At 36.1% G+C, this 72,089-nt stretch overlaps 4 protein-coding genes across 6 annotated transcripts in view; 3 read left to right on the top strand and 1 right to left on the bottom strand.

Annotated features, from left to right (window-relative positions):
- The window catches only part of LOC132191336 (transcription elongation factor SPT6 homolog), a 12,150-nt gene extending 1,123 nt beyond the window's left edge, over positions 1 to 11,027 (bottom strand). The window contains exons 1-16 of one of the 3 annotated variants that reach the window (XM_059606289.1): positions 10,795 to 11,027; positions 10,604 to 10,690; positions 8,986 to 9,115; positions 8,516 to 8,588; positions 8,240 to 8,393; positions 8,038 to 8,167; positions 7,697 to 7,949; positions 7,402 to 7,608; positions 7,188 to 7,313; positions 6,717 to 7,103; positions 6,519 to 6,629; positions 5,627 to 6,406; positions 3,092 to 3,233; positions 1,833 to 3,007; positions 824 to 1,033; positions 1 to 143 (exon numbers count right to left, since the gene is read on the bottom strand). The exon at positions 1 to 143 is cut by the window's left edge and continues 347 nt beyond it. In XM_059606289.1, the coding sequence (XP_059462272.1) occupies positions 1 to 143; positions 824 to 1,033; positions 1,833 to 3,007; positions 3,092 to 3,233; positions 5,627 to 6,406; positions 6,519 to 6,629; positions 6,717 to 7,103; positions 7,188 to 7,313; positions 7,402 to 7,608; positions 7,697 to 7,949; positions 8,038 to 8,167; positions 8,240 to 8,393; positions 8,516 to 8,588; positions 8,986 to 9,115; positions 10,604 to 10,690; positions 10,795 to 10,825 (4,139 nt within the window). In that variant the 5' untranslated portion in view covers positions 10,826 to 11,027. The remainder of the gene's footprint in view (positions 144 to 823; positions 1,034 to 1,832; positions 3,008 to 3,091; positions 3,234 to 5,626; positions 6,407 to 6,518; positions 6,630 to 6,716; positions 7,104 to 7,187; positions 7,314 to 7,401; positions 7,609 to 7,696; positions 7,950 to 8,037; positions 8,168 to 8,239; positions 8,394 to 8,515; positions 8,589 to 8,985; positions 9,116 to 10,603; positions 10,691 to 10,794) is intronic. The other 2 variants (XM_059606290.1, XM_059606291.1) reach the window with 2 other exon arrangements.
- A 31,162-nt stretch (positions 11,028 to 42,189) lies between these two features.
- On the top strand, positions 42,190 to 48,918 carry LOC132161820 (uncharacterized). The gene is made up of 5 exons (XM_059572016.1): positions 42,190 to 42,703; positions 45,723 to 45,835; positions 45,915 to 46,286; positions 47,555 to 48,332; positions 48,789 to 48,918. Exons 1-5 carry the CDS (start codon positions 42,433 to 42,435, stop codon positions 48,857 to 48,859), a joined length of 1,605 nt encoding a protein of 534 aa, XP_059427999.1. The 5' UTR covers positions 42,190 to 42,432; the 3' UTR covers positions 48,860 to 48,918.
- Positions 48,919 to 55,225: 6,307 nt separating this feature from the next.
- Positions 55,226 to 68,118, top strand: LOC132161819 (4-alpha-glucanotransferase DPE2). The gene is made up of 23 exons (XM_059572015.1): positions 55,226 to 55,660; positions 55,920 to 56,314; positions 58,047 to 58,161; positions 58,263 to 58,321; positions 58,446 to 58,576; positions 58,696 to 58,819; positions 58,911 to 59,107; positions 59,672 to 59,750; positions 59,866 to 59,904; positions 61,515 to 61,634; positions 61,802 to 61,903; positions 62,049 to 62,132; positions 62,230 to 62,472; positions 62,592 to 62,717; positions 62,865 to 62,939; positions 63,094 to 63,165; positions 63,321 to 63,440; positions 63,675 to 63,772; positions 64,010 to 64,169; positions 64,299 to 64,397; positions 66,401 to 66,598; positions 66,721 to 66,814; positions 67,492 to 68,118. Exons 2-23 carry the CDS (start codon positions 55,961 to 55,963, stop codon positions 67,716 to 67,718), a joined length of 2,916 nt encoding a protein of 971 aa, XP_059427998.1. The 5' UTR covers positions 55,226 to 55,660; positions 55,920 to 55,960; the 3' UTR covers positions 67,719 to 68,118.
- Positions 68,119 to 69,420: 1,302 nt separating this feature from the next.
- Positions 69,421 to 72,089, top strand: part of LOC132192106 (phosphatidylinositol 4-kinase gamma 8-like) — a 7,466-nt gene continuing 4,797 nt past the window's right edge. Inside the window, exons 1-2 of the mRNA XM_059607323.1 lie at positions 69,421 to 69,662; positions 69,839 to 69,958. The gene's annotated coding sequence lies outside the window, so the exon portion shown is untranslated. The remainder of the gene's footprint in view (positions 69,663 to 69,838; positions 69,959 to 72,089) is intronic.

Raw genomic sequence — 72,089 nt, 5'->3', positions numbered from 1 at the left:
CAATAAACTATCCTCATAGGATACTCTGATTTCTCAATCTTTAGGAGTTCATCAACTTCTGCTTTTGTGCCCTTTCTGAACTTGCGATAATTTAACATTGCCTTTAAATGAGACACTAAGGGATCAACATATCGATCCATTACCTAGGGTTTCATTCAATAAACACATGGAAAACGGTTATCAGTTTACCTATGCCAAACTCATATCCATAAGAGCAACATCAATAGGCACAAAGCTCATGCCTCCACCCACCGAACAACAAGAAGGATACAATATTGCTTCGCATCAAAATCATATTTTTATTCAAATGTCTATTTGTCTACAATTTGTGAACTAAAGTATTTTGAGCTGCTGCAATTTAAAGCTAATCAACAATCCACAAAGGACTTTTTTCTTACCAGAATAATACAACATCTACATATTTCTACCATTTAGGAACGACAACTAAAAACCTTTGGACAGTTACAAATGCATTCCATCTTTTCCTTGATAAAAGAAATTCTCGACGTTATTCTGTGATTAGTTCTACTCATTTAAGACAGAAGGCATTCCAATTCAAGATAGAAGGTATTCCAAAAAAACAAACCATACATAAGCTGATTTGCTTAGGTTATTTCAAGCAGATTCAGCTTGCTTTGGGTGCGAAAACTCCTGACATCAATTATCAGAATGCCCCATTAATCAATATACATGTTGCACAGATTACTTGTCAAAAAGAAAATGTCAAGCAGATTCAGAACCTACAGCACTTTTCCGTCATCATCAATATTATAAATAAAGCACAACCAATCAGCAAAAAAAACCCCTGAAAAACAATACTGACCTCATCCAAATCCTCAAAAGTGTCTTCCCCAATTTTCAATGTCTTCCCAATACGAAGTAAGCTTGTGATGTCCTTATGCTCCTTTCCACCTTCGACTATGTCCTTGTGAGCATAAACTCCATCATAAACTTTGAGAGTTAGAGTTAAATGAGAAGGCCCATGACGACTGGGACTGATAATACTTTCCCCTGGATCCTTGTCCGACAAGAACTGTAGGACATAGTGGAGGAGAATTCAAAGTCTTGCCAATATAAAGGGAAAGTTATGACACACAATAAAAGGACAAGTATATACTCGTAAATAAAATTATATCTTGGTCTCTTCAAGAAATGGTACAGTATGATTTAAATCCTACAATTCAAGTAACAAAGCACAATATCAACAGATAAGACTCAAAACAATTTAGACAAACCTTGAGCCATTTAAATCTGAAAAGCAGAGTGGAATTTGTCTTGAAAATCATTATACAAAAAAAAAAAAAAAAAACCCTCAACTTGTCAAGTGAATAAATAACACTTTCTTTGAACCAAAGTGTTCCTTATAATGGCATGCAGATAGAGCACCAACACAGAAAATTACAAAATCCTGTGAAACCAAAAAAGTACTCCTTCTACACCAATCTAGGGTCCACAGGCTCAGATTAAATTTTTTTCAGAGATAAAACTCTGAAACCCAAAAGTTGATGGGCATGGGTTGTCTTTCTAGAAAACATCTTTTTCCAGCTTTTGAAGAGATCACGGGTAAAACCACCATTTTCCTTTCTTTTTTTTTTTCTTTTTTTTTTTGAAGTAATTGGAGATTTTATTGATAAAGGGAAGAAACATCATGTTCAAAAATAGATTTTCCGAAAATCACAAACAGATGACGTCACTTCCCTCGCATACTCAAGATTACTGCCTGACGAGTGCAAGAAAGCTCTGCTCAAACCTCCTATGGGGTCCATGAGTTTACGAAAATATACGTAGTCTCATGCCATTGGATATTAACAAAGTTATTGTTGATACCATACCTCCTTTGCTTCATCTAAGGTTATATTCTGGAAGCGGGGGTGAACAATCATCCTTGGCTTAAAATGCTTCTTTGCAAGCTCCTTTTCTTTGCGAGCTTTGTCTTGCTCACTCTGTAGCCTGCTCCGATCTTCATGGTAGTAGGGATCAAGGTTTCTAGCATACTGATGTCGATTACTTCGCATCTCACTCTCTCTAGAAACTAGGAAAACCTGATACCTGTTCTTTTGAATTGATTTAATCTTGCAGGTGACAATGTCACCCTCATGTAGCCTGTCAGATAACTCAGGACTCTCCCTCCAGTCATCTGAATAGTCTTCCTTCATGAGCATCCCAGTCAATCCAGACTCAAGCACACATATTGCTTTTTGAGCTTGCACCCTGCGGACTGTGGCTTGCACAATTCTCCCCTCAGCAAGGGTGTCCTCGGTCTCACCTGAAATCATATAGAATTCCTCATCTTGACTTGGCTCTTCATATTGCTTACGCCAATCCTGAAACCCCTGCATTAGTTCCCTTTTTATATCGTAAAAAGTCTCCCTCTTATTCTCACGGTTCTTGCCTTTAGCATATGCATCCACATCAAGGATTCTCAAAATATTAGGCCGGTCTCTAACATGCTCTATTGCCATCTCCAGTGCATCGTCATCATCATTTGCATCACCACGTATGTCCTCGTCATAAACATCTTTGGCCAATTCTTGTGCAAGGCCATAAGATTCTGGATGTATTCTTGTATCATCCAACAAATCAATGAACTGACTGCTGCTAGCAGCCAATCCACTCCGCCGGACACGCAGAAAACCAACCGCATTGACGAATACCTTTTTACCAAGTCCATGCACTGTGACAAAGTCCTTTCGGGTAAAAATTGCCCCAGCTCTTACCAAAGACCTCTGTAGAAATGATGCCTTTCTGGGTCCAAGCCCAGAAATGAACTGCAAAGGAGCAAATAACCATTCATGGCTAATAGCCAAATTAATGTCAAGGCCCACCTGATTTGTGACATCTACCATAACCTGTTCAACCATCCCATACTTCTCATCTGGGGTGAGAAAGTTCTCTAGTGAACTAAGTTTCCATGACAAGATCTCCCTTCCTGGCCCACAAAGTGTAGCAACCATTGCCAACGGATTTTGCAAATATCGCCCAAGAGCGGCAGCCCGCTTAACAATGCCTGACAAGAGTGAACAAAATCAATTAAAGAAATCTAAAAGAACACATTAAGGGAGAGGCAGGAAAAAGGTAACAAAGTAAGTACCTGGCTGTCCAGGTAGCTGGTCAGATGAGATCCGAGAGTTTTCATAAAGACGAGGTAAAGATTCGTCACCATAAACAATGCTTAGCCCATCCATCTCATGGCCAACATCTCTGGGATTTTCCTCCACCATCTTGAAAATAATCTGATAAACGCAAAGTGAACTAAAATAAGACCTCATGCATCAAATGAGAAACAAAGTACGTGAAGTGAATTACTGATTCCAAACAGAGAGATTCATAAAGTATCACATAGTAATGGAACTCAAGTCTCTGGGAAGCAAAAACACGTTTATATAACAGCCCAAATGCAGAAGGAATAGAATTGAAAATAAGAAAAGATATACCCTAAGTCCTATGTTTACATCAACCACTAATTAAAAACAAATAAAGATTAACAAAAAAACAAGATTCTCACTTCTCAAAACCACTGCAGTTGTGGATTACTCTTTTATTGTTCGGCATTGAGCGATTTTGAGAGGAAACAATCTAGTAAAATGTTATCCTACTGCTATGCCAGACTATATTATTCAAGGATGAAGATAAAAATTTTCTTAAATTTGTTTACACTGTTACCAGAAGGTTTGGCACCTCTTACTCCCTATGTATCCCAACAAGTCATTCTAGGAAGCTGGAGTGAAACTATCAACCGAAAATGTTAGATGTCAATTATAGAACACTACAAAAATCTAATCAACAGGAACAACACATGACATAAGTGTCAATCTCATTCCTCTGCCCCAGTGCTTATTAATTAACACAATGCAATCTGTTCACATCTGACCATGTCAGAACCATTAGAGACTCAAGAATACATCCAAACATGGAAACACAACACTTCTGCCACAAAATGAAATGCCTTCTTTTTTTTTCTCTATAAGTACTCAAATTAATTTTTTGAGATAAATGCAAAATCAATCCTTATGATTGGCCTAAATTAAAAATCGCTTATTGCAGTATAAAATATAATTCAAAGGTTCTCAGGGCAGGACAATATAACAATTTAGTCCATGCAGTCAAATTTCGTCAAAACATTTAACGGAATCCATTAGTGTGCCATGTCAGCACTAATAAAATGATGACACGTGTCACTCTTAATAAAAAAATATATAAATATATAAAACTAAAAAATTAATGCCACAAACTAATATCAAACTGTCCAAAAAATTCAAAGAAGAAAGCTAATAGAAGCTAACCCAGGTGGTGGGAGAAAGCTCTAAGAGCGAGTCTTCGACGCATGAGGAGTTGTAGTTGTAAGAGAAGGAGGAGAGGTCGGAGTAGTGCGTTGCAGTGGAAGAGGAAGAAGAGGCCGAAGCCAAAAGTACAGAGGACGAAGAGGAGGAATAGGACGAGGAAAGGAAGATCCTTGAATGGCCTCGGCCCGTAGTTGTAGGAGATCTGGAGGTATTGTGTGGGGTCGGGTTCAGTTTCCGGTGGTGGGTCGTCAGGTGGCTTGGAGAGGAGGGGATGGTTGGGGGGAAGGAGGAGGCATATAAAGTTATGGGTTTGTTGAGTTTCTCTGTGCTACCCATCACACACACTCACGCGGAGAGGGGTATGGAGGAATTGTTCTGCGTTTGATTGTTTAGCAGGACAGCAAGAGATGAGAAATCCTTCTGTTTAGGTGGGCATAATGGATCAGAGATGCCTTGCCACCACCTCTTCTCCTTTCTTTTTTCTTTTTTAAATTAATTTTTTAGTTTTATATATTTACATTTATTTTATTAAGAGTGACACATGTAATCATTTTATTGGTGCTAACCGTGGCACACTAACGGATTCCGTTAAGTTTTTTTTACAAAATTTGACTATAGAGACTAAATTGTTATTTTGGCTTACCCCGAAGACCTCTAAATTATTTTTTATACCGTAGGAAGCGATTTGTAATTTAGGCCAACCATTGCACTTTAACACACACATACTCTTCCAAGGAAACATAACTACAGTGAACCCTCTCAAAGCAGCACTATAATAAGAACATACACTGACAACAAAATGAAACAACAGTGGAGCATTACTTATTTCACGTCATAAGTTGCAAAACAAAATAGCTTGTTGTTTAAAATAATATTAATAAAACAACCACAATCATTGCTTAAATATTTAGGTTTTAACTCTTTAGAAGGTAAAAAAAAAAAAATATCAAAAGTAGTTCTAAATGGATCCATCTTACAAAAGCATATAAACCAAAGCCTAAAACTTAAATAAGATATATTTCTTAGACAGCAGTTTTCATTTCAGTTGACAAAAATTGGTGGAGCGGTACTAGAATTATCTTACAAAAGAGAAAAATCTGACAGATCCAATTTAGGAAGAAGGGAAGACACAAGAACAAGTGCACACTGCATCTCACAAGCACAGCATAAAATGCTACTGACAACATAAGAAAGAGTACCAGAAAACTACAAGATCCATGAACCATTGAAGCTACGCAAAGTGCCAAAAGTCCCAGGGATATGATAAATGCTCATCATCTCAAGAAGATTAACCCCACAGTAAGAATTCAATGACTACCATAGAAAGCTAAAATTATGCTCACCTCATATATATCCTCCTTCAGGCGAGTACAAGACAAATTCACAGCACCTAAAACAACAACATGTGGTTGGTGATCCGTCATGAACTTTAATACCCGTTCCTGGTCATTTTTCTTACGTTGTTGGTCAATAACATTTTGAGACCGCAAAGTGAGGGACCCAGTGTAAAGCACATCCAGAACCTCCCCTGATGAATCTAACATCACAAAAGTGGTTGCTGGCTTTCCAGGGCCCCAACAGCAAGCCATGACCCTTGGTGCAGCTTCATCGTCTGAGCTGATATCAGTTTCCTTCCGTTGATATGGTCCTACTGAAACTTTATTCCACAAAACATTCCCATACTCCATCAGTAACCAGTTTTTGGCTCTACTAGTTAACAAAGATCTTGCTTCTTTCTCCATTGAAGGTAGAAGAAAACCAAAAAGAGCATCCTGCAATATCAATTTCCTCTGCTCGTTCCAAAGTTGAGCAGATTTACTGACTCCATCACTAAGATAATACTCATTAAAGTCACTCATCAACTTATTTAAATCCTCTTCAGGCATCTTAATAGTAACTTGAAGAAGCTTCTCCTCCTCAGCCTTCTGCATAAGGAGCCACTGTGCATCATCAAATGCATTTAATGGCTTCTCACGCAACCACTTCACCCCTGCAAACTGATGAAAAGAATCTATTGCCGCATTCCCATCGGGTGTAGGACATGTTGATACCACAGCATGATCCATAAAATTGCTACGAACATGCTTCCTAACACATGGCTCACAACTTATCTCCACAGCTGCCTGGACAAGCCACAGAAAATTGGCAATCAAAAATTACAAGATGACCCTATGATCAAGCATTACATACAGAAGCTTTAGCATTGAGAACTATTGATGACAACAAGAAGCATACCATGTGCCTAGCTCCTTTAAGCACAGCTTGAGGTGTCTCAAACATAGCACATGTAAAATTTGAAGCCATCTCTTCTGGTGTTTCCTTGGGATCCTCCAACTCATCGTTTCTCTACAATCCAATGAAATGAGAAACTTAAGTCTCCATTCAACAGAACAAAAAAAAAAAAAAAAAATCCAAGAAATCAGATTAATTTACCATCTTTTCTAATGATAGCTGCAATCCAAATTGCTCAGAGCTGTAACCAAACTTGCTTGCAACCTCCCATAGGCCAGCTTTACCGCAAACACTATATAGTGACCTCCTCTTAGGCCTCTTGTATTGTCCTTCATCCACACCAACTTCACCAGATGGGAAATGCAAGTTAAACTTGGAGTCCACATCATCAACCTCCCTTTCTGATTCTGCTGCCTTGAGTGACTTCATAATTGATTCAAAAAGTTGCTGATTTAAATTGAGTCTTGTTTCATCATATACCCGTCGAGATTCTTCCTCGAATCGCTTATTGTAGTATGATTGAAGAGCACTCTTACGCTTCAGCAGCATTAGCCACTTTCTGTCCAAGTCTTGAATTGCCCAAAGTACCTTCATGTAGCAAATAGAAGTTATTTGCTGATTTAGTCCTGCCGTTAACAAGAAACAGTTTATGTCTACAAGTGCAATACATACCTTGTGCCACTTAAGAGTGGGAGCCCCCTCATTCTTATCCTGATTGTCATCATCTACTTCAGGTTGCTCAGGATCTTTGAACAGGCTTAGGCACTCCTCCTTTCGATACATAGCAATAAAGGGGATCTGAAGGCATGAAGAAAATGCCAGAATAATAAGATAAAAATCAGATCAAAGAAAGTGAGGCTACCAACTTAGAAAAGAGAATACTGACATCTAACTTCTGCACATGCAATAGGTCCAAAAATCTCATGATATCATCCTTGTTAATAGAGAGATCCCACCCATCCTTAGGAGTCCCCCTGCCTCTCTTGCCAAACAATGGTATTGTACCAGTTGCAAGTTGACTATGTATCCAGGCGCTCTCTTCATCTATGCTAACTTCATCCAATGGAGGGGAACCAGCGCTTTCTTCAGTTATCTGCCAAATTTTATATATATTATTTATCACATGAAAACACCTAGGTGACATATGGAATAAATGTAATGGATTTAAAGGCATGTCAAACCTGCATTCTCTCCGGAACATCAAGGTCCCGAATCTGGTCATCCTTCTGTGTCATATACTTCTCAGACAAAACTATTGGTTCAAATTCATCTTCAAGTCTCCTTTCTCTATATTCGCTAGAATCGAAACCTTGCTTACGTTGCAGCAAGAGGTCATCAACATCACCAAATATTTCATGAGCTTCCTGCAAAGCAGACGAGGAAACTCCAGGTGCCCTCCTATTCCCAACTTTTTTTGGCCGCTTCCCTCCTCTACTAGAGTCAATTAAGTAAATAAGTTATTTAGTTAAACAATATGACATGTCAATATTAACAGAAACACACACAACACACTACAACATACTTGGGAGGAGCTCCATGCTCATCATCTTCATCAACAATAAAGTCTGCCATCTCATCCTCTTCACCAATGTCTGCATCCTCTTCATCTTCTGGTTGTTCCTCCTCCTCAGCAATGTCCTCAAGTGGAGGACCTACATTATCGCAGCATATAGTCAGTCCACAGTCAACAGGCACATATACCAATCTTTTTTAGAAGACAATACCTTCATCATCACCAAATAAACTACGCTTAAGCTTCTCCTCTGCAGTTCGCCCACTTTTACCAGTTCCAAAAATTTCCTCCTCATCAGAAAACCCAGAGGGTTCCTCCTCACCAACACCCTGGGCTTTTTTCAGCCGCTTAAACTTTTTGCTCTGCTCAAAAAGTTTCAACAAAAAACCTTGAGACATGAGCTATAATTCTTACATATGCATAGCTCTAGAAGGATTGAAAACAATGTTAGAGGATGAAATGAAAAGATATCAGGAAAGTTTACAACCTTCCAACGGGGAATAGTAATATTGTTGTCCTCCAGGAGCTCATAGTCATCTTCATCAAGTGTATAATTCTCTCTAAAAAAGTGGAAATGGAAATAGTTACAAACAACAACCTACCCCAGCTAGGGTATTTTGAAAAAAACTAAGGAAATGATGAACAAGATTTGCAATTTATAAAACTTTCACATTCATTAGAGGGGAAAAGAAAACACATATCAACTAGCCACAAAGTTTTTTTTTATAAGTAATTTTTGCCCCCAAGGGAAGGGGTAAATATCAACTAGCCACAAAGTTAACATGTTAGATCCAAAAAATTGAATAACATTTGTTTCTATCAGTATCAATTAATAAAGACAACTATTTATCTATTCTTTTTTTCTTACAATTTCCCAAGCACCAACAACAAAATCAAATTCATAAAAAGGAAATGTGCATTTTATAAAATTTAACAGCTCAAAGGAAGAAAATTCACTTTTTCTTCCTTTTTTTCTTCTTCTGCCTCTCCTCATCACTGTCTGCCCTCTCCTCTTCATCTTGATCCTCTTCTTCATCAACGTCATCCACTATAAATCCATCCTTCTCATATTCATCCTGCCCTTCTTCTGCATAATGAAAAAAATTAAAGGGTTATAGTCTCCACCAGAATATTCACCTTGATAAGATCCCAGAGTGGAAAACCCAGCTAAAAGTCCCCAAAAAAAAAAATGAGGAATTACTTTTCAATAGCACACCATTATCAACAAAATAAAAAATATAAATAGATAAAAAGTAACATCTGTATTACTTTTTGATATAAGTGACCAAAAAAAAAGTAACACGGGTGTTACTGACGGCCACGTAGGAAAGATATGAACTTGGCCTTGACCATACAACCAGAACATAAATTTTAAGGGTAAACATGAAATCTTCATGTAACAGTTGATTCATATCTAAAAGAACAATCAATTATAAAGAAGTATAGATAAAACTTCACGTCAAAAAGTTTCAAAAACCACAACTGAAACATTAGTCGACCACCAACTGGAAATGATTCCAACATGGAATATATTTGTTCAGGAAAATAAATTTCTGAAAACCATTCTTTCCCAGAAACTTCAAAGGAAACTATATAACAATGCCATCAAGCCTAACCCTTTTCAAAACCCAGTGTTATCACTTCAGGGAAAAATAAGATTTAGAATCTCATGCCTTGATTAAACCAAAAGAAGAAAAAAAATCCACAGCTCACTCACAATTTCTGAACTCTGTTGTCCAAAGTAATGAAAACCTTAAAAGCTTCTCCGCAAGCTTCACAACAACCAAAACACAATTAAGGTTTTCCCATCGTTTTTGTGCCCAAAATACATATTGAAATCCAAACCCTGAGCCAATAATTCCTTTATTTTCTCATCAACCAAACAGACCCCAAACACAGAAAAATCCTCTACCCAAAATCGTCATCAAAAACTGGTTTTAGAGTGCATTTGGCACAGCAATTTCTCAGACCAAAAGAGAAAATGTACTGTTTGGAGTGCATTTTTTAAAAATTACAATTTGAGCGTTTTCAAATCGCACTTAAAGGGTGCATTTTGAAAAAAGCAAAGACCAAACTGCAGTTTTACCAAACACTTAACTGCATTTTAAAAATCGCATGTTTTTAAATAGCAAACTCAAACATATCCTTACAGTTGGTTTGGCTCTGCAATTTGGAAGGCCGAAAGTGCGTTTTTAAAACAAAATAGCAGAAAGTGTGTCGTTTGGAGTTCGTTTTAACAAATAAAGGTTTGAAATTGTGGAAAAAAAAAAATCTATGTTTTCAAATTGCAGGTAACCGGATGCATTTTACAATTTTAAAGATATGATTTTAAAGGCCAAACAGAAATATTTTCAATGACTTAACTGCATTTTAAAAAGTCGTGTTTCGAATAGAATGTTTTCAAACCAAACGGAGCCTTACCCTCCATGCAACCAAACGAACCCTAATTCGAACACTAAAACCCTAACCCACCAATCAGTCCACAAAACCCGAACGAAAACAAAACGTAAATGAAACCCAGAGCCCCAAACCTCAAAAAAATTGGGCCTAAAAAGTGGAACCTAAAAGCCCTTACCGTCATCTTCATCCTCTTCATCGTCATCGCGTCTTGCGCCTCCATGGACAGGTTCCCTCTCGTCCTCTTCTTCGACCTCGACCTCATCTGCGTGGGAATCCAACAACAAGGGCGACAAATGTGAGAGACCCTGAAAGCTCTAGGGCTTTCTAAGTCGAAGCAAAGAGAGAGTCTTGGAGGGGGGGGCTTACCTTCTTCGTCCGAAACTACGGTTTTCCCCATTGTCCGAGAAGGAAACTAGGGCAACGAAGAAGAAACTGAGGAAGAGAGGCAGATAAAGAAAGCAAAGAAAGAGAGAGAGAGTTTGTGAATGCGCAAGAGAATCTGAGCGAAGCCCAAGAAAGCTGTGTGCAAGAATTGTGAGTGAGGGGGAAGAAGCGAAGATCTGTGAATTTCGTACGCGTGCGCGTGAGAGAGAGAGAGAGGCTGTTCGAATCTATAAATATGAGTGAAATAAGAGAATGTGTTAATGGTCATAACATAAAGCTTAATTACATAAGGCTTATGGCAAACTTCTCTCCTAAGTCTCATTTAAAAAAAATAAAAAAAAATTGATAAAGAGAATTTTGAGATTCTAAAAATTTGAGAAAAAATATTATTTGTTTGGTTTAAAATTCAATTTTTTTTTACACGTAGGAGAGAAATTGGCCCTGAGTTGAATTTGTGTTATGTCCGTATCAAACCTCATAACTTATATACGGAGGTTTTGTTCAACCAATCAAAAGTTGATTCTTAAGCCAAACTTCATAAACTTAAGTTTAAGGGTTAATAACTATTTTGGTGGCTTTGAGGTTTTTTAATTTTTCCCTCTAGATTTTAAAATATGAAACTAGAACATCAGATTTTAGAAATGACCAAATTACCGCCTTCAGTTTGAAAAATTCTATGGAGGTGACCGAACCGCCCTAGGGAGTGGCCGGCCACCCCCAGTTTGACCTTAAGGATGACTGAGCCACCCCCATGGCCCTTGGGGATGGCTGAGAATTTTTCAAACTGGATGTGGTTTGGGGTGTCAATGCGAGCGGTTAAAAACTGTCCGCTAACCGTTAACTGTATTAACCGCTATAACTGCCTAGCGGTTAGCGGTTTTTGGGTTTACTAACCGTAACCACTAACCGCTAACCAACTTTTTATATAATATATTTTTTATAATTATAATTATAAAAATATTTATATATATAACATAATCACTTGATCATTAAATCACAATTTTTTTAAAAATAATTAAATTACAATTTGAGTATTAATATATTATCACTATAATTTATATGATTATATCATGTAATCACTTGATCATTAAATCACCATTTTTAAAAAAAATAATTAAATTACAATTTGAGTATTAATATATTATCACTATAATTTATATGATTATATCACATGATCAATTGATCATTACATCATTTAATTATATAATAACAAATTATATATATATATATATATAATATGACATAACTCATAAGTATACCAATTCATACTAATACAACAATTAAATATCTAGAGACTTATTTCGAATGTATGTTATAAACTTATAAATTTATATATGTTATAAGTCTATATAAGTCTACATATGCATATGAATAATATAAATGTATAATATAAATACTTAATTATATGATTCAATGACAATTCAAATACTTTATTTAAGACTTAAAGTGAATCATATTATTAATGTATAATGATGATATGATTCGTATAATATCAAATTAAGTAATTGACATTGGATAAAACAATGACTAATTTGTGACTTATAAACACAATTTAAGTATTAATGTATTATCATTATATGTTGTGACAGTTGAATTTTTTTTTAAAAAAAAAAACAAGAAAAAGAAAAAGTTAACCGGTTATGATTTAATATTTAAGGAATTTTTTTTAAAGTACAAGTAAATGTAAATTTTGGGTCAAATATTTTTGATTTTTCAATATGGGCTCTTTTTATAGCAATTGGGCCCAAGAAGACACTAAAAAAAAAAAGCAGCCAAAAAAGGCCAAAAAGCCCTAAAAAAAAGAAGCCCAAAAAGGCCCGAAAAGCCTTAGAGAAAGCCCAAAAAGCCCAAAAAAAAAGTCCAATTTTGAAAAAGCGGTTAGCGGGCGGTTATCTATTTTACTAACCGCTAACCGGCGGTTAGCGGTTGTGGTTAGCGAAATCTACTAACCGCTAAGGCGGTTACGGTTAGCGGTTATTGCTAATAACCGCTAACCGTAATCGCCTTGACACCCCTAGATGTGGTGATTTGGTCTTTTCCAAAATCTGAGGTACTAGTTTTGTCATGTTTTAAAACCTAGGAGAAAAATTAAAAAACCTCAAAACTCAGGTACGAAAAAGGTTATTAACCCTAAGTTTCAAAAAAAAAAAAAAAAGAATTGAAGAGGTGGTTGGCTGGCCAACCTTCCCCCACTTGGGGTGGCGACGCGGCCACTCCCATGGCCTGTGAGTGACTCGCCGGCCACCCTATTGCTATGGGAGTGGCCGGCAAGCCACCCCAAGCCATGGGAGTGGCCGTGCAGCCACCCCCAAGCCATGGGAGTGGTCGTGCGGCCACCCCTTCAATTTTGTGTTTTCTTTTTAAAAAAAAAAAAAAAAATTATTTTATCTAAAGTATAATCTGGTGTGGTTGAAATTTTATTTTAAGTATAAGTTTAATGAAATTGGCTGATGTATTAGCTTCTTATTGGTGGTACAAGAGATGACTTTTGTGCAAAAGGTGCACTCGAGTCGCTCTCATGAAATAAAGGTAATAAAATGGGAAAATTAATTCATTTCGATCAAATGGACAAATCGTATAAGATATTGTCTACCTTAAGAGCATGTCACTCAACGAGTAATGCTATAAGTCATTTTTATATATTTATGTGTCCTAAGAATAATATGGTTCTTAAAATTACCATTGAATTTGTGATTGATTATTATTAAATTTTAATCAAATTGTGATTTTAAAAGTCACCTCATTTTTTTAGGGATACAAAATAGACTTTTATAATTACTCGTCACTCCACCGAGTAATGTTAAAAATGTTAAAAGTCTCTCTCGTGTTACTCTTGTATCTTTTTTAAAGATGATGTGGCTTTTAAAATCACTATTGAATTTTGTATATCTATTAATGTGGCTTTTTAGATTTTCTTTCCTTTGGATCAAGTATATCTATTAATGATTTTTATAAGGGGATTTTAAGGTATAAAGATAGATTTTTTTTTTTTTGGTGTTGAGTATTGACTTTACTTAAATTTCGATCATAATCTTAAACTTAGGGGTGTCAATGCGGGCGGTTAAAAACCGTCCGCTAACCGCTATAACCATTAACCGCTTAACCGTATTAACCGCTATAACCGCCTAGCGGTTAGCGGTTATTGGGTTTACTAACCGTAATCGCTAACCGCCTTTTTATATAATATATTTTTATAATTATAATTATAAAAATATTTATACATATAACATAATCACTTGATCATTAAATCACAATTTTTTTAAAAAATAATTAAATCACAATTTGAGTATTAATATATTATCACTATAATTTATATGATTATATCATATAATCACTTAATCATTAAATCATAATTTTTTTTAAAAATAATTAAATCACAATTTGAGTATTAATATATTATCACTATAATTTATATGATTATATCACATTATCAATTGATCATTAAATCATTTGATTATATAATAACAAATTATACATATATAATATGACATAACTCATAAGTATACCAATTCATACTAATGCAACAATTAAATATCTAGAGACTTATTTCTAATGTATGTTATAAACTTATAAGTTTACATATGCATATGAATAATATAAATGTATAATATCAATACTTAATAATATGATTCAATGACAATTCAAATACTTTATTCAAGACTTCAAGTGAATTATATTATTAATGTACAATAATATGATTTGTATAATATCAAATTAACTAATTGACATTGGATTAAACAATGACCAATGTGTTACTTATAAACACAATTTAAGTATTAATGTATTATCATTATATGTTGTGTCAGTTGTCTGAATTCTAAACTTTTTTTTATATGTTGTGTTGAATTTTTTTTTATATGTTATTTTTTTTAAAAAAAAAAAAAAAAGTTAATCGGTTATGATTTAATATTTAAGGAAATTTTTTTAAAAGTACAAGTAAATGTAAATTTTGGGTCAAATATTTTTGATTTTTCAATATGGGCTCTTTTTATAACAATTGGGCCCAAGAAGACACTAAAAATACGAAAAAAAAAAAAAAAATGAGGGTAAAAAAAAAGCCAAAAAAGGCCCAAAAAACCCAAAAAAAAGGTCCAAAAAGGCCCGAAAAGCCCTAAAGAAAGCCAAAAAATGCCTCAAAAAGCCCAATTTAAAAAAAGCGGTTAGCGGGCGGTTATCTATTTCACTAACCGCTAACCGTTAACCGATAGGCGGTTAGCGGTTGCGGTTAGTGAAATCTACTAACCGCTAAGGCGGTTACGGTTAGCAGTTATTGCCAATAACCGCTAACCGTAACCGCATTGACACCCCTACTTAAACTTTCACCAAACTTGTTAAATAATTTAGACCATTTGGTTTGATTAACCAATACATCTTTTTCGTGTGCTATGTGTCCACCATGCTTCTCGATGCCTTTTATAATTGCTGCTAGCTTCCAAAAACTCTTGTTAGCTTTTTGTCGACTAAGTGTGAGCCGACAGTTTTACTGTTGATGGATTTGTCATTTGCAAGGGTCCACCAAGCTTCTATTTGATCTTCAATCTTCCATAGCGTTGATTGGCAACATAACTCTTTTGGATCGATTGGTAACTTTATTTAAAAATAGTAAAAAATGTAAAATTGATTAATGTGATTTGTGGTGTTCACAAATAGTTTTCAAGGATTTAAAAAGTGATTAAATAGGTCTCTCTACCATAGAAAAGTTGACATACTTCATTAATGTGTCATGTCAGCATCAATCATACTGTGATATGTGCCACTTACATTAAAAACAAAACAAAATTAGAGGGGTTGCCTCTTTAACCGCCTAAGAAAAATTAACTAGTAATTTATTCTAAGACACATCATCTCATTTCCATTTGGACAAAATGGAAATACACGGAAACATTGAAACTCTTATCAAAGAGTATACAATAGAAGACTTTTCACTTATCAATAGCAAGATAGTCATTAATCATAACACATGTGTGTATTTGTATTTCGCTAAAAAAAAATTGAAAAATGTTTTAACTATTAAAAAGCTACGACAATCAAACAATCAAAGTTTCCATCAAGCATTTAAAGTCACGAACAATTGAAGTTTCCACTAAACAATCGAACTTGAAGCAAAAAGTTTGAAGTTTCCAATGAACGTTTGATTTGTCCAAATAGCTTTTTAAAATGAAACATTTTAAACCCTAATTGTGTGGATTGTCTTATATAAGGAATAAGGAGAAGGTCTTAGACCCATTTTTTGCCCCTATTTAGAAACCCTATACCTAGATAGAGAGAGTTTTTGCTTCTCAAGCTTGAAGGTTCCTACCTCGGGATAAACCAAACTCTAACCTTTCGTTTTCCTACATGTTTTATTTTATAAATTTGTATCTATACATGTTTGTTCACTTTTTCAAAAAGAGTCATATGATTAGTTAATGGGTGGGTTGTTTTTATAAAGTTGGATCTTGCATGAGACATGATATTTAAAAGTGTAGAGTCTCAACAATAGCTAGATGATTATATCACAATATTTTAAATGCTCTTGCATGATTATTTAACAATAGGTTTGATTATGAGAAAAATAAAGCTACCACCTTTTATGTTTTAAAATGATGCGTGAGTATGGATTTGGTTGTTATATGTGCATATGGTATATTCTGTGTATTAAGGTTTATTAGTTTTAATTGTTGGCTAAATATTTGGTGATCAAAATGGTGTTCAAAGTGCAAATTCCACATGGACGTCCAGACGGGACTTATAGCCGTCCGAATGGACATTAGTGCCACAATACTTCAAACCAAGAGCTTCGTCTGCAAGCCCGTCTGCATGGCGAGCCTCGTATGCAACCTCGCCTACAAGCCGTCTAGACGCGCTGCACCAAGAGACGCGAAGAATCGATGTTGAAGCAATGTTGCCCTAAGCCCCGTCTGGAAGGACATACTCCCCACCCGGACGGTCTTCTACGAGAACTTAGTTTCCTGTGTTTTAAAGCCCCGTTTGGACGAGCCCACTTACCGTCCGAATGGCCTATAGCTTCTAGGTCTATTTTACATTGTAATTCAGTTCTACCTAGACTAGGGGTCTTTAGGCTTTATATTTAGATCTCTAGATATCTGTATATGTATGAATTTTCACCCTAAAGAGTTCGTGAGAGGCCATGCTTAGAGAGAAGAATTGTTGTGAGCCTAGTTGTTCCTCTTAGAGGATCCTGTTAGTTTGATTGTGTGCTTGAATTAAGAAGTTTATTGGAAGGGTCCAGTAAAGGAGAATCACGTTGAAGAAGCTTATGAGCAAGGAGACAAGTTTGAGGCTTATTGATCTTACAGAGCCAATGTCTTGCATCGAGTTATTAGTGTTTCTAGTGTCTGTAATCTCTAAATATCTTTTGATAGTGATTTACTGGGTTTGGTTGCCCTGGAGAGGTTTTACTTTTAAAGCGTTTTCTAAAATGTTTCATCTTCATCACCAAAATCATTTTGTTTGATTGATTTACTGTTTTGAATATTTTAGTAATCGACTGTTTACAGATTGCTATCTATTAATTCTGCATATTGTGTAATATACACCTGCATAGCGTTTTTCAAGGTTCATAGATAACTAGGAGGTGGATTATGGCATGGGATTAGGGGTTTATGTGTAAATTGTGGTTTATAATTGTTGTTATAGAGGATTGAATGTTTGATCCATGAAGGCCGAACATTCGATGGTGACAATAAGGCTGACAAACAGGTTGACGGGTCGGGTCGACCCGCCAGCCCGATAAGGATAAACCCAACCCCAACACAACACGTTTGACTCGTTCTAAACCCAAATGAGACATGTTTAACCCGTTTGATATAACCCAAAACAACCTGTTTTGAATTCAACACAACCTGTTTGACTCGCAATTGGTAATTAAGCTTATACTCCAAATTCTTCAGTTTCAGATTTTCATCAAAACATTGACTCTTTTTTTTTTTTTTTCTATATACTCTATGACTATAAGAATAAAGTCCATATACCCCCCTAAAACTACAACCTAATTGACAATATCTCCCAAGCTTTCAATTGTGACAATGTCCCCATAAACTACCAAAACATTGTCAATGTCTCCCAAGACTAGCAAAAAGATAAAAATGCTTCTATAAATTTCTCAATAAGACAAAAATACCCCTATAAATTTGAAAAAAAAATTATTTTTTAAAACGAAAAATTTTTAGTGTTTTCTTTTTAAACGGATTTTTTTTTTTAATAAAAAAAGATTTTTAATTTAAAAAAAAAAAAAAAAAACCGGATTTTTTAAAATAAAAAAATAAAAAATTCTTAAATTTTATGAAATTTTTATTAAAAAAAAAAATTATAAGAAAAAACGAAAATTTTCAATTTTATTAAAAAAATCGAAAATTTTTAATTATTTTCTTATAAAAAGTTTTATTTATTTATTTTTTTTAGAAAAAAAGAATTGGCCACCCCTGGATTTCATAGATATATATTTTTTTAGTTTTAGGCTTTTTCTAGAAGTTTTAGTATTTTTTGTTTTTATTTTACTAAAGGTAGTTTCGTCATTTGGGAGACATTGACAATGTTTTGGTAATTTGGATGAGACATTATCACAATTGAAAATTTGGGGGAGACATTGTCAATTGAGTGCTAATTTGAGGGGAGGGTATATGGACTTTTCCCAAAAAAAAGTTCCATCGTTCAACAGGCCCAAAAAAAAACACTGGATGAAACGTTCGATAAAAACTCATTTCTATCAAAACATTAACATTACCTAGTCGGCGAAATAGTCGTGAGAAAAAACAGCTTAAAATCATTGAGATGATCTATGAACTGTGCTGGATTATCCGGATCTCTTAAATGGTCCGGTAAAAGTCTACCGACCAAACACAAAAAAGTGAGCATATCAATTTGTTTACCATCATGAGGATTACCATGTAGGGGATTATATGGAAAACAAACTCTCATACCTTGCATTTTAATGCACAGTCGTCAGTAGAGATCACCACAGTATTTTTGCCTTAAATTCAAGGAACGAAGGTTTTGAGCAATAATCCAAAAAAGTCATTTGGCTCCTTCACCAAAGCCAACTACAGCTCCATTTCTCCATTCAAAAATCTTCTACGGTTATAGTCTTCTTCTATCTTCAAGTAATTGGTTTAACCATTGAGGAGGAACACTACTCACCGAGGGGGCACATTGGTGAATTCTCAAAGATTATTTGGGATTGGTTATAAGATATTACAATTATGAAATGTCAACGTTCCATTTAAATCCTCATATTTAAACTGGGGAAAAAAAATTAAGAGAGGAAGAAGAGAAGCAGAAAGTTAATCTTTTGGATGAAGAGGATTAGCGGAGAGTACTGAATGAAACTGAGTAAAATATAGAGGAATAACATCAATAGTTAAAGAGATAGAGATAAGAAATGAAATACCATTTTATGAGGGAAACATGCGAAGATAAATATAAGAAAAGAGTTACCATTTTAAGAGGGAAACAAATAGAAATAAGTAAAGAAATATGGTCTTCCCTGAACCATTTTGAGGAAGGAACAAAAGCTGTAATACTGAAGTTTTAACAAGGGCAATTTTGTAACTCTAAGTGAAAGAAATTAATTTTACCTATGCTTCGAAGTACAACATGCCTTTCTTTTTTTTTTTCTTTGACACATTTCAGATAGTGAACTCGGCCAAAATGCGGATGAACCCGGACATCCTCTCTCTCTCTCTCTCTCTCTCTCTCTCTCAGTAAAACCAGCTCAAAAACCTTCTCACAGCTGTCGAAAACCCTCTTGATTCAACTTTGCTTGTCATACAAACATGCTTCATTATTTGCAACCAAGACGTCCCAGCTACATTTGTTAGGTAGATGAGGTTTCATTTGTTAGGAATAGGTGCAATAGTTAAAGAGACAAAGATAAGAAAAGAGATACCATTTTATGAGGAAAACAGACAGTGACTATAACGCCCCCAAAACTAGCATTGACCAAACTAGCAGGGTTACTGGCAATTACCCCATTTTAATCAGCTGGTGGCTAAATGAGAAATCGCCCCTCTAAGCGTTGTCAGAGTTAATACATAGGAAAATGAAATAAATTTGAGAAATCTATAAATCATTACAAGGACAAGTATAATCCTCAAATTAAAGACATGGAGCAACTAATAATATAAAGCAAACCTCATAACAACATGAAGATCTTAAAGCAAAGTCTGTAGTGGCAACCATACCCCTATTGGGTTCTAGGAATAAGCTTCCTATAAAAGTAATAACCGCGTAAGTCTAACAACTTAGTTATTAAACCTCACATGGGTATGACATGATTCCATTATTATTAAGCAGAAATAAACGTACAGTTTTGGTAAACATTTAAAAGAGGTGTTGTCTTCGTTAATACATCTTAAAAGTATGGTTTGATTAATAAAATGTGGTGTACTCCTGGCGGCAATCGCCTAAGTGTTTTAATGCAGAAAACTAATATTTTATAGGTCATAACTATTATATATGGTCTACCCGAGATATTATTCATTCTCAGCAAGGTTGGCACTGTCTCGAGGGGCCTCGACCATTGTATGTTACCATCCATAAAACTAGCAGCCTGATCGAGTCTGACCTCGGGTGGCTCACGCTACTAATGATGTACGTCTTGTAGTGACCAACTGTCAGGCAATGGCTGCACCGGTCACGAATAACCATTGGATCCGCCCATATAATAACACACACATTTGACCATAGAATCAAGTCTACATAATAAGCCCATGGCCATTATACCGAACGTACTGGTGTACCATGTCATACAATGCATCTTATCAACTAGTTATTAAAGCAGTTGCCAAGTTATTACAAAAAGTAAACATGCTCATATCATATGCGTGGCCAATTAGCTGACATATCCCACATTTTTAAGGAAAGTGTTCATAAGTGTTTAGTTATCTCGTTCGCTCACCCGAGTCTTCCGACATTACAAATCTCTGCTATAACGAAATACAACTCATTATTATAAGCAGTACTAGAGAACTCTACGAGGTTCCATCTAACGAAAAGGGTTGCTAAAACCTTGTCCCACACTATTAGGGTTAAGGGGACGAGTGGCTTGCACTCTGGGCAAGCACTCGCTCCCTAGGGCGAGCATTCGGCCAGAGAGTAAGGCTCAGCCAGAAATCCCCCAAAAATGCGTGTAGGCTTCTATTTAGGGCTATAGGTTGGTATTTTCTTTCATAGGCTTAAAATAATACCACAAGAAAACACAACGCAAAAAATCAAAGAGGTGTTGAAAAGCATTTTGAAAACATTTATTGGTTTCGTTAAAAAGTTGGATTTAAGAGCTTGTCGTAACATCTTTAAAACTTGCAATGCTAGGAAATCAGTAACAACAATTAAAAAGGACTTAAGAAGTCACCTTAGAAGATAACAAGGCTTTAAACTTTCTCCTTCTCCAAGAACACTCACAAACGTCACCAACTCTCAAAAATCAAACAAGCAGGATTTCTCTAAGGCAATAGGGGATAAAATGAGGGCTAGGGGTCGTATGGGGGTGGGTTTTATATCGGGAAAAAAGTTGAGGGCGTTGTAGGAGAAATTCTGAAAAGGTGCGAGCGCTCGTGTACTGTTCAGAAAAGGTAAAAAATGCTCAAATGTACGATTGGGTATTGCGCAAGGGGTATAACACTGTTCATGCGAGCGCTCGCACCTAAGACAAGAGCGAGTGCTCGTGTGGTCCCGGGGCGAGTGTTCGGCCAGTGAGGGTATTTTTGGAGTTTTTGCTTCTAAAAAGTCTTAAGGAGCTTGGTTTATTCAAAGAAGGTTTAAGCCACATGGTTTAAGGATTTGTTTTAAGAAATCATTAACCGGTTAAGTAACTCTTTGAAAATGGTAATTTGTCAGGGTGTTATAGAGACAGAGATAAGAAAATAGATACCATTTTATGAGGGAAATAGGTGGAGACAGAGATAAGAAAAGAGATACAATTTTATGAGGGAAATAGGTGGAGACAGAGATAAGAAAAGAGATACCATTTTATGAGGGAAGTAGACATAAATAAGTAAAGAAATATGGCCTTCCCCATACCATTTTGAGGAGGGAAACAAAGCGGTAATACTGAAGTTTTAACAAGAGCATTTTTGTTACTTTAAGTGAAAGAAATTAATTTTATCTCTGCTTCAGAATAAAACATGCATTTTTTTTTTCTCTGCAACATTTTAAATAGTGAACTAGACCAAAATGCGAATGAACTGGGACATCCTCTCTCTCAGTAAAACCGGCTCAAACAACCCCTCACAACTGTTGAAATCCTTCTTGATTCAACTCTGCTTGTTAGACAAACATGCTTCATTATTTGCAACCAATACGCCCCAGCCAATGGCGGATCTAAAGGGGGCGGGCAGGGGCGCCCGTCCTTGCAAAATCTTGAGATAAAATTCTGAAAAAATGCACTTTACCCTTTGAAGTTTGACCTCTTTTTCAATTTGAACCCCCAATGTTTAAAAATTTGCAATGTACCCTCATAAAATTTCAATTTGAATCATCCGTTAGTCATTGTAGTCGAAGAAGATGGAAAGTCTACGACGTGAGACACATGTGATATTTTTAGTCTTTTTCTCCCCTGTTTGCCCCCGACCCACTGTGCGAAATGTCCACACTGCCATGGCATTTTGTACCGAGACATGCAGCTTGAAAATCTCCTTATCGATGATAACGAGGACTTGAAAGTTTCTAATTTCGGCTTGTCAGCGCTGCTGAAGCAACTTTGGAATGACCAGTTGCTCCACACGCAATGTAGCACGCCGGCATATGTGGCTCCAGAGGTGTTGAGGAAGAAAGGGTATGATGGGGCCAAGGATGATATTTGGTCTTGTGGAGTAATTCTCTTCGATTTGCTTGCTGGGTATCTTCCATTTCAAGCTGATAACCTCATGAAAATGTAAAAGAAGGTTTTCAAGGCCGAATTCGAGTTTCCTAAATGGTTTTCTACTGATGCAAAGCAGTTGATATCCCAGCTCCTTGTTTCTGATCCCGCAAAGAGAATTTCAATCTCGGAGATAATACAAAATCCCTAGTTTCAAAAAGGGGTTTGTAAAGCCAATTTCGCTCTCAATCCAAGAATTAGTCGGAGATCAGAACAACAAGATGGATGAAAAGTCCATGTCACCACATTTTTACAACGCTTTCGAACTCATTTCCTCGATGTCGTCCAGGTTCACCTTGTCGAGCTTGTTCGAATGCGAGAGGAAATCCAGGTCCATGTTCACCTCCAAGTGCTCGGCTTCGGTGATCGTGACGAAGCTTCAGGTGTGTATGTTAAAAATGTGTATATGTTAGATGAGCAGTGTGGACATTTCACACAATGAGTTGTGGGCAACAGGGGAGAAAAAGACAAAAAATATCATGTGCGTCCCTCGTGTTGGACTTTACGTCTTCTTAGACAGCCTGAATGGTTCGAATTGAAAATTTTTCAAACTTCAAGAGGGTAAACTGCAAATTTTTAAATATTAGGGTCCAAATTGAAAAAGAGGTCAAACTTTAGGGGGTAAAGTGCATTTTTCCCTCAAATTTATACACAGGCAGTTTTTTTAGTATTTTTATACCTTAGCCCCTACTCTTTCTCCTCTCGCCCCTACTCCTCCTCCTGGACCTCCTCTTTCGTCGACAACTTTTTCTTTGATTGCTCTTCTTCTTGTTGGTAATTTGGGAATAAAGTTCTGCTTGAGGTTCTTTAAAGACTGGCTTGTAGGCGAAAACGAAGGAAAGGGAGAGAGTTTCTGAGTTATCCTAGAATGCGTGTGATGAGAGTGGCGGATCTGAGCGAAAGGCTAGAGGGGAGTGTTAAAATATGGTGCAATTTTAAGTATAATGGAACATAGCTGGGGAGCACTTTACGTGGAACTTGAAAATGCGTTTTACGCCGATGGAGTGCCAAAATGTGCAGGTGCAAAATGGAGGGAGGAGAAGACATAAAGCAAGTGGGAAATTTTTTTGTTTTGTTTTTCTTTGTATCCGGACGCAGTGAGTAATGGGCATCAAACCACCAAAGTAGCTTTTGCACGTTTTCCTTCCAGGCGTAAGGCTCAATAACTCTATTTCCAGCTTTATGTAATTTCATGGTAGATGCCCATATTCAAAATTCATGGTTGTTGCCAAACGATGCCAATGGGCTTACGAGTTGTAGTTGAACTCAACTTTCTGTTAGTGTATTTATGAAAGCAAGAAAGAAGTTTAGTATTTTTCTATTCAGTCCATTGAACATCCTAGGAATTCCATTCCATTATCAAAATACGTTGAAACCAAAAACTCTAAAAATTTTAACAGGACACATGTCTTGCATAGACGGTGCATTTTAATTCCATAACACTTCCATTTATTATGATTAAAAATAACTCCAAATAATTGCATACATTGATAGATACTTACATATTGAAAGTAATTAATTCAGCATACAATATTTTGTTTGGATTGTTTCGAATAAAGAAAATATTTATGTTGATTTTTGATAAATCGAATAAAATATAATATTATTTTATATTAATTAATTATTAATCTTGCCCCTACATTAACGACATCCTAGATGCGCCACCGGCTCCATCGGCATTTGTTAGGTAGATGATGCTTCATTTGTTAATAATAGATGCAACAATTAAAAAGAAAGAGATAAGAAAACATATAGCATTTTAGGAGGAAAACCTGCAGAGACAAAGATAAGGAAAGAGCCAAGAGGGAGAGAGTCGGAGAGAGATTCAACTTGTGAGTTTGCTATCCAAACTCCAACTTGTCTAGATCTGAGACCGAGAGTGACTATGACTCTGTGAGTATATCCTCTGGAGACTGTCGACCTCTTCAATCCTCAATAAATTAAATTGCTTTATTTCTCTATCAACTATGTGTGTGGTCCGTGTGGACCCTTTCTCTGAACTTTTGTTTCTCTGTGCACTGTGCTGGTGGTCTGTGTGGACTGTGGAGTGTGGAGCCTTTCTCTGAACTTTTCCTTTTGTACTTAAGTACTTTGTAGATCAATAGATCTGTAGATGAGTTACCAGTAGATGGGCTCATGGGCTGAGTCAGTGATGGACCCTTTATAATTTAAATGGACCCTTTCTCTTGTCCTTTGGAGTTCTTCTTTTGTAGTTATGTAGGCTCCTTAATTTGGGAATTTGGGCTCGTTGCTTAAGGAAATGTTGCAAACTCTAATATGATTGACTAAAATTTCTGAAGCTTTTTGATTGAGATATATCTCTCATTTTCATCATTTTGTTTATCTTATTCTAATAAAAACGATATTGTTATTATTATTTTTTTTGTAAGGTACATTTTATATACTTTTGGATTTTGTCAAGCATCAAAGAGTTTCAGAAGATTATTGCCAATCTCAGGTATGTTTTTGTTATTGTTTGTTCTTTTTATTAATTCATTTTTTTGTAATTTTTTATACTAATAGGCTAATAGCTATTGAAATATGCTAATAATTTTATTATAATATCATTAGAGTATGTTTCATTAGCCATGAATTGCTTAGTGTGAGAAGTATTAAAACTAATACATAAATAATTTTTCAGGTTTCTGAAAAATCTTAGATTACATCATGGGAAGCCAAAAACAATTGATGCATTTTTTAAGAAAAAAGATGCTGATTCAAATTCTAAAATGTCTTCCTCGACATCCAATCATTAAACTTTAGCTCCTGAGCAACGTTCTTCTAAGATGCCAAGAATTGAATCTCAAGTAGTTGAACTCTACAACATGTTCTAGGGTTACGTCTCAAATATGGGAATATTCTGTTAATCAACATGATGGAATTAGATGTGCTTATCTTAAAGTCGGTCCGCATATGTTCATTTCTTCTAATAGTTCTGGATATCTGTTTTCGGGAACTGAAAAAAATTGTCGAAGATTTCAATCATTTTGGTATAAGATGTTTAATTTGTTAGAATATTCTTCTGAAAAAGATGATGCTTATTATTTACCATGCTTTCTTTTTGCTAAAAAGCCAACGAGGTAGTTTGGAGGTAGTGCATTTACAATTGAAGTATTTTGTAATTGGAAGAAAGTTAATGATGGTATACATTGTTTCTTTTTTTTGGTCCATATGGGAAATGGACCATGTTCACCTTATAATAATGTTGCTAAGTGTTGTGACAATTTGATTGACCAATCTCAATATATTGATAAGGTGATATAGATAAGCATACTTTGGAAGAAAAATTGAACACTCGATTGCGATTGAAGACTTCAATCAATTTTATTCGGTATTTAGCATCTCAAGGATGTGCTTTTAGAGGTCACAATAAAGGTCCCGATTTAAAAAATCGTGGCAATTTTCTTGAGTTGATAAAAATTGTGTCCAATTACAACGAGGATGTTGCTAAGGTTGTTTTAGAAAATGCTCCACAAAATGCAAAACATACTTCACATCATGTCCAAAAAGATATTTTACATGTCTTGGCAAAAAGGGTACGAGATGCAATTCATGAAGAAATTGATGATTCAAAATTTTGCATTTTTGTTAATGAGACATGAAATGAGTCTAAGAGAGAACAAATAGCTATTATTTTGAGATTTGTTAACAAAGATGGTTTTATACAAGAACACTTCTTTGATATTATCCAAGTTAAAGATACATCGGCATTGACTTTGAATGATAAAATATCTTATGTTTTTTTCTCAAAATTTTCTTGATATTCAAAGTATTCGTGGACAAGGGTATGATGGTGCTAGCAATATGCGTGGTGAATGGAAATGATTGTAGGCATTATTTCTTAGGGAAAATTACAATTTACCCCCTCAAAGTTGACAGCGTTTTTCAATTCGAACATCAAAGTTTTAATTTTTGCAATCCACCCCCACAAAGTTTCAATTTTTTTCAATTTGACCAATATTATCCCAAAATTCCCATATTGCCCCTGATTTTTTTTTAAAATTTTTTTTTATGAAAAAAAAAAAAACCAAATTTGAGGGTGCAAAAATGGCCAGATTTGCCAAAGGGGTGGCTACAACCACCTGAATTTTTAAATTTTTTTTTTATAAAACATAAAAAAAAAAATAAAAATTTAGGGCAATATTGGAAATTTTGGATACAATTGGTCAAATTGCAAAAATTTGAAACTTTGGGGGGGTGGATTGCAAAAATTTAAACTTTGGTGTTCGAATTGAAAAACGCTATTAACTTTAGGGGGGTAAACTATAATTTTCCATATTTCTTAACAAATGTTCTTGTGCATACTATGTTCATTATTTTGCACGTTGATTACAATTAGCATTAGTTGTTGCATCTCGAGAGGTAGTCTGTGTTCATGAGTTCTTCTCAAATTTGAATTTCATTATCAATGTGGTTAGTGCTTCATGTAAACGTCATCGTGATCTGCAAGATGCTCAAAAAGCAGATATCTCACATTTGATAGCTATTGATGAATTTGAAACTGGAAAATGAGCTAACTAAATTGGCACTTTGAAACGAGTTAGTGATTCTCGTTAGGGTTGGCATGTTCATTCTATTTGTAGCCTACTAAGGTTGTTTAATCCTGCTTGTTCAGTGCTTGAAAATATTATAAAAGAATGATCCATTTACTCTCAACGGGGGGATGCTAATACTACTTATAAAATGATTATATCATTCAAATTCATATTCATTTTACATTTGATGAGGGAAATCATGGGTACTACTGATTGTTTTTGTCAACATTTGCAACAAAAATCTCAAGACATCTTAAATGATATACAGTTAGTTTCTAATACAAAAACACTCCTCTAAAAATTGAGAAATGAAGATTGAGATAATTTGCTTGAAAAAGTAATCTCATTCTCCAAGCAATTTGAAATAGATATTCCGGATTTGGGTACTCGTTATGTTGAAGGCTGAGGTTGTCATCAACGGGATCACATTATGGTGGAACATCATTATCATTTTGACATATTCAATGCTACTATAGACTTTCAATTGCAAGAGCTCGATAGTAGATTTGGTGATAGGGCAATGGAACTCTTGACACTTAGTTTAGCTTTGGATCCAAATTATGCTTATAAATCATTTAATATTGATGATATATGTAGTCTTCCAGAGAAGTACTATTCCCTTGATTTTTAGGAGAAAATTATTTTGAGATTTCTGTTGAAGCATTTTGAAGTTGATATGCTTAATCATTTGAAACTACAAAGATTGTCTTCCATTGCAGAATTATGTCGAGGATTGATAGAGGTAGAAAAATCAGATACATACTATTTTATTGATAGATTGATTTGTCTTGTTTTGACTCTTCTGGTGTCTACAGCAACTACTGAACGAGCATTTTCTGCAATGAAAATTGTTAAAACAAGACTTCGTAACAAAATGGAAGATGAGCTTCTTGGAGATAATTTACTTGTCTACATTGAAAGGGAAATTTCCGAAAGCTTTGATTCAGATTTGATACTTGATGATTTTGTTTCTCTAAGACCGCGTAAAATGTAATTTTAGACACTTTGTATTTTGTATTTTCCTTTATTTTTGTACTAGTGCCTACATGTTAACTGATATATCAATTTGACATATATTTATGAAGTCAAATAGATATGCTTTTTGTGATACATATATTGTGGTATAATTTATTTTTTGATTGTATATACCTTATTATAATAAAAATATAATGTATAAAGAGAACTAAAAAAGTAGTGGACGTCCGATACTGTTGGGGCGTACATCTGATACTATTTACCCAGCGGTCCAAAGGTTATAGCGTACATCTAGGTATTATCAAAGGGTTAACCCGAAAGTAGAGTACGTCCAGTACTATTGGGGCGTATGTCCGTGTACTATTTGCAGAGTACAGCATACTATTGGCAGAGTACGTCTAGTAGTCCGCCAACGTACATCCTCACTTAAAGATAAGAGTGTACGTACGGTGGTCCCCGGGCGTACGTCCGGTCTCAAAGTCCAAAATTTTCAAAATGCCTTTACAGCTGTCCCTAGTGATCCAAAATCCAAATTAACCCTTTAACTAAGCTACCTAAGCTTAGTTAATTATTTGCGTCACTACATTTTCATCTCCTTATAAAAATGTTGAAATTTCGTAGCCCAAAACACAAGAAGAAGTAGTAACATCACCTTAACGTCCGTAGTCTTATAAGGTTTTCCTCAGCCCATCCTTGGGAAAAATCTTATCACATCCGTTCTTCTGGCACTGAGCCACTTCGTCCAATATAAATTGATCCACATTAGCATCCTCAAAAGTTGTACCAAATCCAGTTGTAAGTCACTAAGGGTGTTGTAGTTGATGTTACCCACACTATATCAACCATCGTAAAACTTGAAGTAACTCCACATGGAGTCAAACCCGTGGGTATCTTTGACATGGTGCCATACTCCCTAGCCGGAAGTGAACTTATCTTAATCGACCATTCTTTAACAATCCCAATATAACAGTTACCTATAACTGTAACGAATAGACATACTATCCAAAGCTAAAAGAATTCAACCATACGAATAAAATCCTTGAACCTGAATGGAAAGTCATGAAGGACATCGTACTTAGTGTTTCCTACACTGTACTAGTCATTGTCAATCTCGACACCCAAGTCAAGTAATTCTACATACAGTTCGGATTGGTGGGTATCTATGCTATAACCCTATAGAGGAAAACAAACTCTTTCTTACTCGACTATCCCTTTAACCAAAACAGGAATAGGTATACTGTCCAATTAGAAGTCAAGAAAGAGTCTCAAACAAATGTGGATAACGGTTCTGTATGTCCTACTCCACTTTCCACCATGATTATGCTACAATACCTTGACGATGGAAATCGTCTTGGCACGTATCAATTGCTCCTCTCGATCCATGATTTTCACCAGCTCCTCGATGTACGTCAATCCTTCCTGCATCTTCAAAGGTATGTACTCCACCACTAAGTCTAGCTTAGCGATGTACTTCCTTAATACCGAGACAAGAAAAACATCATGTGTTTCCACCAAGTCTAGGGGCAAGGTAACCTTGTATGCCAATCTCCCATTCCTTCCCAAATTGCATCATTCCCCTCATCGACTTAAGGAACACATGATCTCCTACTTTGAATTTCGAAGGTTGTCTCTAGTTATCGGCGTAGCTCTTCGGCCGACTCTAGGATGCATCCATTTTTTGTTTGATGGTAAGCATTTTGTCACGAGTATCTTGAATCATTTTAGGCCCCAATGTCTGCCTCTTGCTATGTTGTCCCTATACAAGGGCGATTGACACTTTCGTCCATAAAGTGCTTTGTAAGGTGGCATTCCAATAGTCGCTTGTAGCTAATATTGTCGGCGAACTCGATCAAAGGTAAGTAATAAATCCAACTACCTTTCAAGTCGATACGCAAGCCCGTAACTTGTCCTCCAGGATTTGGTTAGTCCGCTTCGACTGACCATCCATCTGTGGGTGAAAATTGGTACTAAACTCCAATTCCGTCTTTTTCTCGTCCTTGTACATCTTAATACTTTAGGGATATACAGTATATGGAGAATGGTGAGCCTTGCTCATGATCTCCTTTCTTAGTCCTCCATCCTCCAGCACACACACTTGTTTGAAATGGGTGAGCAACCCATCATCCTTAAGGCAAAACTAGGGCCGGCAATTTTGACACGACCCGCGAACCCGACACGAACACGACACGAAAAAACAGGTATTAGGTTTGGGCTTATCGGGTTCGGGTCGTAATCGGGTCTACTCGATTAAGACCCGGTAATTTCGTGTCTGGCAGGTCTGCTGAGTCGACTCGTCAGACACGATTACTGTGCGGGTCTGGCGGGTCGACCCGTCAGACCCGCACAGTATCCGGGTCTGGCGGGTCAACCCGCTAGACCCTTTTTTTTTTTTTTTTCCCAGGATAAGCCATAGCGATCTACTGCCTCTCTCACAGTCTCACTCTCTACTTGCTCACTCTCTCTCAACAAGTCTCGGTCTCTTACTCTCCCTCCGTCTCCCTCTCAAGTCTCGGCTCTCTCTCTCTTGGGTCTCCCTCCTCGCCGTCGAAACCACACAATCAGTTTTAAGTGAAGAGAGAATAAACCAGAAGAAGTAAGAAGCAAGAGAAAGAAAGCCCCAAAACAAGGAAGAAAGGAGGAATAGATGTTGTGAATACTAAGGAAAGAAGAAAGGAGGAATACATGTTGTGACCTGTGAGTTGTGAGTGTCGGCAGAGAGGAGAAAGTGAAAAAAAGAAAGAAAAAAAACAAGAAACCCTACGTTTCTAACAAAAGCAAACCAATTCTTAATTTTTTTTAGAAACACGAAAATTTTTAATTGGAAAAAAACGCATTAGTTAAATTTTTTGATTTAATATAATTTTTTTTATTTAACGGGTCGTGTTGGGTCTTGTCGGGTCGTGCCTACCCATTTAGACCCAGTTATTTTAAACGGGTAAAACAGGTCGTGTCGGGTTACCCGGCTATTTTCGTGTCATAATCGTGTCAGACCCGATTACCCGTTTAGCTAAACGGGTCTTGTCTGTGTATAGGCTAATCGTGTAACGGGTACCCGCTGGTCGTAATCGGGTCGTGTCAGGTACCCATTTTGCCACCCCTAGGCAAAACCCTTGTACCTTAGCAACTGCTTGATCTAGGTATACTGAGGGTCCTCCAACTTGAGCAGCTTTAATCAGAGCAAACAATTCTGATTCAACCACCAGGTTAGATAAGTGTGCAGGCGCACCCTCATCTACCACTTCTACTCCTATCGTAGTGAATTTCATAACCAACTAGGGTTGGGAAATTGCAAGAGTGACAAGCTTTACTGTCGACTTCTTGCTCAATGCGCTAGCTAATATATTAGCCTTGCCATGATGATAATTGATCTTGCGATTATAATCCTTAGATTAGCTCTAACTACCTCATTTGTCTCCATAGACATTTGTACCTGATAACTCCTTAGTCCATTCAGGTACATAAAGATTCTCTAGAATCTCTTAGCTCATATGTATCCCAAAATCATGTAATCCATGCATACAAGAACCAAAGGTACAAGATTCACCAATTGCCTTTTACTAGAATCTAAGTTCAAAAATATCATGCCTTAACATCCTTCTAATGGGCAATTAACAAAATCATGAAACGTATCATCAACACATCAATCATAGCATAATAAACATCATGTATTAATAAAACTATGAGTTAATGTTATACTTTTAGGTCCAAAACCCAAAGTCAAGTGCAAGTACAAAACAAAATACAACTGGTTGATGTTTGAGTATACATCCAGTATCCCAACCCCTAACTCCAAAACAAAGCGAATCCGCATGCCTTAAACAATTCTAGTGGTTACGCTTATCTCTTGTCCTGCCATAATTTCCTTCCAGGTAAACCATTACCATTCCTTTTAGCCTAGTTGAAGTTTCAAATGAAGTGTCCTACCTTGCCACATCCGTAACACCAATTGTCCTTAATTTGCATTTCCCAAAATGCAGCCTGCCACACATATGGTACAAACGACTCTATTTCTTGTTGGGACGTGACTGTTAGGGTATCATCCTTCTCAAGCTCCGTGAGTACTCCTAACAGAACTCTTCCTTGAATCGGGTCCACATAATAGCCTCCTCGCTTCCTAATTCCATCACTAGCGAGTTTCGCTTAGCGTTCCACCATTGCCTTACTCCTCTAGAGAACTTGTAGGTCGTGTACTTGACTCTTTGCTCCTCAGTTCAATCCATAGCTCATAGCAGCTCTTCCAAGTCCATAAGCCAATCCTTTACTTTTCCAGAGTTCAGGTTCCCCTCAAACACAAGGAAAGGGTGCTCGTCAAACTCTTTAAAAGAGCAACCTTTGTTTCCACTTGGAGTCCCTTTTCCTCGTATGTTGACCAAAGCCTCCACCAGAAGTCTTGCCACAGTTTCCAATGCCTCTCGAGCTTGGGATGGTCTCTTACCATCGTTTCTCCTAATGCCATTGTGCCGTGATATCTCTGCAGTCATAACGATCATCAGCCCCTTCTTCAAAATGCTACATCGAGCCTCTCTTAAGACATCAACCTAGTCGCAAACCTATCCTTATTAAGGGCTTAAATTACTACCACCTTCTCTAAAGTAAGTCTATGCTTAAGACCGTATGTAACTATCTTAGTGCAGATCATTCCTAATATCCAAAGTTGCATCATCAAAGCTGTCCTAATCCTGACTTCAATATCATATCGAATTCCTAAGATCCTAAAGTCCAGCATCCTCAAGATCATTAGGTATCAAGATTCGAAACTCTGCGTCCCTTGTATACATTTAATCTATCCTATGCTCTGGTAGATCATCTCCTACAGTCAGCGAAGCCAAAAGCTCTGATAAATCATGGCCTAATACCTAATAGATCAATTTATGTGGTCCAAAGAGTAACTGCTCTGATACCAATTATAACGCCCCAGAAATTTATTAACTAGTAATTAACTTCACGGTTCGTCTCCAAGCCTTACCCCTCGTAGAAAAAGACTCAGGAACCTTTACACCTTGAAAGAGAGAATACTAAACAGCAGAAACATCATGATTCTATAAACATTAATCATTACAACCATAGCATCTACCAAGAATCATCAAAGTAATGGAAATCATACTACACAAGTCATCTTTACAAAGGATTCATGTTATACCTTAATATGCAAACATGCATAAAAGCTCTTAAGTCTATAGCATAACTCAGAAGTACTAATTACCATGAGCACCCGCCTAAGCTCGCAACAAATCCTCAAGCATTTCCAGGGTCAAATCCTCCACAATAACCGGATGCTTCGCGGTATCCACTTCTGCTAAACTATCTATAACCGCATAGTTGTTCATATGGAGAAAAAAGGAAAATAATACAAGGGTAAGTCCGACAACTTAGTAAGTATAAATGCACATGATGTACCCGTCATTAAATAGTGAACTTAATTATTTATAAAGCACATACAATATTATGAGATATAGTTTATCATGATGTGATATAGATATAATATATGTTTATAATCATGAGTAACAGTAATAGTTTAATCGTATGGTCTACCTGAGATATTACCCCTTCTCAATAGGGTTGGCGCTATCCCGAGAGACTTGTAATATAGCACTGGTGCCCCGGATATTGTACTCTACCATCCATAACACTAGTGGCACGACCAAGTCCGACCTCGGATTACCCATACCACTAATGATGTACGTCCTGTAATGACCATCCATTAGGGAATGGCTATGCCTGGTCACGAAATCATTAGATCCAAAGCTCCCACATAACACATTTGACCATAAAGTTAACCTGTATAGTAAGTCCATAGCTGTTATCCCGTAGGTACCGGTATACCATGTCACACAATGCAATTAATCTTATAAGTCTTTTACATGCATAGTTTTACAAGCCTCATTATTATCTTTTTAATCAACACATGTTTTCCCAAAAGAGAGTTCACAATAGTTCTAATATGTATTTCATGAGAGTTGCAAAATATGCATGTTTGATATATATAAAATAGACGTGCAATGCGAGAAAAGTAACAACAAGCATCCATATGAGTTTGTACTCACTTGGGTCGTAAGGCTCCTCCATAAAATTTCCTTGAGCCCCCATAACCTCGAATACTAAGAAAATACCTATCATTAGTTCTAAATCCAACTAAAATGAACCTAGAACATGAATACAGAGGCTATCGAACAACTGGCCAAAGTGGCGTTACCTAGAGCACTTTTGACCGTACATCCGAGTCTTTGGCCGTACGTCTGCCTAGGAGGTTCAGGTAGAACCTCATTTGGTTCAACTGTCCTTCTATCCTCCCAAACTGGTTCTAAAGCTACCAAAAGGATTTATAGGACCTCCTATCTCAAAACAACACCTCCATGCAAAATGAAATATGCTCAACAAGAATTAAATGCTAACCCATGCTTAAACCAAGATTAAGGGCAACAACATAACTAGAAGCTACAAACTACCAACTAAGCTAACTATGAAAAGCACTTAAACAACATAACAAATAAGGAACAAACTAAGCTTAGAAATTACATCCTTGAAGCCAAAAACCTCCAAGAAATCTTTCATTCCCTTCCAAGAACTTTCAAAAATCACAAAACACTCACACATAGGTCTCTAGAGGGTTTAGGGGCGGAAATGAGCGTGAAAGAGCGATGGGGTAAGGGGGTATTTATAGGTGAGAAAAAGCAGAGGGTGCTACCAACTATTCTGAAAAGTAGCGGACGTCCGGTACTATTTACCCAGCAGTCCAAAGGCGCATACGTTCATGTATTATCGAGGGGTTAACCCAAAAGTAGCGTACGTCTAGTACTATTGGGGCGTACGTCTGCATACTATTTGCAGAGTATGTCGTACTATTGGCAGAGTACATCCAGTGGTCCCCCATCGTACGTCCTCACTTAAAGATGTTGTGCAAATTATATTAATTCGCAAGTGCATGAATTGATTGTAGTTAATGGATTGCAAGTGCGAGGTCGATCTCACAGAGAATTGTATTTTTGAAAGAGCAATTTAAGTCTAAACTAATTAAATCCTAACCTAGTTCCAAAAGGTTTTTGATTTTGGGTTTTTAAAACTAAAAGACAACATAAACTAAATAAAGTAAAATGACAGATAAAGGTACTAAGGTTTGAGAATTCACACTTACTGAATCATAACAGCATACTTCATGTTCATCAATATTAATCAGGAGTTCTTACAAATTAAATCTTATGTATGTTTTACTATACTTCAAAAGATTAATCAAAAATATCCCATGTATCCATTCATTGCACAAATCACAAAAGGAATCCAAATTTAATTGAAATACCAAATGTATCCGAAGAACAAATTACAAGGGATATCCAATTTTTAAGCAAATAAAACCAAGCAATCAATTATATGAAATTATCTTAAATCATCAAGTGTTTCCTTAAATCACAACAAAATATCCAAGAATTATTCCACACATTGAAAAGAAATAAAACAATTGAAATTAAGCTCAATAAAATCGGAATAATAAAAACTTACATAAAAGTAACGTCATTCTTCATTAGTGAGACTTCATCCCTAACCTTAGTTGGGAATTTAACTACACATAAATAAAACTAAAATCTAAACTTAAACTAAACTAAAGAAAAAAACTATAAAATTTTGCTATCTGAAGGTGCATTCGAGCGTAGGCTGGATGAGATCGAGCGCAGGTGCGCTGATCCATTAGTGATGTTGTAGTTGCATGCGTGCACTCGAACTGAAGCAAGGAGTTGTCGAGCGCAGGCGCGCACAACATGAAATAGATGTTGCCTTTGACCGTGAGTGCACTCGAGCGTACTGTAGTTGCACTCGATCACACTTGCGTTGGTGTTCAAAAGGTACTGTCTGCCGCGCCATGGTCTATTGACTGGTGCTCCTTGCGGCGCGAGTGTGCTTGATCTCACTCAGATCAGTGTGCGGATCAAGATTCGGCAGAATTGCAAAATAAGCCGAAAAACAACAAAGAAAATGAAAATGAAAAATCTTATATATATATATATTAGAAACAGGAATAAAAATTGCAGAAAAATAAAAATCATAATTATAACTAGTAGAAAGATAAAATCAATTTAAACATAAAATTGTTTTAAAAAATTGAACAATTCCCCGGCAACAGCACCAAAATCTTATTGTGCAAATTTTAATACTCGCATGTGCATGAATTGTTTACAATATAATGTTTTGTAAATGCGAGGTCGAACCCACAGGGAATTGTGTTTTTGAAAGAGCAATTTATATTTAAACTAATTAAATCATAATCTAGTTCCAAATGGTTTTTGATTTTAGGTTTTTAAAACTAAAAGACAACATAAACTAAATAAAGTAAAACAAAAGATAAATGTACTAAGGTTTGAGAATTCACACTCACTGAATCATAACAATATACTTCATATTCATCAATATTAATCCGAAGTTCTCACAAATTAAATCTTATGTATGTTTTACTATGCTTCAAAAGATTAATCAAAATCATCACATGTATCCATTCATTGCACAAATCACAAAAGAAATCCAAATTTAATTGAAACACCAGATGTATCTGAAGAACAAATCACAAGGGATATCCAATTTTTAAGCAAATAAAACCAAGCAATCAATTATGTGAAGTTATCTTAAATCATCAAGTGTACTCTTGAATCACAACAAGATATCCAAGAATTATTTCACACATTGAAATGAAGTTAAACAATTGAAATTAAGCTCAATAAAATCTGAATAATAAAAACTTACATAAAAGTAAAGTTGTTCTTCATTGGTGAGGCTTCATCCCCAACCTTAGTTGGGAATTTAACTCCACATAAATAAAACTAAAATTTAAACCTAAACTAAACTAAAGAGAAAAAACTGTAGAATTTTGCTATCTGGAATTGTATATATTTTCTTGAATGCAAAGAGATCTATTTATAGGCTTAGGGAAGTCCTAGAAGCCCTATTAAACCTAGACAATTCGGAGGTTTGTCTCCCTGTCCAAAATAGAAGTCTAAAATCGGAATAAGATTCGTCCAGATTTGTATTTTTTTATGGCGGGGCGATTTTGGCATAGTAACTATCCAAATTAGAAAAATCCTATTTCATAACGACTTGTAGTATTTTGCGTTAGATTTCCAATTCTGCTTAAATCATCTCAATCCGATATGTGAGCAGAAAGTTATGGTCAAAATACTGAGACATGTGCAGAATCTGAATTTGAATCAAATCCAAAATTTTATCCAATTTGAAATTTAATCCAATCTGATCTTTAATCCGATTTTACCTTTTTCCTGGATTTGGATAAACTTAACCACATTATCTAGGTCTTTTCAAAGTATGCTTCTTCCAAACTTTGCATTTTTCCCTTTAAAGCTGTAGTTTTTTTTCAACGACCTACAAAATACTAAAAACACAAAACTAATACAAAACATTAAATAATGACATAGCTAAAAGATTAACTAATGTAAATAAAGGGGTCCAAGAATGTAATATTTGACACTCATCAAAAGACAAGAGCGTACGTACGGTGGTCCTCGGGCGTACATCCGTTCAAAAAGTTTAAAATTTCTAAATGCCCTTCCAGCTGTTCCTAATGACCCAAAGTCTAAATTAACCCTTTAACTAAGCTTAGTTAATTATTTAGATCACTACAAAAGTTGTTAGGTATGTGAGTGTACATAGTTGACCAAAAAAAAAAGAAAAGTTGCGTTGGTTTCCAAACTGAAAAGTGTTCAAATTGGCTCTGTTTGGCATTGGACAATTACTGCTTAGTGGACATGAACTGTAGCAAAAATTGATTGATAGGAGAAAAAAGTAAGAATGTTTGGTATGGAAAAGTGAAAAAATTTTGTTTTGTAGTGATTTTTTTTATTAAATAGTAGTAAAAATTGATTGATGTGATGTAAAAAGTAAGAATGTTGAAAGTTAAATTCTTTGGATGACTCTTGCCAAATGGTACTAAATGCCAAACTGATAAGGAACTGCCTAGCGAGGATCGATCCTACCAAGGTAGGATCAATCCTCCCTTGGTAGGATCAATCCTCCTTTTACCAGGATCGATCCTCCATTAGCTAGATCAAACCTCGGGTGAAGAATCATCCGAGATATTATAAAGGGTGGCAAGGGGGGCCACCTCTAAAAACCTCTTTCACACTTGGTGGTTGACGGTGGCAACAGGCATCACCGGCACCTCGAAAGTCTGCTTGGGGAAAGAAGTAGCAATAGTCCCAAGATGGCCGAGAAGATGTCTCACCCTCTCCCCGCTTGTGTTTAGCATTCCTAGAAGGCTCCTCCATTTTGGCCTTAACTTTGTTGGCCTTACGCTTATTGTTTGGAGTAGATGGGGCAGCCCAGATAGCATCCCCCACATCTCCTTTAGCTGCTCGGATGGTGTCACCCATCAAATGCCCACCTCCGGACCGGGACTTGGTTGGGTCCTTGGGAACGTCACGGTTTCACGGGTTCCCAAGATTGCAATCATGCCTTGTGGCATCGTTAGTTGTATGGATCACCCAATATTGGACCTAATTAGACAACTAGTGATGACTGCCTATTATACCTCATTGAGGCATTGATGTTGTACCTGAAGTCCCATGGGATGAGCAAACCTCATTGCGAGAGGGTTATGGGTTTGAGTAGGCTATATGGAGGATGATTATGGACTTTGAAATAATTATTGTTGTTTTATTGTACACTTCATCAACATGATTTTCTACCTTAACACTACAAGATGTTTCTCCGAATTTTGCCTTAAACTACCCTTTAAATGTACTACTTCTCGTATTAGCATAATTATTGAAATAGTTGTTATCGTGCATAATTTGTCTAAACTTCTTGCTAAGCTTTACTAATATTTTAGTGACACTCTATCAAAACATTTCTAAAAGATTCTTCATCTTTATACATTATTTCCAACTAAATTGGGCTCATAACATGGACACTGTTTTATTGGCGATTTATTTATTAAGTTGTGGACTTATATGTTTTATTTCTACCTGTTTGAATATTATTGTTTTACATGTTAACATGTTAGCCTTAGGGATGCAGATTGAAGTTGTTCACAAAGGCTTAAGTTGTTGAGCGAAGGCTCGCAGTTTTGTGTGTACTATCATATTATTTTAGAGAGTAGTATTTTTCAGCTGTTATCGTACTTTGGAGGCTCTAGTTTGTATGGATTACTTTCAGATCAATATTATTTTTATATTACATTAAAACATTTTTTTCAAACCAAAAACAAAAATCACAATTCAAAAACATTAACAAATAGAGCCTAAGATTTCATGAACCGAACATCACGTAAGAGTATTTTTTTTTTGTTATTTTTAATAATCTTGCCTTTTTGTAAAAAAAAATTCAAATAAGGTATTGTTGTGAAAATTTTTGTAACACCCCTGCTTCAAGTGGTATGATATTGTCCACTTTGGGCCAAGCCCGTACGATTTTATTATTGAGTTTACCCCCAAAATGTCTCATACTATTTAAAGAGAGTATATTCTATATAAACATATCATCCTTTCCATGCCCAGGCAATGTGGGACGTCACAATCATCCCCTCTTAGGACTCAACGTCCTCGTTGGCGACCCTCATGGGCTTGTGCACGCTCCCCCCATCTCGGGCTGGGCTATAGCTTTGATACCATATGTGACACCCCTACTTCAAGTGATATGATATTGTCCACTTTGGACCAAGCCCGCACGGTTTTATTAATGGGTTTACCCTCAAAAGGCCTCATACCATTTAGAGAGAGTATATTCCATATAAACACATCATCTTTTTCATGCCCAGGCAATGTGAGATGTCACAATTTTAATTACTCGTAAGTACACGAATCGTTTGTAAAAAAAAAGGTTTGCAAGTGCGAGGTCGATGCCACAGAGAATTGTGTTTTTGTAAACAAACTAAAATCTAAATCAATTAAACCCTAACCTAGTTCCAAAAGAGGTTTGACTTTGGGGTTTTGAAAATTAAAAGACTCAACATAAACTAACTGAAATAAAACAATCAAAATATAAAGTACTAAGGTTTTGGAGTCCACACTCACCAAATCATAACAACATACTTCCTTCTTCATTAATATTAATCCGAAGTTCTCACAAATAAAATCTTAGGTATGTTCTACTATGCTTTTAAAAGTCAATAAAAACCATCACATGTATCCATTCATTGTATAAATCACAAAAGGAATCTAATTTTAATTAAATCATCAGATGCATCTGTAAATCACAAAAGATTTTCAATCTCAATCAAAACACCAAGTGTATCCGTAGAACAAATCACAAGGGATATCAAATTATTTAGGCAATTAAAACCAAGCAATTAATTATGTGAAATTATCCCAAATCATTAAATGTATCCTTGAATTACAAAAAATATATCCAACAATCATTCCATACATTGAAAAGAAGTAAAACAATTGAAATATTAAACCATAAAATCGGACAATAAAAACTTACATAAAAGTACTGTTGTTCTTCATTGATGAGGCTTCATCCCTAACCTTAGTTGAGAATTTAGCTCCACATGACTATGACAAATAAAACCTAACCCTAAAGAAAAACTAAGCTAAAAAGAGAAAAGCTGTGGAATTTTGTTCTCCCAAATCTCTATCTTTTTTTTGAAGCTTTTGAGGTCTATTTATAGGGCTTTGGAGAGTCATAGAAGCCCTAGTAATCCTAAGAAATTCGAAGGTCTGTCTTTTAGTCAAATTAGGAAGCAATCCTAGTACAAATCGGAATATGATTCGTCCAGATTTGCGTTATTTTATTGCAGGAAGATTTTGACATAGTAAATATCCGAATTAGGAAACTCCTATTTCACAATAAATTGTATAATTTTGAGTTATCTTTCCAATGTAACTAGTTTTACCTCAATATGATACTTGAGCAAAAAGTTATGGTCAAAATACTAAGATGTGTGCAAAATCTAAAATTTAATCCAATCTGATTTTGACTCAAATTAGAGAAACTCTGATTTAATCATTTCCTTGATTTGGTTAAACTTAACCACATCATCTAGGTCTTCTTGTGTGCTTTCTTCCAAACTTTGTATTTTTTTCTCTTTAAAGATAGAGTTTTCTTTTAACAACCTAAAAAACACTAAAAACACAAAACTAACACAAAACATTAGATTACGACATAGTTAAAGGATTAACTAATGTAAATTAAGAGGTCCAAATATGCAATATTTGGCACACATTAGGTATAAAATAATATATTATTCCGAAAAGTAAAGATAAATGTCACTCTTATTTCCATCCAAAAATTAATATAATTTTTAAAATTACCATTGGATTGTGATAGTTTATTATACAGTAATTTCACGAGCCACATCAATTTCATGTGAATACAGAAAAGGCCCAATGCTAACATCTATCATTAGTCCATTCCGGATTCCCTATTCAATAAAAGTGGGGTGTGGTGGGTGATGATAGATGTTATCTAGGATACATATTTGGCTTAGCCAAAAGTTTTTTTATTTTTTTATTTTTATTAAGAAAAAGAAGAAGCATAATGTGAAGTAATTTCTACAAATTCTAACCAAATTTTGACAAAAGAAAAAGCATTTGGATAGTCAATAGTAGTGAGTAGTGAGATATAGAAGATAATTGATCACCTTATCCAATTCTTACATGTGGACACATTATTCAAACAAAATATAGAAAGACAAGTCATGATAGAGTGTCAAACATGTTCAAAAACCGTAAACAAAGGGGCAGATTGCATCATACAAAAGTAAGACTATGCTTGTCTTGCCCTTCACATTTTCCATCTCTCACTTAATCCCAAGTCAAAACCAATCCCACTTTTATAAATGCACTCTGCTTCCCACTTCTCCATTAAACTATCAACAAGCATCTCCTTTTCCCACTATACCCCCCCACCTCTCCACTAGTGCGCAGAAACTCTAGAATACCAAAAAAATAATAATAATAATAAAAGTAAATCAATAAATAGAAAACTTCAAATAAAAAATAAGAATAAAAAATAAAAAACAGATAAACAACCACCATCTCATAACTAAAAGAAAAGACCATGCCTGTGACTTGTCATTTGCAGCACAAGCTACTTCACTCTCTCTCTCTCTCTCTCAAACCCTAAATTACTAAATTTGAAAATTTGAAAAAAAAAAAAAAGAAGCACAAACAACACCAACGCAAGCTCTCTCTTTCTTGCCATCTTCGGTTTCTCACAAAAGAATCCAGAATGGATGCATTTGAGGCCGACCCAGTTGAGAGATTGGGGTATGGAGCGAGACCCACTTGAGAAAGCTGCATTGCAGTGGTGCCCATGGGAAAGGGCCAGGAAGGCCAGGCGGTGCCGGCCAGGGTGGGGGCCGAGTCTTCGGACCAGAATGCGCAGGGACGGTGGTGTGGCGGTGGTGGGTGTGGGAACTGTGGCTTTGGGTGGTGCTGTGGTGGGGTTCGGAGGCTCATTGGGCTCAGATGCCTACTGGTCCTGCTGCTCTCCGCCGCTGTCTTCCTCTCCGCTATGTTTTGGCTGCCCCCGTTTCTTCGGTTCGCAGATCAGGGGAATCTGGATCTTGATTTAAAGTTCAAAGGTGGGTTTCTGTTCTTATTCATTGTTTTTTTGGGTATTGAGTTTCTTTTTTTGATTTTGGGCTTTGTGGGTTGCAACATTGTATGGCGGTTGTAGATCTAGATTTGTTTAATGGGGTGGTTTTATTTTATTTTTATTTGTTGGGGTTCGGATGGTGGGTCGGTAGTGACTTTTTGTTTGGTTGATGAGAAGATGTAGGGAAAGGAAAAGATTATTCGTAAGATATTTTAATTTGGTTCTCTGTTAAATTTGGTATAAAGATTTGGGAGTTTTGGAATGTATTTCTTGGTGGTGGTTGTCGGTGGGTGTTTGTTGTTGCTATACTGGGAAAATGTAGCGAAGATAAGGAAGTAAATGGAATGTTTTGTTTGTGTTGCTTAATTTGGAAAGTTTTCAGAAACTTATTAACTAGTCTTAGGTGTTTGCTATGATTGGTTCCGAAGAGATGGGGTTTCGATAATTTAGGATTTTAGTCTCGGTTCTTTTCCTACACTTCAGGCCAATTGTAATCAGAGGAGAGAAAAATAAGGATATCCTGTATCTTGTTTGAATTTAAGGTAGTTACATTGTGCGTTTCTATTTTTAGTATTCAGATTTATAAGGATATGGACCTAGGTTTCTGGAATTGGCTATAGATGCTAAATATAGATGTTTTGAGTCAGAGTATTAATGGGTGAGATTTTTGCGTTTATATTTTGAGCTGGATGGTTTTGTTTGATATTTGTTGTCACACACACACGTTTTGAACTTATTTGGGTACAACTACATTGATTGAATTTCCAATTTGGTTTGAGGGTTTTCACGTTTGAGAGTATTTGGACAATTTTGTGATCTGGCATCAACTGGTGGCTATCTAGCTTGAACCAATCACAAGTTGGTCTTATCATTCCTGCAATCTGAGGTGTCAAAATGGGCGTTTATTTGTTTATTTTCTCTAATGTACTTTAGTTTGATTTCCCTGGGAAGTTACTGTTAATGGCAACCTTTATTGTAGCCTTATTGGGTGCTTTGTATACATTGAAATTCATGAAGCTGCCGTTTCAATAAGGTCTGGCAGAGAGTTTGAGTTCAGCACACTATACTTGAAAGTTTGTGGGGGTACATATATACCATATGTGTTCATTGTTTGCTGGCTGTACGACAAGCTTCTGGTTTATTTGTTTAATTGTTTATATTTTGCTGCCTAGTGAGGTTGCTATCAATTGTTTTGGCCATTTCTCACATGCTGTAAATGTAAATTGATCTGTTGGAACTATAATTTGGAATCCACTTCATACAGAATAATCTGCTGATCAAATAGATTTTCACCTTATCATGTGCTCTTATTGTGTATTTTTTTTTAGGCAAAAATAATGGGGTCCTTGGCCACTTGGATGATGCTAATCAGTTTCTTGTTGAGTTGATTTTGTCTTCCATCTTTTCTTAGAATATCTGAGGTTAGATAGTGTAGGCACTCTTTACTGATATTGTACTGCCTTTGTTCATTAGAACAAGCAAGGGATTGAGCTTTAGAAAGCCATTGCTTGTAAAGTTATTACTTTTCTCTGGATATTCTCTCATAACAGTGTGCCGCTTTGCTAAATTTGTAGAGAACAATTTTTTGTTCCTCTTGCATTGCTAAAACTGAAGCACCTCTATATATGGACACAAATAATTGAGTCAAGTCTTCTCTTAAGCTGAGTTCAGTGGCATATCTAGAAGCAAAGCCATTTGTGTTTGTGCTAAAAAGTACTTTTAATTTGTAAGCTATGAAGGATTAGTTAACAACATGTTGCTTTTTTATGTTTATGGATAAATCAGCTGAAAACTGTACTCTATTTTTAATGTTTCTGAATGTTGAAACCAGGAAATATGTTAGTATATGTATTTTGGGATCAATTATGTTATGTTTTCACTTCTGCCAATACTCCTAGATTTCTTGTATTTTCAATTGGGATTGTGGAGTCTTGCATTCATAGTTATAAGGGAAAAAATTACTTAAACCCTTTGAACTTTCAGCGCTTTTGCAATCATCCTCTTAAACTTAAAAAAACTCTCAATTTAGTGTATCCAACTTAAAAAATTTTGCAATATTACACTTCCGTTAGAATTTTATGTTAAATCTTAACGAAGACACCCAAATACCTTTGTTTAAAAATTTTAAAAATTAAATTAAATAATTAAATAATTTTTAAATACATGGGTATAAGGGACATTTCCTTACACTCTGTTTGATTTAACCCGAAATCCTAACGATAAGGGTGACATTGCAAGTTTTTTAAAGTGAGATACACTAAATTGAGAGTTTTTAAAGTTTAGGGGGATGATTGCAAAAGTGTTGAAAGTTCAAGGTGATTAAGTGAAGTTTCCTCTAGTTATAATCATTAGTTTGGCACCATACTGCTTCAATTTGTTATTATTGAGATGAAAATATTGATTCTTCCTTCGGGAGAAAAAGAAAGAAAAAGGAGTGGATATTGGATGGTGTAGCAGCTAAAGATGCTGTGTTTAGTGGCACTGGTGCATTATGGTGATCATTGATAGTTATGCTTTTTGGTAGCAGCATGGGTGTTAACTTCTGCACCTGAGATCAATCTGAATCTGGTGCTAAGATATTGTTATTGAGGTGTGTTTGGCAGACATTCCATGTACCATCTGAGGCCCTCATGTTATGTACCATCCATTGCTTGTGTAGATTTACATTAAAAGATCTGTGACACATCACTTTCAAAGAGATGTCTGGGGCAATGGAAAATGCAAAAGTGTACCTGCAACTCTACCTTGATCATGTGATTGTGTGCTTCATTTCAAGTGTTCTGTTAAGTTTTGTACTTTCATTACAAAAACAGTGCATATTGTGTGTTTGTGTGTTTTCTTTTACTGGTAATCCTCATAAATCATCTCACAGGTTTGGATCGTGAAATTTCTTAGCAGAAAGTATTTATATTCTAGATGATGTGAGCATGATTTGAATTCTCTGCAGTGAAGTTGGTTAGATGTTTTATATTACTTGACTGACAATTTTTTTTTTTTTTGTCCAGATCATGATATAGTAGCACGTTTCAATCTTAAGAAGCCATTTTCTTTCCTGGAAGACAATATCTTGCTGCTTGAGGAAGACATTTTTAATGAGATAGATTTTCCTTCCATCAAAGTATTAGCTCTCTCATATATTTTCTTTATTACATACTTCATATTTCGGTATTTTGATTTTTTTTTTTTTTTTGAACCAGGTGGTTATCTTATCTCTAGAACCCATAGCTGGATCAAATGCAACAACGGTTGTGTTTGGAGTTGATCCTGATGCGAACTATTCAAAAATATCCCAAACTGTGCAAAGCTTGATCAAGGGAAATTTTGTTTCTATGGTTCTACAACAGCCTTCTCTTCGCCTGACTACATCCTTGTTTGGGGAACCATTCCTTTTCGGGGTGCTAAAATTCCCAGAAGGAATTACTATAAGCCCTCCTCAGCATGCATTTCTTTTGCAGAAAGTGAAAATCTTTTTCAACTTCACCTTAAACTTCTCTATCTATCAAATACAATTAAATTTTGATGAATTGACGAGCCAGCTGAAGTCGGGATTAAATCTGACACCCAATGAGGTTTGGCAATCTTCCTTTTTTGTTGAATGCTTCCATTATGCATATCTTTGCCTGAGGAAAATTGTGATATAGTGGTTGCATGTTCCAATGTATCAATGTCCACCAATTTCTTGATTGGGAAAAATGCATAATCAAACCATGTGGTTTACCTGATTTGCAATTAGTTTCTTGTGGTATCAATGAATTCAGAGGTCTTCAAAGTATGCCAAAAAGACAATTTACTCCCTACAATCAAATATCGTTCACCGACTTATCAGATTCTGATAATATGACACGTTAGAGTCAATAAAATTGTGACATGTGTTTTATTTAAGTTAATGTCACATTAATAGAATTTGTTAAGTCAGTGGACATAATTTGACTATAGCGAGTAAATTGTTTTTTTTTTTTTGCATATCTCGCATGGATCTAATTGTAAATAAGGTAAACAACAAGGTCTGATTTTGCGTTTTTCCCTTCTTGATTTGAGTTCATTGTATCCTGCCCACTATTTCCATATATTTTACACATGAAAATCTTGTACGGGTTGTTTATGCATTTCAACCAAGTGTGAAGGATTTGGCCTTTAAATTTGTGTGGGAAAGTGTTAATGAAAATATAACCAAGTCATTTTTCAATTTTATTACTGACCTATTGATTCTATTAATTTAGTTGTTGAAGTTTTAAAATGCCTCAATGTTAATTTTATCCTATCTTACTGTTATTATGCAAATGACAATTGCTATTGTGGCAAACCTTTTTTTCCCTTTTACACATGCCCTTATGATATTGACATGACACATTAGGTTACTTGTTGGTGTAAAAAATAAGAACATATAATAAAACACATGACATGCATGTTGTTTTGTATTTGTTTTATTATTATTTTATAAATTAAATTAATGTGTCTCCATATATTTTGATTTTGTGAGACAAGCTGATCTTACATGCTATATCAGCATTATAAAGACGCGCAATAAAAAAAAAGATGTCTGTTGCATCAATACTCAGCGTAGAGTGGTGGTAAAGTATGATAAGGGCAAGCTTCAAGGACTAAATTGAAAAATTCAATAATTTAAGTAAAAATTGGAATCTGGCACATAGTCCAGAGACCACAATTATATTTTGACCTATCATAAACTATAATTGGAACTCTTTCTGCTACAAAGGAAGAAACTTCTAATTTCAGTAGTTTTATAGATCATGGAAGCTCTATTATTTGATACTTGAAGATACCCTCAAGTCGTTTATCGTAAGATTCTGAGTGATTTTTTGTCATCTGGATGCAGAACTTGTATGTTAGCTTATCAAACCCAAAAGGTTCCACGGTAGCTCCTCCCACTATTGTTCAGTCGTCTGTTCTCCTGGCAGTTGGGAATGCTCCCACAAAGCAAAGATTAAAGCAACTTGCTCAAACCATTACAGGCTCTAATTCAAAAAACCTTGGCCTGGATCACACTGTATTTGGTAAGGTTAAGCAAGTTCGTCTTTCTTCTATCTTGCAACACTCCCTCCATGGTGGTGATGGCAGTGGCACCTCACCTTCTCCTGCACCTCTGCCCCATCCTCACCACCACCACCACCACCACCATCACCATCATCACCACCATCACCATGATAATCATCTAGCTCCGGCAATTCCTCCCACTCCTGCACATGAGAGGGGTGTGCCTGCAACTCAAAAGGGTGCACCTGCTCCTCAGGATGCTTCACCCGTACCTGCTCCTCAGGATGCTTCACCTGCCCCGAAGAGAAGTGTGCCTGCTCCTGAGAAAAGTCATGAAGCAAAGCCTCCTGGTTGTGGACATGGATATAAAAGGAGTTTTACAGGGCATGCCAGAAAGCATTCTCACTTGGCCCCTGCAGCATCACCTTATATTTCTCCTCATTATCCTGCTGCCTCGCCACAAGCGCCAGTAGTCCCACCGGCACCCATATCTCATACGGTACCTGCTTCTAGTCCTTTGCGAAGTGTAGTTTTTGCTCATGTTCAGCCCCCATCGAAGAGTGAATCAGATTCAGAACATTCTGACACTATGCCATCAGTTGCACCATCACCATCTATATGTGAGTGCTCTAAATATAATGACCATAGTGTACTGCTCCAAATATAGCTAACAATTTTGACATATCTGATACAATTTTTTGCATGCAATTTTGTTTCCGTATCTTGTTTTGCTGCATACAATTATTTTCTGGTTTTTTTAATGTTGTTTGAAATAGTTCAACTTATAGGAGCTTTAATCTGTTTTTTTTTTTTTTTGTTTTTGGGACACCTTATGTTTTTAATGATATTTCGATTAATTATGAAAACAATTACACGTCTCAACAAAAAGAAGAAGAAAAATAGTACACATCTCATATGACCAATTTAGCTTTATCTTCTCATAGTTTTGTCACAAATCTTTGTGCATGTCACCATTGGCATCACCACTTTGAACGACGGCCACACTTTTAAACTTTTTTTAATCTGTTTATGTATCTTCGTCATACTCTTTGCAGACTAATACACTGATTTTGCAGCTTCTGCAGGCTCTCTTCCTACTGTTCAATGGGCATTTTCTCTGTTCCTAGCCCTTGTATTACATTTGTAACAGAGGAGGAACATCTATATTCTAGTTTAAACCACGTCTCTGGTACTCAAAGGACAAAACAAATCTTTCAACTGGACAAACTGGAGGAGTTCTGCAAGTGTGAGCAACACAAAGGGGGTGCTTCACATTGGAGTGGATATATGTTTTTTGTGCGTGTAAATATTTGATTACAAATATCCAGTCGGTAGATGCATTTTCAGGTCAAAGTCACATAGGTGGCAGGCCTTGGTAAATGCATTACCTCTGTTTTGTGTATTCCAATCTGCAGAAATGTAAGGGGAAAAAAAAAAGAACCAACAAATCTATCACATTACCTTTTGTTTCTCTCACCCATTTCATGTCAATGTAGTATGCCATTTCTCTAAAGCAGGAAGGCCTCATTTGGCTAAGATTCTGGAAGATTCAAGTATTGATCGAGGGAAAACAGTGAATTGTTCATTATGCCTAAAGTAGTTGACTGCAATGATTTTTTTAGAAATAAACTTATGCGAAGGAAGTGCTTATCATGTGTTCTTTTTGCACCGTTTTGTCTATGCGAGCCTTGGAAAATGACACTCGTAATAGAGTCAATTTATTACCACAAGGAAACTCTTAAAAAATTCATTTTAGTATTATCAATTATGTGTGGGGATTAAGCACTCAAGGTAATTAATCGTCCATGAGAACGCCAAAGTCAATTATCATCATGCTTGAATATTGTCTTCCATGAATGAAGCATTTTTTAACATGCATGCTTTTTTGTAAAAATATGTTGTATGCCTTGATATTTTATGAATGTTGATTTGAAATGTATTGATATTTACTGTGATACTCATGAAATAACTGATGTTCTCATAACTGGGATTGTAATGTTGTGCGGTGTATTGTCATGAGAAATAGAAGTTAAGAGGTATGGGGAATGTGCACACTAATATTCGTACTTTACCGTATGATTCATATGTATTTTTAATGTTCTTTACCTTGAATTGAAAGTCTAAAGTGACTGACGCAACCATGAATACATGGTGGTCATACATTATGGCATCGCTAATTGTGTGGATCACTTGGGGTTGGTCCTGGTCGAACAACTAGTGGTGGTTGGTTATTGCACCTCACTGAAGCATTAACGTTGTACTTGAAGCCCCATAGGACGCGCAAACCATATTGTAAGAGGGTTATGGCCTATGGGTACAGTACGGTATTGATAAGTCATGTGGATGATGATTGTGGACTATAGAATAATTATTGTTATTATACTATACACTTCATCAACATGATTTTATGTCTTAAGACTTTAGCATGTTTCCCAAGATTATGCCTTGAACTGCTTTCTAAATGTATTATTTTCCATATTGGCTTGGTTACTGTATTAACAATTATCTTTTTTTTTTTTTTTTTTTTTTTTCAAACCGTATAATACTTCCGAAAAAAATGTTCATCTTTATATGCTATTTCCAACTAAATTGGACTCACTGTATGGGTTAAGTTTCACTAATAATTTACTTACTAAGTAGACGACTTATGTGTTTTGTTTCCACCTGTAAACATTATTGTTTTATAGGTTAAAAGGTTAGCCTCAAGGGTGTTGATTAGAGTTCTTTGCAAGGACTTGAGTTGTTGAGTGAAGGCTTGTAAACCTAGATTTACGTGTATGATTTGTGTATTGTTGTACTTCTAAGAGAGTAGTGTGTTAGGTTTTGGTTTGGCCTAATTCAATACACAATTCCTTGTAAGTGTTTTGGTATGTATTCCCGTGAATTGCCTAATGTTGGATTGCAAGTGTTAAGTGAAAAAAGGAAGTTCTGTTGGATGTTCCGTTAAGATAGGCACGTGACGGGAATGTTTTTAGTGCTCTCTGGAAGTCCCGTTAGATGTTCCATTAAGATAGACAAGTAATGATGGTGTTTCTTATGCTCTATGTGGGTTCCGTTGGATGGCACGTCAAGATGAGGACGTGGTGGAAAGTTACTACCTTCCTCGTTCAATGGCACATCAAGACGGGAACATGACATGAAGCTACTGCCTTCTCCGTTGGATGGCATGTTAACACGGGAATGTAGTGTGAAGTTATTGCCTTCCCCGTTGGAGAGCATGTTAAGACGAATATGTAACGGGAAGTTTCTGTCTGCTCCATTTGATGTCTCGTTGGATGACTATCATGACGTGAATGCTAAGTTTTACTCTTCACATCTTGACGTGAGTTCGTTCTCGTTAACACGCGAAGATTGATACTGCTTCAATATTTTTATTTACCTCTGTTATTGTTCATTGTAAGCTTTTAGGAAAAATTATTGAAAGTTTAAGAGAGTTTTTTTTTTTTTTTTTTTTGTGAAGAAAGTTGGTAAACCTTTCCTTCCTTGAAATGATATCTTTCACCATTGTTAATTCCAAGAGAGGATGTGAAAAAGCTTTGAGCTATCTTTTTGTTCTACCCGCTACAACCTTACACATACTTATCTGCAAAGAAGACTACCGATCATCCCTTTATTTTATTTTATGAGCAGTTGCCTCTACCCCTCCCAGACAATGGATGCCTTCCCTCTCTGATAGATGAGGGGTTGCCACCCTTTGCAAATTATGGGTGGTAGTCACCTCCTTGAGGGGTTGTACGCCCCTTGTAGTTGAGGCACCACCCTTCATTTATGAAGGACAACTAGCCACCCCTCATCTATGAAGAGCAGCTACCCTTCATAGATGTGTTGCGGTTGTTCATCACACGTAAGAGGCAACAACCTTTCACGTATGAGAAGTGGCGGCTGTGTGGTGGCTACCACCTTTTATTTTTTTTTATTTTTTATTTTTTTATTTATTTTATTTGATGGGGACATGTCTTTTGTCAATGATGTGATCTTTTTAATTGACACACACTTGCATGTATAGTCTGATGTGGCAACAAAGATTGACTGATCCATGGTTATGCCATGTGTCATGTAGAGAGATGCTAGTGTGGTGATTTAACGAACGACAAGGATCATTTTGGATAATTAACTTACATTAGGAATGGATAATTGTAAAAATTTGTTTGGTACAAATGCTCATATTAATAATTTTCCATCATGAATACATAAAGGGATTGAGGTCCCCTGCAAGCTAATGATTCAGATCGTTCATTCAAAATGAATGGTATAAATTAAGCTTGTCACAAAAACAATAAAAAAAAATCAAAAATCAAAAGAAGCTAATGGGTGGTCGAACTACCCCTTAATGTGGTTGGCCACCTCCTAAAGACATGGCCAACCACCCCCTCACCTTCAAGGGGGTGGTTGGCCACCCAAGGGTGAGGTTAGGGTAGGTTGACTAGCCTCAAGGGAGTGGTCAACTACTCGTTCACCCTTTGAGGGATGGTTGGCTACCCAAAGAGTGTGATTGGAGTTGGTCGACCGCCCCTCATGCTTTTCAAGGTGGTGGTCACACCACCCGCATGAGCGCTAGGGGCCACCCTCAAGCCCTCGGGGGTGGGCGACTTGTAGTGACCTAAATAATTAACTAAATTTGGGTAGCTTAGTTAGATGGTTAATTTGAGTTTTGGGTCACTAGAGACAGTTGAAAGAGGCATTTTAAGAATTTCAGACTTTTTGACCGTATGTACACCCCAATAGTACTGTACGTACGCTCTTGTTTTTAGTACGAACGTACGTGGGGGGGACCACCATACTTACGCATGCAAATAGTACATCGACGTACGCAGGGCGACCACAGTACGTATGCTACTTTTTGGATAACCCTTGGATAATACATGCATGTACGATGCAACCATTGGACCGCTGAGTAAACGGTATTGGATGCACACTCCTATAGTATCGGACTTACGCTACTTTTCAGAATTACTAGCAGCGCCCTCAACTTTTTCTCACCTATAAATACCCCTACCCCTCGCCCTCTCCTATCCATTTTATGCCCTCAGGCTCTTTGAAACCCCTTGTGTGAGTGTCTTTGTGAGTGAGTTGGTTTGTGGAGAAGAAGAAGTGATTCCTTGGAGGTTTTAGCTTCTAGGAGGTAATCTTATAGGCCCTGCTTATTTCTTAAGTCGTTATGCACTTTTAATGCTTTCTAGACTAGCTTAGTTGTTGATTGAGGTTTTAGCTAGGGTGTGCCTTTTGACCTTTGTTTAAGTTGGCTTAGCATTTCATTATGATCAACATATTTTCTTATGCATGGAGGCCATATTTTGAGATATGAGGTCTTAGAAACCCGTTTAGATAGATTTAGAACCAGTTTGGGAGGATAGGAGGACGCTTGGACAAATGAGGTTTTACCTGAAACTCTCTGAGAGGACATACGGCCTCGAGCCCGGACGTATGGCCATAAGTGTTCAAGGGAACGCCATTTTGACTAATCATTCGATAGCCTCTATTATCATGTTCTAGGTTTGTTTTAGTTGGACTTAGGTCTAATAGAATGTTTTCCACAGATTTGGAGGACCTGAGGCATTTAGAGGAATACTCAGAGACTTTATTGGATCCATGTGAGTTTTAACTCACATAATGCTCACCATTTATTTTCTCGTATTGCATGATTATTTTGTGTACCAAAACATGCATATTTACAACTCTCACGATATACTCTTTGTTGCATATGAACTCTACATTTTTGTGAAAATGTACTACTTAACAAGATAATGACATTGAGACTTGTAAAAACATGCGTGTAAAATACGGACAAGATTAATTGTATCGTCTGACATGGTACACCAGTGCAGGATAACGGTTATGGGCTTACCATACATGTTAACTTTATGGTCAAATGTGTGTGTGCTATATGTGCCTTAGATCCAATGGTTATTTCGTGACCGGTACAGCCTTAACAGGCGGTCACTACAAGACGGACATTATTAGTAGTGTGGGCCACCCGAGGTCGGCCTCGGTCGGGCTGCTAGTGTTATGGACTGTAGCATATAATGGTCGAGGCATCGACATTGTATTACAGGTCCCTCGGGACAGTGCTAACCCTGCTGAGAATGAGTAATATATTGGGTAGACCATACTGTTGAACTATCACTGTTACTCATGATTATAAGTATGTACTATATCTATATTGTATTTATGGATAACTGTTATGATTAAACTGTTGCATTTTTTTACCAAATAGAGTTCATCACAAATAATGGCATGGGTATTATGTCCATTAATTTTCACTAAGTCCTTAGACTTACCCCAATTGTTTTTATGTTTCCCCTTCCATTATGAATAATTGCGCGGACTTGAGTGATAGCTCAAGATTTGATTAGAGTTATTTTTGAGGACATAGACCCAGTGTGGTTGAAGACTATGTGGGATGACAGAGGAACCACGTAGGTAGACATGATTGAGATTCTTATCTCATTGGCATTGCTTAAGATTAAAAATCAACCTGTTTAGTTGCTTTATTCCCAGACAATGATTGTCTTTTGAGTTGTATCCAGTACTTTGATGATTGGTCTTTGACCAGTACATTTGGTGATCTATTTATGCTATGAGAATTATCTTTTATTTTGGTGATTGAGTGTGTGGAATGTAGTTATTGCTTTCTATTCCTATAGTTATTTAAAGTCTTCCGCTGAATTCTCTCATTAAGAGAGGTTAAGATCTCCGAGTCTTGTCTTGTGAGGAATAAGGCTAGGAGACAAACTGTAGAATCAATTACCAGTTAATTGATTTTCCCATTAGAGTCGTTACATGACCACTCCATCATAGTGCATGGGTTGATGGGTAGCCCAAGCCCTCAAGGCTGGTGCGCTACCTTGATAGCTTAAGGATAGCTTGAGCCTTCGGGCAGTGGTGCATTACCTTCTCAAGGCTGGTGCGCTACCTTGATAGTTTAAGGATAGCTTGAGCCTTCGAGCAGTGGTGCATTACCTTTGACAGCTCAATGAGCGCTTCGAGCCCTCATAACTCATAAGGTAGTGCGACCATCCCTTCTGATGGCCAACCACTGCCCCCTGCTGGTAAGCTACCCCTTGAGGGTTATTGGCCCATCTGATCACACACATTTGTAGTGACCAATCATCACTTTGAGAGTTTGATGGTTCACCATCTCATTAGCTTCTTTTATTTATTTATTTATTATTATTTTATTAGTAACGTAGGCTATGAAGGTTTGGTTGGAATTGTAGCCTTACATGGCCCTCAATCCTATGTACAAGGAACATAATTCTTTCGATTTTAAATGAAATAAATAATTTCAAGTCAAAATTTAAACTTAGTATCTAATAATATATATAAAATTAATATAAAAATTTTTAAATAATATAAAATAACGTACACAAATAGGAGAGAATCTTGTTGAGTAAAAACACCTTTGTCTGCATTCTGCAACCCTCTCCTATTCCTACGTTACAGATACCTTTGTTTGCAGCTTAATAAAAGAGATGTGGACACGACTCGACGGCACGCCAATTCCCGAGTCTGAGCCATGAGGCCTGAGCCAACTGTAACAGTGTCACTCTCCCGTGAAAGCTGCATTTTCAATCTCCTACCCCAAACAAAAAGACACTCCACTCCCTCCAGACTCCACTGCCCTGCTGACAAATATCATATTCGTTAATTCCACCACAAAAACCTCTCCCTCCTGAAAAATATCGTTTTGGTTACTTCCACCGCGATCACATCTCCCTCTCACAATCTTTTAGGCTTAATATCTAGCAACTTTTTCTCACAAAAAATCTGGACACGGGGAACTGGGAAGTGATAATATTTCCCTGCTCTTTTGTTTCTTCGAAACAAACTAAACTCCTTTCTTAGATTCCCTCGTCTCTTCTCCACTTCGTCTCATTCATAAACACAACGCTCCTCCGAGTTTACGTGAAAACATATAGCTTTGGATTCAAGTAAAGGTGATTAGAAGGTAGTTCATATCTCAAATGGCTTTGATTAGTGTTTAAGAAAACATTGCGAATTTTCATCTGGGTTCTCTTCAGTTTCTCTAAAATCAGTTGAAGTTTGCGTCAATTCTCCATATTTTTTATCTTTACGTTCCTGGGTTTTGTTAATTTTACTCTTGTTGAGTTAATTTTATTGGGATTCTGGTCAATGTTTTAGTAATTTCTGATTTCGAATCTGGGTGTTCATAATAATACTAACAAGTTTCACTTGGATTTTCCCAGATTGAAAATTTTCAACTGGGTCTGATCCAATTTTCGAAGAAATGTTGAATCTGGCATCGTTTTCTGGGACCAAGTCAATGAAATCAGTGAATGTGAGTTTCCGATTGCCGTACTTTACGCACTGGGGTCAGAGCCTGCTTGTTTGTGGCTCTGAGCCAGTGCTTGGTTCATGGAATGTGAAGAAGGGCCTCTTACTGAAGCCTGTTCATCAAGGTGATGAACTCATATGGAGCGGAAGTGTTGCGGTCCCGAGCGGGTTCGGGTGCGAGTACAGTTATTATGTGGTGGATGACGATAAGAATGTTCTGAGATGGGAGATGGGGAAGCGGCGTAAACTGTTACTGCCTGAAGGGATTCGGGATGGAGAGGTCGTGGAGTTCCATGACCTTTGGCAGGTGCTGCTTTGGTTCTCTTTTTTCTTTCTGATGCTTTATGAATTTTTAAGGTTTCTTTTTGTTCCTCCTGGGAGTACTATGTAGCTACTCAATGGAATCGAAGTCATTGCTGATATGTTTGGGTTCTATGAATTTATTTCTTGTGGAGATCCCTGCTACTGGAATCTCAGAATAATATGTCAGCTGACACCTTTTAGAAGTTCAATTTATAGAAAAGTGAAAACTTAATGTTATAATCAGCTCTTCCTAACGCTTTGTGCTTTGGTTGGTCTTTTGGGAAAGATGGAATTTTTATTTTTATTTTAATTTTTTTTATAATTATTATTTCTTTTAAAGCAAATCTAAAATCTTTTCACAGTTTGAAAACTAAGTAGATGCTCACTTTATTCTGAACGTTATGGTTTACTTATCTCTGCTCATTTAATTATACTGTTTGGTTGCTTAAAAGGGCAAGAGAGGAAAGCGTCTCTCATGATAGCCACTCCATCCCTAGTTTAGATTTTTCCTTTTAATTTATTTTGGGTCCTCGTTGTTTTTCAGCAATCAAATGGAGTATAGATAAATTTGACAAATTTATCCTTAATTATATGTTGTAATCATATCCTCTGTCTAAAATCAGTTTGTCCTGGTTTTTCTGATTGTGATACTAGAGCAAGGACAAATTTATCCTTAATTATATGTTGTGATCATATCCTCTGTCTAAAGTCAGTTTGTCCTGGTTTTTCTGATTGTGATACTAGAGCAAGCTTAAGTTGTTTTTTAATTAGGGAAACAGAAAATGATGGATGAAGAATGCTGGATTTTATGCCATAGATGTCAATTTGCTGACACTTAAATAGCTTTTTTTGAAGCACCCCCCCCATACATATTTATATGACAGATAGGGACAGAGGGTGGCACTTGACCTTGACTGGCTCTCAGTCAATGCCATCTCTAATTGGAGGCCACATAAGCTCAACTTTAATGTTTGGGCAAAGTTTGAAATTATGGCAGTTCTATTGGCAAGATTGAATCCAAGATTCAATGCGTTTATCACCATGTTCATGAATAAATTGCACCTTTCAGTATGTTCATAAGATGAGTTTTGATGCTCGGGGGAAAAAATAAAAGAAAATAAATTTTGATGGAAGAAACTTAAACGAATTTTGAAAGAAATTTAACATGAAGGTAGAAGATCAAGTACCTGCCATGGTAGGTACCATGGTGGCAATGAGCAAGAAGCATTCATAATCCATAACTTTTAAGTTTCCTTATTATTAATTTTTTAATCTATGAGAAATTTATATGCCATATAAAAGTGGCTGTTCAAAGTCTGTGGTGAAGAAACTATAGCCTTTACACATTTGAACGCAAAATTATTATATGTTAATATTAACTGTATACTGTTATACATAATATTACTATCTTCTAACTTTGCTTGATGCTGCAACTCACCTATCCCTAAGTTGGTTGCGATTTTTCTCCCCAATTTTGCGTAAGAGGATCTTCAAGCTATTTTAGCCTTGATTGGTTTAGATTCAGCTAGATCAGTTTTTTCACCCAAATAGCAGTCACCAGGCCTTGGGTAGAGATTTAACTATGGCTGTCTTTTTAAGATGAAAATTAGTGAACTGTGTTTGTATTTGCTTAGTAATGGTTAATTTTCATGGCTTGCTATAATTTACTCATGGTGGAAACTTTTTGTTTCTTGACATTAACAAATTTACTGAAAAGTTGTCATTATCAAATCCAGACTGGTTCTGATGATCTCCCTTTCAGAAGCGCATTCCAAAATGTCATCTTTAACAAAAGTTGGAATTTGAACATAGAGAGACCTCTAGGCACCATTCAGAATAAGCTGGAGGAAGGTAATTGAATGCAGTTTGTTCATTGCGACTCCTTATGTAATATTCTTTGTGAACTGTCATTTTGCTAACTCCATTTATTGTTTGTTAATTCTGGTTATCAGTAGATACAGTTCTCATCCAGTTCAAAATTTGCTGCCCAAATATAGAACAAGGCAAATCAGTATGAGCTCTTTTCTCCGGATGAGATTTTACTGTTTATATGAATAAAACTTGATACTTCTAAGTTCTGTTGGTTATCTTTTCCACCTTGTTTTTGTTAGATAACTGATGTTGGACTCATGCAGGTTTATGTGATTGGTAGCCATTTAAAGTTGGGGAAATGGAAGGTTCAGGATGGACTTAAACTTAGCTATGCTGGTAATTCAATTTGGCAAGGTGACTGTGTGCTGCGAAAGGGTGATTTACCAATAAAATATCCTTTTTGGTTCAATTATTTGATGACATACTGTATATTATTGTTTACTGTGTATATCTGCTAATTGTTACCAAAAGTATGCACATTCTCTCTATTTTCCTTGACGGTTGTTCCACATACAAGTTTAGTAAGTATGACAAGGCAGGAAACTTTTCTTTAGAAACTGGTAACAATCGGGAACTAAATGTTGGCTCCTCAGAGAATCAACCAAGATACATTTTCCTTTCAGATGGCATGTATCGAGTATGTTATCAAACATAGGTTCCATACAAGTGAATGTTGTGTTGCTCAAAAACTATTACTGTGGGTTCTTATTATTGATCTATTCCACTAGGACTTGCCTTGGCGGGGTGCTGGTGTTGCAATTCCCATGTTTTCTGTTAGGTCAGAATCTGATCTCGGAGTTGGAGAGTTTCTTGACCTGAAGCTACTCGTTGACTGGGCTGTGGATTCTGGATTCCATTTAGTTCAGCTTTTACCAATCAATGATACATCTGTGCATGGGATGTGGTGGGATTCATATCCTTACAGGTATATGCCTTCAATTATGGATTACGTGAACAAGCTTATTTGTCTTGTCTCTTTCATTTCTTCTGTCTTTGTATGTGTGTATCGGGGTTCTTTTTTTTTTTCTTTTTTTTGTTTAAGGTGGTGGTGTTGGGGGTTACTGATCGAGGAAATTGACATGTCCAAAATGTGCATTAAGTTGTGAATTGCCACACTTGACTATCTATTATTTCTGCTTTAGATCTGTAATTTAGTTTGGTTTTGATAAATGGGCATAACCTACAATTTTGTCCGGTTTAATGATTCCCCTTCTCCTGTGCTTCGCTATCAGACACTAATGATACCTTTTAAAATGTTTCATTTATAGTTTTTTCAGTGAGTTCAATACACTTGAGATTTTGTTATAATTTAACCTACCACTTAGTTTGGCTTCACAAATCCTCTGCTTCTTTTGTATTATGTGTTATTGTATGAGAAAGATATCTTTCACTTGTTTTTTCAGTGACTTCAAATATACTCGAGTATTTATTATAGATGTGCAATCGTGATCTGACAATCATTTTTCTCTCACCTCTCTTGGTGGTGCAGCTCACTTTCTGTATTTGCACTGCATCCACTGTACCTGAAAGTTCAGGCACTTTCAGAAAGTATTCCAGATGATATCAAGGTGAAGTGCATGACCTTTTAATTTTTCATTTAAACAGAATGTTATTGTGTTTTCCCATAATTTATGCAGGTATCTAAAAAGTTTTGCTTGCCTCGTTTTTTTCATTTCTTAACAGCAAGAGATTGAGGAGGCTAAACAACGATTGGATGGAAAGGTAATCACTTCAACATCTTATTCCTTTGATGTCATGATGACAGACATTTTATAGTTTACTCATTTAACATGTCAAATGTTATGTAACTTTATAAACTAGAACTTGGATGATGAGGATGCCTGTATTACTCGATACTCGCTTACAGCTGTGGGAAAGAAGATTACATCATAATGCGAACCGGTCTTTTTTTTTTTTTTTTTTTTTTGATAAGCATTATTAAAAGCATAAGGCGTCCCAAAGTATATAGGGAGTATACAAAAGGAATCACCTAACTAGAAAGAGAAAAGTAAATAAGAAAATCATCATAACTAATCGACAATGGGGACACAAACGCTGCAGTCTAAAGATACAAAGTATGAAAACAAGAGGATGTTATCGCTCTGTAAAAATCTTTAGTTCGTACTTTTCCATTGGTCACATCTCTAATAACTCATTCGTAAATTTATGTAGTTCCCCTTGAAACCCAACCTTCCACCTCCGTTCTTTATTTTGCATGATACTATACTAATTGTAGTGTTGGTCTACCTAAAAGTACAAAAATCCCTGAATGGTATCTTTATTATAGGTCTTGAAACTGAAATTACCACCTTTTTCTTTTTTCAATTGATAAGTTAAAATCACCTCCCAATTTCCCTGACATAACTTGTCTCACTCAGCTAGGTGCCTTTAGGTTCCTTTCCTTTTAAGATACAGCCTTTGCTAGTGGACTCTGGAAAGGAGACGAGAAATTGGTTCCAGATTCCAAACTGTTCTGCTCCTGTAACATTGAAAATTGCCTCTCCTACAATGAAAGATCAACCACAATCATAGCTGTTATTCACTGAACTTCAAACTGCAAAAGCATTTGGTGCCATATGTCCTTCAAGATTGAACCGTTGTTCAGTAGATGATCTACTGTTTTGTTGCTCCTTTGTACATATGACACCAATCCACAATATTTTTCATTCTTTAAAATATAGTTATTTACTGTAAGAATCTTTAGCAAGCAGCTTTCTATTTCTGATGGAAGACCATTTGGAGTGCCAAATGGTCTTCCATGGGAAAAAGCACCTGTAGAGCCCTCAAGGTTTATAATAAGAGTGAAGATCAAACTGGATATTCTTTTTTAACCTCCAGAATATTCTGTCCCGCTCTCTCTCCTACTCCCAACTTGAGTGCAATAAATCAAAAAGGGAATCCACTACCTCTAATTCTGAATCTTGCTTTGGCGATGAATTCAATTCAAAATGTTCATTAGGAATAAGCTGACAAGTTAAAGATAATGATTTTTGAAGTACATTAAATCTGTTGTATATGTAAGAAAACAATATGAGTCATGATTCTAGTCTATTTTTTTGCCCACAATCTTGATCTCAGCAATTTGAATGATTAGGAAAACAATATACGAACACAAGGACTGTTTATTGATAAAGAAACAGAAATCAGATTGGTCTGGATATTAAGAAACTGCAACTCGTATGTTATACTTGAGTTTATATCTTTAAATCAAAATTTCACTCATCTTGATCTGCGGTGATTGTCGTTCTTGTGATATAGTAATGACATAAGTTCATTCTTCCATCTATATATCACCTGTTTATACTAATATATTTGGGTTTGTATCGGTGCAGGATGTTGATTATGAGGCTACTATGGCTACTAAACTTTCAATTGCCAAGAAAATTTTTACCCAGGAGAAAGATTTGATACTAAACTCCAAATCCTTTCAGAAATTTTTTTCTGAGAATGAGGTCTTTCTGTGTTCTACTTTCTTATTATTATGAATATTATAGCAAATGATTAACATTCTGTCATTCTACTGATTGCCTTTTGCTTCTAAATTTTGACTTAATTGATTGTCAGTTGTGTTCTTTTAAAACTTAACTGCTATACTGAAATCTGTGTTTTGATTGGTAAGGATTGGTTAAAACCCTATGCGGCTTTCTGTTTTCTACGTGACTTTTTTGAAACATCAGATCGTAGCCAATGGGGTCGCTTTTCTCAGTATTCAAAAAACAAGGTACGCCTTGTGACTTCTTTTTGGTCAAGTTGAGAGTTGGATTATTTCACTGCAGTTTTAAGTCCTTCCATATACACAGCCACTTAATGAGATTGCCATGGTCCTTTCCCTTTAGTGCGTAACAACAATATCCCTTTTCCTACAGCTTGAGAAACTTGTCTCAAAAGACAGCGTGCACTTTGACATAATTCGCTTCCATTATTATATCCAATTCCATTTACATTTACAAGTAAGTGGAAACTTAATATCTGTCTCATATTTTCTACATCAAGTCATGCTGTTGAACAAAAAGGCTTCTTATTCTTTGGTACCATCACCTTTGACAGTTGTCAGAAGCTGCGGGATATGCAAGAAAGAAAGGAGTGATCTTGAAGGGAGACCTCCCTATTGGTGTTGACAGGAATAGTGTGGACACCTGGGTCTATCCAAGTTTGTTTCGGATGAACACATCTACTGGAGCACCTCCGGATTATTTTGATAAAAATGGGCAGAACTGGGGATTCCCTACTTATAACTGGGAGGAAATGTCAAAAGACAACTATGCTTGGTGGCGAGCTCGTTTAACCCAGGTTTTATTCTTTAAAAATAAGATGATCCTACCCTCAATGTGCCTTGGTTTGAGTACAATGTCTCTTTCCCTGATTTTGATGCATAAGCAAAAGGTTATTTTTCTTTGTTTCCTTGACAGATGGCAAAATACTTTACAGCTTACAGGATTGATCACATATTGGGTTTCTTTAGAATCTGGGAGCTTCCGGAGCATGCTATGACAGGTCTAGTTGGAAAATTTCGACCATCTATCCCTTTGAGTCAGGTAAAGTTAGTTTTCCTAATAAAAAAGCCAGTTTACTTGGAGAAATAATAAATGAAATAGGTGGTAGACAAATGTTGTCATTAAAAGAAGCAATTGTTTTTCATGTTATTATGGTGAATTTATGCAAAATTAATGCTTCTTCTGCAGGAAGAACTTGAAAGAGAGGGAATATGGGACTTTGATCGCTTGAGTTGCCCATATATTCGGCAGGAACTGTTACAGGTTACTGAATTTCCTTGTTGGCTGAAATCTGTTTTCTCTGAAGTTTTGTTAAATAATTGTAATTGACCTATGACTTCAATTTCTTTGTTTTAAAATTTTGCTCTGCACTTCTATACGGATTTATCTCTTTTCTCAATTTTCTTTTTTGATTCAGGATAAATTTGGAGATCATTGGACTTTTATTGCCTCAAATTTCCTCAATGAATATCAGAAACAGTGCTACGAGGTGATAATAATAGTTTAGTAGATAAAGGGATTTGGTAATATGTTTTCTTGATAACTCGTAATTAATTTTTGGAGGTATTTGTTATTTTATTATTTTTCTGTCAACTATTAAGCTGAGGGGCCTCACTATACCATTTTATGGGACCCTATATTTAGTTTAGGGAGGACTGCAACACAGAGAAAAAAATTGCTTCCAAGCTGAAGTCATGTGCAGAAAGGTCCTTGTTATTGGAGAGTGAGAATAATACTCGGCGTGATCTTTTTGATCTTCTGCAGGTGAGAACAATTCTCAATTTTTACCTTTTTCAAAAACCTATAACCCGAAACACTTCTCAAAACTTTACCAGACTCATCCTCAATTTTGTTATTCTCAACTCACAACCTGTTTTTTTTGATAATTTTTTATTGGATTATATATACTGGGAACTTTTCTCAAGTGTTCTATGGGTTGTTTTGAGTTGCCATTACTTGTCCTGGTCCTAGATTTGATCTGTTCAATTGTTCCTGCAGAATATAGTTCTTATCAGAGATTCAGAGGATCCAAGGAAGTTCTATCCTCGTTTCAATATTGAAGATACTTCTAGTTTTAAGGATTTGGATGATCACAGGTGCGTGAAATCTTTTTATTTTGGTAAAACTAGCTTATTTCTTACATATATATGGTCCTGATACAGATGCATTATTGCTAGTATGAATTAGAAACACTCAACTGCGGATAGATTTTGATATTTAATCATTTTGGTTACCTGTTCTTGGTACCAAAAAGAATTATCTTCCTGCTTTCCTTTTTCAACTCTCTCAAGATACTACCAATATAGCAGCTTACTTGCCATCCCGTGATACAGCAAAAATGTTCTGAAAAGATTATACTATGATTACTATTTCCATCGACAAGAGACTCTTTGGCGGCAAAATGCTTTGAAGACCCTGCCTGCCCTCCTGAACTCATCAGATATGCTAGCCTGTGGGGAAGATCTGGGTCTTATTCCTTCTTGTGTTCACCCTGTATGTTCATTGAACCATTCCCAATTCTCCCCTTTTCCTGCGAGGGGTTATCTTTCTTTTATATTTCTGATTTTTAGCTTATTATTGACCCAAACATAAGTGTCTTCTAACAGTTTAATTTTTGTGCAGGTCATGCAAGATTTGGGATTAATAGGTTTGCGCATTCAACGTATGCCAAGTGAACCTGATTTGGAGTTTGGTATACCATCTCAATACAGCTACATGACGGTGAGATCTTGTGATACTGCTCGTCTATCATGTATCCATTTTATTGTGGTGCAATATGGTATCACAAGAGTGGAATACTAAAAGTTATTTTGTTATGTAGCGTTCTGTAAATGGTATATAAAACAATTACCACAAGTTTAACAAACCCGACTTATAGTTTGCGAAGTTCTAAAATTGACCGTTTCCATATAACTACATGACAGTAAGATCTTGTCATACTTGGTAAATCATCAATTTTTTTAAAAGCTTAAGTTGATAGGAAATAGTAAATTTAATTATTTAATTAATAGTTTACACTCTCCCTCACTTGTAGGATTAGAGAACACGTGGAATGTTTAATTGAAAATGTGGAATAAATTGTAGAATTAAGCTTCGAACTTGGGACATCGGCTCTAATATTATGTTAAATTACTAATTATCCCAAAAGTTTGAAAGAAAATGATAAATTTAATCATTTAACTAATACTTTAACAATATTAGTCTATCTTGAGACTATTCTTTACGGGTGCAATTGGGTTTGCTATCCGAATGGAATACTAGGAGTTTATTTTTCCCGTATAGCATTCTGGTGTGGTATTTAAAACCATCTCACAAATTAAAACAAAATAAAATATTTTTCCTTGCAAAGTCTTCAAATGCAGTTGTTGAGCCAGAATTTGATTTCTGAGTGGCCAAGATTTGCAGTGATTATAAAGTCTGGAAGGTTTACAATGAAGCACTGAACATTTAGTTAAAATAGATAAATCAACATACATTTAATTGCTTTATATGATAGAAAGAATGCAATTTCATTTGTTCTTTTATGCATATAGTCATAAAATGTCTGTTTAGCATATGGCTTCATATGTAACATAAGAAAAATATGTAACAAATGCTAATAAGAAGTTCAATAATCTTGAGCTCAAAAAGGCTTCAATGATAAAACTAATTAAAAAGATAATATCTATTTTTAAAATAAAATAAAAAGAAATCAATATAATAGCATTAAATATTTGAAGACATGCCATAGAATTTCTTAAGATTCTAAACTTTGTTTACTTCGCATCTTTGTATGTATTTTTTATTCAACTTGTTGCCCTTTTACTTCCCAACCCCTTGCCTTAGAACCTTACAATAGTTATAAGTATAGCATGATAATAGAATAAGTTGGAATTTCAATAGAATTAAAAAAGAATGCAAAATGTTAATGTAACATATAATAATTTGGAAAGAGAGTTTTGACATCTCGCCACTAGTAGAGGCATGGGGCCATTTCTCTTTTTGTTATGCATGGAGGGGCATTTAAAGGAAACTAGCAAATGAATAAAGTTTGCTCCAATTGCATTTGGGGAGGCAGGATCCTTTCCCCTTCCGCTTTCCGCCACTACTAAAATGGATCCTATCTGTATTATGAAATAATGTTGCAAAAACACGGTGGACTTGTTTTGACTGATACCCGTAAACACCAATAGAATAATTTTATTTGCACTGAATGTTTAAACATTTCCTTCACTCGTCGTAAATTAATTATGTAATTTGTAGCTCTTATTATTTGTCATTTGGTTTGAAAGCTTGACCTTTCTACCATTGCCTCATTGGGTTCATCTTCATAATGTGTATCCTTTTTAATCATTGAAGTGACATCATGCTCTTGTAACAGCATCTGTGGATGGAGTTTGAATTTCTGTGTAGTTTGAAAAGCACAAGTTTTACCATAATTGCTGCTTGAATCTGATTTCATGTCAGCTATTGCTTTATAGTTTTTATATTTTTATATTTTTACTATATGTAAATATTTTGTTTTGGGCTTGAGGATTCCAGAATTTATAATGCAAACCATGTACGAAAGTTTACCAAAATTTTATTCCTTTTTCCTTTTCCTACAAAGCACAAAATTATGGGATTTTGGATATTGCAATCTGGTCCCACATGGTTAAAATCTCTCCAACTGAAGTTTTAGGATCTTCACCTTGTTTGTGATTATAATGTGTTGAGTAATGGGTAAGTGCGTAAATGTGTTACAGGTGTGTGCACCTTCTTGCCATGACTGCTCAACCCTGCGTGCTTGGTGGGAAGAAGATGATGAAAGAAGACGTCGATATTTTAAGCATGTGGTGGGATCTGACATGTTGCCACCTAGTCAATGTGTTCCAGAAATTGCACATTTCATTATAAGGCAACACGTTGAAGCCCCATCTATGTGGGCAATTTTCCCTCTACAGGTATCATAATGGTCATGTTAATAATGACCTCTTCAGTGCCCTGGTGCCTGTGGTTTGTGTTGGTGTTAGACATTGTGCTGATTGATAAAAGAGCAAATTATGTGTTTCGATTTGATGATCAGGATCTGCTAGCACTGAAAGAAGAGTACACAACACGCCCTGCCACGGAAGAGACAATCAATGACCCCACAAATCCGAAGCATTACTGGAGATACCGTACGTATTAAAATATCAGACTAAAGCTGCCAGTTTAGCTTCTTTTTTTCGTCATATATTTATTTTTATTCAACCTTAGTTGAAGATTTTAGCCTCTCATGACTACAAAATATCATAGAATGAATTGAATCATGAAAATTAAAAACTTACAACAGGAAATGGAGTTCAGAGCTCAAAAAGTCAGAAAAACATAAAAAAATACACTGAACGCGCCCCCTTCGTCCGTTTGCAATAAAAAGAATGATATTTATATTGTTACTTAGGATTTCAGCGCTGCCAGGTCGGACGAGTGCGCTCGATTGCATTCAGGCATGCTTCAGGTCTTCTGTGGCACACCGCAAGAGCGCTGCTTGCTTGGGTGTATGCGGGAGTGCGCTCGAGCGTGCATTGCTGGGCTCGAGTGCAGATGTGCTCGAGCGTGGTGTTGTGCTCTCGATCTCAACTTCTAGAATCTCACTTCTGCCTACTTTGCAATTTTCACATTAAGACCGCAGTTTTCTCCCAACAACCTGTAAAACATTAAGACACCAAAACTAACACAAACATTAGAAAATAATAAAACTAAAGGCTTAGCAAATGCAAATTAAGGGGCCCAAATATGCATTATTTGGTACTCATCAATTTCCAACTAAGATATTGGAATTGCATATTGTGATCTGGGATTGTATTGTTCTCAGGTGCACATGTGAGTTTGGAGTCTCTGCTGAAGGACAATAAATTGAAGGCCGCCATTAAAGATGTTGTACGAGGGAGTGGAAGATCATATCCTGTGGGAGAAAATGAAGAGTCAGCAAGCACAAGCAGTGAGAAGCAGCAGCAGGTTGCCAATGGGAAGGAAAAGCTCCCTCTCCCAACACGGTTTACTGCTGTTTCACAAGAGGAGAAGACTCTGGCTGTCCACTAGTCTCTCTCTACTCTCAGAAGAACACATTATGTTCACCCTAGGCAAGGCAGCTGTTGAAGTTGACCCTCTTTCCATATTTCCATACTTCTCAGAAACAGAAATTATCAAAATAAATAAATAAAAATTTGATGGGCATAAGTATATAATATGTTTCTTCAGCAGTGGCTAATAAAAATGTAGTTGCTAACAAAGTAGCAACAAACAGTGTAACAGCTAAATATTATGAGGTTGGGAGATTTTTTTTTTGGGTAATGTAGAAATAAATTTGTCATTAATGTACTTGATGAACCCACGTCCTTATGATTGAATTAAGATCTGAACTGGATAATATCCAGTTCCCTTATGATTGTATCTTTTCTAGGCAAAATAAATAAGAGAAATGTTGGAAATTTTATTTCTATCCTACAACTTTCTTTAATGTGTCATCACAATTTCAACTAATTTTAGAATTTTTTATTTTTAAACAAGGACTAATCTACTAGTTGGTTGAAATTGCCTGTTAGCATTGTGTCATATTTATAGAATAAAAACAATTGAACATCATTCCCACGACAGTTTCAATTGTTTGAGACATGAGAAAGATGTTGAGAATATTTGTTTTTGAAAAAAGTACATTTTACCCTTCAAAAGTTTTACCACTTTCTTTTTTTTTTTATTGTCTTTAATGTTTAAAAATTGACAATGTATTCCAATTAAGTTTCTAAAATTTTAAATATAGTCACTTTGTTAACCATTTCGTCTTTTTTTTTTTTTTAAAAAAAAAAAAAAAAAAACGAAAAATGGCTCATGTGTGCCGCACATGCGTTTTTTGGTGCAAAATTTCTATAACTGCCCCATGTACACTTGTTTAATTCCAAAATGCCACCATTTTTAAAAAATAAAAAATAAAAATAAAAATAAAAGCCAACACTATGGGCCATTACGGGTTGGCTGGCCACCCCATTCCAACTAGATGGGGGTGCAAAAGGGTCAACAAATGGGCCATGGATGGCTATGGCCAGCCCTTTCTTTTTTGGTTTTTCAAAAGATGTAGTTATGTTTTTCACTATTTTTTTGTAAAAAAAAACGAAGATTATTAACGGTGTGGCTACATTGAAAATTTTATAAATTTAGTTAAGATATTAAGGCGTAAAATTTATTTATTTATTTTTTGATAAACAAATTGAACTTTATACTTATTAAGGATAACTTCGTGGATTAAAGGGAAGTTAGCCACCCTGTCTAAAACATCCGCGCCCTTCAACACATTGACAAATTTGATAAAAATAGACAACTGGCGAAACCAATAACAAACATGCAACAGATCAAAATGGCAAAGTCCTAAATTTGTTTTGAAATTAAAAATACATCTTTATTGAGTAATTTCTATTCATAAAACTCGGTGTTATCTTCTCTTATCATTATCATGACGGGTTTTTTCCGACCAAAAAATCAATCCACGTGCACCAAATATATAGAATTACACGTTTTTATTACTATATTTACTTTATACATCCAGCTCATTATTCAAAAACAAAAATAGTAAAAATAGAATAAATTAATTTAAAAGGAATACAGTTATAGGATCAAAAAAGAAAGGCCCAACGGCAATGTCGGAAAATGGGTAACGGTTGGAAGGAAAATAGTGAGCATGGAAAAAAGAAGTTATAAATTTATAATAGTAAATAAATATATGGACGGTAGGGGATGAGAAGGCCCAGGAGGCGGGAGTGAGGAGGAGGAGGAGAAGGAGAAGAAGCCTCACCGCCTTTTTCCTCCTTAATAATAAATAATTCAATTTATCTTCTTTTTTCTCTTGCATCAAAAATAATAAAATAAACAGCGGCGGGAGAGAGAAGATTAGGTGCGGCGCGGAGTAGATGTACCTCTTTTGGTGAAGACCTGCTGCTCTCACGCTCCCGTTGCTGTTCGTCTCCCTGAAGAATGCCTTCACCACTCTTCAGGGTCCGGTTTATATCTATCTCCTTCATTTCTCCAAATAAAAATAATTCTTAGGTCTCGTTTGGGTTTGCGATTTTAAAATTAACAATTTAGAAGATAATATAATATGAAATTGTTTGTTGTTTACAATTTTTCTTTGTTTGGAGTAATCATTAATCCCTCTGTGTACTACAATGCAGGTTATGTTGGATTCAAGCAAAAATGGGCGGAAATTGGCCTTTATTCTCTAGGTTCTCCACAAATTCAAGGAACCAGAGTCCAGCATAAGACTTTTTGGACTGGCTGTATGCAAAATTTTGGTAAGAAAATTTATTTAGTCAGTTTGTTGTTCATGATGGCTGATGCAATTTTTCCCATTGCATGTGTTTATGATATTATTCTTGTCGAGTGTTGTCCTTGATATGTTTTTCTGATAAATAGTTAATATTGTAGTTTAATTTCATAGAAGGGAATGCAAGATCGATTATGCAGACCAATTTTGAGAATTTTCTAATTTAGGCAACAAATTATCTCAATATCTACGTAGGACCAGGAGAACATTAGAAAAACGCCAAGAAGAGCCGTAACATTTCTCTTAGATTATTGCTAGCATAAGTTGTGTTTTCCATATTTAAGAAATGCACATCTTTAGAATGATCCTATCAATTAGTTTCTTTCCTTTTGAAGCCTTGTATTTGCCATTATAAAAAGAGTGGTGAATGTATGGCAAAGGGGCAGGAGTTGAGTAATGAATTTTGAATATTAGTGAAATTTTTTGAGTTCTTTTGCTTTTAAATGCTAATTTTTTAGCTTGTTAACTGTTAGAATTAAAGATGTCGAAATTCTTTTCTTTTTCTATCACTTCCCACTAAGAGGATGCACGACCCCTTCAACTTGATAGCGACAAGTTTCACCTTCATCTGATCTAGAACCTCCTTATAATGAAATATTCACTCTACTTCGTCCAACCAATCAATGAAAGCTTCAACTTGTAGAGTGTTTGAAAATTCTTGAAGCTTAACTCTGAAGCCTAGGACTCTGTATTGTTCATCCTAACCACATTGTTCCCTACCCAGAACATGATTGTGATACGGGTTCTTAAGCTGGAATCTGAGTCACAATCATCCAATCGTGATTCCTCTCCAAGTTTTACACCACTAGACACTAAGTTAATTCTACAACTTGCCTCTGCAAGTCTTTAATCATCACGTATTGCACACTACATTTGTGGTAGGGGACGTATTCATTCGGATACTGCCCACGCCCACCATGCTCACCGGCCATGAAATTTGATGAAAAAAATCATCCTATGAAGATGCTAAGCTCTAATACCAACGGTAGAATTGTTTTGATAGCACATGACAATAAACAAAAAACTAAGATTGAAGGTTGTAAAGGGGACTCAAGAAAGAAAATAACAATTAGGAAAGAGAAAAACCCTAGCCACCCAAAAGAAAACATAGGAAAACTCTAAGAATTTGAAATATTATTCCCCAAACTGAATTGAAAAATAAAAATCTTGAAACTTGGATACAAAGCAAAGTACTTGGCAATGTGTATAAATGCAATGAGGCAACACGTGATGTGCAACTGGTGGCACAATGTCAATGGTGGGAGATGAGGCTTGATGCATTGGACTAGCTACTCACTGCCTTGACTATTGTTAGCAAGCCTCAAATATATCTCATGTGGAGGAGGAGGAGGAGGAAGATGAAATTGTTGAGGGAGATTCTTCAGTTGATTGGAATTTTCCACCAATCCACATCATCTAGCTTGAAGAAGAGGATTTGTTAGAGGAGGTAAGTTCTTTTGATAGATACCGTCAAAATTGTTGAAGATAATTATGTTCACATGCGGTTGACGAAAATCTAAAGAGTGAAGTATCCCAATGTTGTCTTGAGAAAATTAATTATGTTCATTTTCTTGAGATTAAAAATTTTCTACCAAAGCTGGGCAAGAACCTGCCCTGCCCCGTTCGGATTTTGAGGGTTTTTTTGTGGATTCGGGTTGGATTTTATCCAACCCGTGTGGGGCGAGGCAGGTTGTAGGTATAGAAGTTTTTTCCCGTGGGTACCTGACCCGCCCCGCATAAGCATATAAAAGGAAAAAAAAAAAACCTAGTACCTCTCTTTTCATCTCTAGCCCCCACCCCTTTTCTTTTCTTTTTCTTTTTTTCTTTTTCTCTCTTCTCTCACTCTCTGCTTTGTCTCCGTCTTCGTGGACCAACATTGACCAGCAAAGCTCATACCACTGCTTTGTGAGCTCTCTTCATGTTGACTGAAATCTTTGGGTCTTCGGCTGTTGGGGAATATTTTTGGGTTAATCTTGAGCTTTTTTGGTTTTTTCGTATATTTTTCTCTTAATCTTCTGGGTTAATCTTGAGCTTTTTTTGGGGTCCTCAAAGACCTCTCCACTCGTTCATGGAGTTCCATGACGAAATCCGACCCGCCC

Source organism: Corylus avellana, chromosome ca9 (assembly GCF_901000735.1).
Source record: "Corylus avellana chromosome ca9, CavTom2PMs-1.0".
Taxonomy (NCBI): Eukaryota; Viridiplantae; Streptophyta; class Magnoliopsida; order Fagales; family Betulaceae; genus Corylus; species Corylus avellana.
This window is presented reverse-complemented; position numbering and strand designations above follow the sequence as displayed.

Excerpts from the sequence above, each read along its gene's own strand:
- LOC132161819 (XM_059572015.1), top strand. The coding sequence starts at position 55,961 with ATGTTGAATCTGGCATCGTTTTCTGGGACCAAGTCAATGAAATCAGTG. Across the intron at positions 58,162-58,262 it reads TCAGAATAAGCTGGAGGAAG|TAGATACAGTTCTCATCCAG; the intron begins GTAATTGAATGC and ends TCTGGTTATCAG. Across the intron at positions 61,635-61,801 it reads AATTTTTTTCTGAGAATGAG|GATTGGTTAAAACCCTATGC; the intron begins GTCTTTCTGTGT and ends TTGATTGGTAAG.
- LOC132161820 (XM_059572016.1), top strand. The coding sequence starts at position 42,433 with ATGGGAAAGGGCCAGGAAGGCCAGGCGGTGCCGGCCAGGGTGGGGGCC. Across the intron at positions 42,704-45,722 it reads TCTTGATTTAAAGTTCAAAG|ATCATGATATAGTAGCACGT; the intron begins GTGGGTTTCTGT and ends TTTTTTGTCCAG. Across the intron at positions 45,836-45,914 it reads TAGATTTTCCTTCCATCAAA|GTGGTTATCTTATCTCTAGA; the intron begins GTATTAGCTCTC and ends TTTTTGAACCAG.